This window comes from Pteronotus mesoamericanus, unplaced genomic scaffold, assembly GCF_021234165.1.
Source record: "Pteronotus mesoamericanus isolate MK-2021 breed Mesoamerican mustached bat unplaced genomic scaffold, CSHL_Meso_final scaffold_36, whole genome shotgun sequence".
Taxonomy (NCBI): Eukaryota; Metazoa; Chordata; class Mammalia; order Chiroptera; family Mormoopidae; genus Pteronotus; species Pteronotus mesoamericanus.
Genome location: NW_026555313.1, coordinates 7,405,289 through 7,477,377, shown reverse-complemented (window position 1 = coordinate 7,477,377; position 72,089 = coordinate 7,405,289). Strand labels below are relative to the sequence as shown.

The 72,089-nt window shown below is 39.4% G+C and overlaps 2 protein-coding genes and 1 pseudogene across 2 annotated transcripts; all 3 read left to right on the top strand.

Annotated features, from left to right (window-relative positions):
- The window catches only part of LOC129086101 (protein FAM222B-like), a 15,884-nt pseudogene extending 15,684 nt beyond the window's left edge, over positions 1-200 (top strand).
- Positions 201-19,526: 19,326 nt separating this feature from the next.
- Positions 19,527-30,170, top strand: MMP8 (matrix metallopeptidase 8). Its single transcript, XM_054592601.1, has 10 exons — positions 19,527-19,637; positions 21,441-21,685; positions 22,368-22,513; positions 22,601-22,726; positions 25,991-26,152; positions 27,406-27,523; positions 28,272-28,405; positions 28,965-29,118; positions 29,809-29,912; positions 30,067-30,170. Exons 1-10 carry the CDS (start codon positions 19,527-19,529, stop codon positions 30,168-30,170), a joined length of 1,404 nt encoding a protein of 467 aa, XP_054448576.1.
- Positions 30,171-36,371: 6,201 nt separating this feature from the next.
- Positions 36,372-48,550, top strand: MMP27 (matrix metallopeptidase 27). Its single transcript, XM_054592635.1, has 10 exons — positions 36,372-36,480; positions 37,321-37,559; positions 38,662-38,810; positions 38,904-39,032; positions 43,309-43,470; positions 43,650-43,770; positions 45,690-45,820; positions 46,517-46,676; positions 47,233-47,336; positions 48,309-48,550. Exons 1-10 carry the CDS (start codon positions 36,379-36,381, stop codon positions 48,548-48,550), a joined length of 1,539 nt encoding a protein of 512 aa, XP_054448610.1. The 5' UTR covers positions 36,372-36,378.
- The last annotated feature ends 23,539 nt before the right edge of the window (positions 48,551-72,089 follow it).

Genomic DNA, 72,089 nt, shown 5'->3' with positions numbered 1-72,089 from the left:
GCTGGAGCTCACCACTGAGCAGGGAGCAGGGGCAGAGCAGTGGAAAGCCAGCACGGCTTGCTGCAAAGAGTGGGTTACCTAAGTGGGGATTTCCAGCAGGCCTGCTTCAGAGAACAGACCCTGAGCAAGGCCCACTGAGTCCCTGGCAACTGAGCCCCTGATCCCAAAGTCAAAGTCTCCATATTCAGCACCCTCAGTAGAGATACATAGCCCTGGTGCCATCCATAAGCTACACATCAAACACTCCCTCCTAGGTTTAGTCTTACTTTTGAGTAATTAGATAGTTTCAAAATTTTACTGCTCTGATGTGATCATTCTTAGGTGTCTAAGAAAGGGAGTATGATGGGATCTAACTGAAGTCAAAGGGAGATCCTCTGTGTCCTCCTCCTCTCCCCTCCATCAGCTGCCTAGAGCTGGGTTAGAGAGGAGCTCAATAGAAACTGTGACCTTCCATAAAGAAATGCAGCAGCTGCCAACTCACAGCCGAAAGGACAAAAATGAGGGAGTGAATTCCCTAATATCTCTTTCTCTGCTAGTCTGTCATCTCGTGTGGTAACTCCAACTGGCCAAAAACAACTGGAAGTCAAAGGTGAGGGAGCCCAGTTGATAGAGTCCATGCAGGTCAACCTTCCAGCACTCAGGACAAACGGTAAAGCCTATTATATTAAAGTCATTGAAAATACAAAATAGAAGTTGTTGTTTTGGAGCCTGCACACTGGGAAAACAGCTAGGCAAAAATCCAGAAATGCTCCAAAGGAGAAAGAAGAGTTAAAAGTTCTTATAGTAAAAAAGTATAAGAACTTTTACTTTAAGCCTTTTTGATAATTATCAGTCAAACATTCTTAGCTCTACTCTTGGTTCGGGACGGTTATGGTCAGATGTCCGGCAGACAGGATGATGGATGCCAGGTGGTCCAGAAGACGGGTACCAGGAGATCCGGTCAGTCCCAGCGGTCTGGATAATGGATGTCAGGTGGCCTGAATACACGGGTCCTTCAGAAGATAATTAGAAGGTTGCCTGGAGGTCCAGATGTGTATCCAGGCATTAACCCAGGACAGAGAAGTTCAAAAGAGTTTAAGTTCTCAAGCTAGTTAAATAAGAGGGAAGCCTTTCCTCAAGCCTCAATCTTCACAGTGTTTATAATTTTAGCATCTTGTTTAAATTGACTCCATTTTATATATTCCTTATCTTCACTCTTTCCTTAAAGTAGAACAACCAACTCTATATATTTCAAATTGAAGAGGACAAGCAAGGTTTCCCACTCACCTGCTTTCCATTTAGCCCTCCTCAAAATGAAAGACTCCCCCACTTTTCACACACTCTTTCACCACACATTTAATCTGCTCATCAACCAGCTCTAGTGGAGCAATAAATATTTTTCTTCTTCTTCTTGTTACTACTGTGCGCTTAAATTCTTTACTAAGTAGAGACAATATCAATTGTGAGTTAATCCAGGAGACCAGTGGGGGAAACAGTCAGAGAAACACATCATTTTAATAGTGGGTTGACAATTATGATGACAACAAGAGGAAAGAGAATGAATTCAGCTTTTGGGAATTATTTTAGGGAAAGGAAACAAAAGGTCATTTCCTGAGGGAAGTTACAAACTGCATTTAAGTGATGGTTTGTCATTTGCTGTTCTTGTCCCTTGGGAAGTCAGTTCATCTCTGAGGTGGGCCACTGAGATAATGCACAGACACTTATGGTTCTGTGGGAACCCACACAAGGCTGGGCTCTCACTGTGTGGTCATGGGGTGACCTCTGGGCCATTGCAGCGGTGGTGGATGTGTCCAGCTTATTCAAAGGGTAAGGACACAGCATCAACAGTAGAAATCTACTCTCCCTGCCAAGAGAACTTCCTCTCCTGAAGACAGGACTTGGGAAAGTGCTGGTCCCACAATCACTTGGCCAGAGAGAACAAACACACTCTAATGAGACATAGAAATCGCTGAGTCCATTTCAGGTATTAGAAGGAAGACTGAGACATCCTGCAGTGGCTAATAAGGTCTTTGAATGAAAAAGCCATTTTAATGTAGACCAGGTGATGTGGGATGGGAGTAAAGGTGAACACGTGACAGTGGACCTAGGAAGGACAGCATAGAGACTTTTTAGTGGGACTTATTGCCATTTCCTTAAGGAGGAAAACTGGAGACCACTGTGATCACCTTTTCAGTATCTTTCTAGTTTGTGTATAAACATTTGTTCAGTGAATTGCTTGGACTTACCAACTATTCCCAACACATGTTCAGCTATTTTCAAACAGTTCTGAGTCTATGCCTGATTTTAGAGTCATGAATCTCATATCCCAGGCATCCTTCATAATAAAACATTCTGGGTGAATCTCAGGCTCCATCATACAAACGTAGGTCTATGCTACCGCCTTCCACAAACATTTTAATGTGTCAACACCACACTCAAATTCATATTTCTTTCTGCAAGCTCTGAGAACAGGGGCCTCAGTATTCTTAGCTGAAGAAGATTTTGCTAAAATCTCAATGACCCCACCAGTCTCTGAAATTCTGGCTTATTGGCAGCGTCTGTGAGAGATAATAACCCAATTCTGAGGTTGGGGTCTGTCTCTGGTTGCTCAAGCCCATGTAATCCCAACAAATTATACATTGGCATGAACCTTGAATTTTTGTTATGTTTATTAGCCTCTACTTGCATATGTGTGACTACATGGTCCTTAAGTCTTTTTGAGCTTTTTTTCTCTGATGTTTTTGTGATATAATCATGATATCATAGTATTGTTATACCATTAATGGAGTTCACAAACTGGTTCTTATGATTATCAAACCCTAGCCCCACCTCAGTATATTATAATATGCTGGCAAATTCAAATACCCTTGGTTTTCATTCTAGGAGAATAAAAATTTCTGCCAGGCTATACTGTGAATTGTGATTAAAAAAGAGAAGGGTTTAGCCAAATCCCTAGCAGCATTCTGGTCCCATTGGACTTTGCACTTACTGTATAGCGTTTACTCTATCAGATACCGCTGAAACAGTTTGAGCAACCGCCTTGTTTGATCTGTGATCACCTCTTGGGAACCTCAATGAGCTAGCTGCCTGACATGCTTGCTACACTAGATCATTAAGAGGAGATTTAGTGGAAATAAAAAGTCATGTCTCAGCCATTTCTTTTATTACCAACAATGATCTTCAGCTGCTCTCCCAGAGAGGACGGGCAACAGGACGTGCAGTGCCCAGGGCCAAGTGAAAATGCAGAGTCCTTGTTTGAACACAAGTTCAGTTCCTGTCGCTTGCAAGTCAAGTCACTCCCTCTCTCACCCCGTCATGAGGTTTTTCTTTGCTTATGTCCTTTTTTACTCCTAAATACTCCAGAGTATATTTCCTGAAACAAGGAGACTCTCTTACTTATGCACAGAATAATAAACAAATTAGGAAATCAACATTGACAAAATGCTATTACTTATTCTAAAGATCTGGTTTAAATTTTACCAATTGTTCCAATAATAATTTTATTTTATTTAAACCTAAAAAAAAGCAGGTCACCTATTTTTCACACCCCTTACTTCCTACCCCTGGCAATTACCAATCTGTTCTTTGTATCTCTGAGCTTGGTTTTGGGATTTGGGGCTTTTTTTTAGATTTCACATAGAGAAGACATCATACAAAATGTGTCTTTCTTTGCCTAATTTATGTCACTTAGCACAATACCTTCAAGGTTTTTAAATTTACTATTTAATGTCATACTTCTTTGAGCAATGGGATAATTGTGAGGCAAGTGCAAACTCTCCCTGGGGTTCCTTCTTGGCCATTTTGGGGTGCAAGTGCATGTTAGGTCCAGAGAGTTGCGGGTTCCCCTCCTCACTAGCCACAGAAATACCTGGCAGAGGATAGAAAGTTTGATCCAGGCATTTTCCCATGGGTGGTTACTGCACAGTAGACAGGCAACACCCAAGGGTATTGCAATTTCTGCACCAGGATGTGCGTGTCTTTGGGAGTGGGCAAGACAGCTGCACTCAGCAAATTTCATGTTGGAGAAACAGTGATACAATGTCCGCAATTTTAGTTTGTTGGTTTATTATGAGGAAAATATTTGGTTTTTCTTCATTTTATCTCATTGCACAGCAGTAATTTCTTCAAGACTCATTTCCTTTGCTAAGATTAAATCCTCTTAAAATGATCTAACTCTATCCCTTGAATCATAGTCACAATTGTTTTGCTTTCTAAGAAATAAAATTGAGAATTTGAAGGCCTGTTCCCTCACTTCCAATGACAGTGGGATTAATTAGCTACTTTTAAGATATTTTTAACTCTAAGAAGAATCAGCACTCATTAAACACTATGTAACAAACATTAAAATACATGTATATAGTATACATTATTTTGTTTCATTTTCCTAAAAACCATTTTACTGTGATATTATTGTTATTATTTCAATTTTCTAGTCAAAGGACTGAACTGAGTTTATACACCTAGTAAGGAGTAGGTTCAGATTTCAAATCTCTATCTGTCTCGCACCAAAAGCTTAACTAAAGTGTTTTTTCTGATTTCAACACCCCATAAGCCCATGATTGTAAAATTATTCAGTATTTGCAATGAAGCAACTTGGAGTATAAATTACTCAGGGATTGTATCATGCCGTCTTAAATTTTAAGTAGCTTGGTTTATATTCCTTCTCATAGAGCAAGAAGATGTTAACCATGAACCAAGAAAATGGGTTCTATTTCCCTGAGTATCTCTGTTTACCTTTTATTACTATATAACACCTGATCCCAGGGAAAGTTTTAAATGACAAGGAAATATTAATTGCTGTCGTATCAGTGCAATATACAAAATGCATATCTATAATAGCATATTTATATAAATATGGCAGTTTAAATAGCATTACTTCTTTTTAACAATTGAGCATGATGTAAGTTAAGAAACATCTCCACGTTTACAGAAGTTATAAATGTTGGTGCTAGAAGTCAAAGTCAGGCCCCTTGACTCTAATCCTATGCTTTATCAAACATTCTGCTTGGACAGCGCGACTTAATAGAAAATGTATATATATTGGTCTCTGCCCCAAGTTCCTGTCAGAGAGCTGCTAAAACCATTGCAATTTTGAAAGTGATAGAAGTACTAGGAGTGTTTTTGGTTCTAATATTTGGTCTTTGATCCTGGTTCCTGACACAGAGCTCCTAAACCCCCTGAAATTTCCTGGGTGATAGCAGTGTCTTTTGTTCTAATGAGGTGATTTCTGATAAACTCCTGGATGGGGCTGATCATCAGAAAGACCAAGCCATGATTGGAAATCCTGGAGTTCTCAACCCCATCCTATTCTCCAGAGAGGGGAGAGGGACTGGAAGTGGATTTAATCCACATCCATGCCTACATGATGAAGCCTTCAAAAATCCCAAACATATTGGCTTCAAGGAGCTTCCAGGTTCATGCACATATTCTCATATCAGGAGGATGACGCATCTTAATTCCCCGGGGAGAGAAGCTCCTGAGCTCCAGCCCTTCCTAGACTTCTCCCTATTTATCTTTTCACCTAGCTGTTCATCTGTATTGTCATATCCTTTATTATAAAATAAACTTGTAAATGTGTTTCCCTGAGTTCTGTGAGCTCTTCTAGAAAGGATTGAATTCAAGGATGGGGGTCATGAGAACCTCCAATTTGCAGTAAAGTCAAAAAGAAGTTATAGGTGACTTGGAGGTCTACTACTTGTGATTGGCATTTCAAGTGGGGGACATTCTCATGGAACTGAGTCCTTACCCTATGAGATCTGAGGCCATCTCCAAGTAGATAGTGTTAGAATTGAGTTTAATTGTAGGACACCCAGCTGGCTTTGGACAGTTGCTTGCTGTGGGGGAAAAAACCCCCACACTTCTGATATCAGAGTATTGTAAGTGTGGTAGTAATGTGAGAATAAAAAAGAAACACAGGGGGAGTGTAGGTCTTCTAAACAGATGGTATGAAAGAATTCCTTCCTCACACATGCACACAACTCTCCTCAGATCCAAAGTCATTACTAGATAACTCAATGGTATTGTTTCAAGCAACTAAGTTTGTGGCAATTTGTTATGTAGTGATAGATAATTAATACACATGGGGAAATGCCCTGGAGAGCAATGACTTGTATATTAAATAATTCTTGTTCTGTTATGTCTCATAAAAAAATTTGGTGATGTGTGCCCACCAAAACATTATTTCTCTATAAAAATTGTGGTGATGTGTGGCTTCCTAGAAACTTTTTGACCTATAACATAAAAGTCATACTCAAAGTTCCTACAGAATTTTAAGAACCATAGCAACATACCTTTGATTGCAGCCATCTCATAAGATAAATTTCTTGTGACTACAGTCAGTCTGATTGTTTTTGGAACTCCAGCACATAGCATAATATTTCCCATATGATGGAATCTTCACAAATATACTTTATTAAGTCAGTGAGGGAGGTCTATATTTACTTAGTTTGTTTATACAAACAAAAATTCGGGGGCTCTATTAATCAACAAGATCATGTCTATATATTTTATAGTACCTAGGCAATTATAATTTTACTAACAGAGCATTCTGATTCCTTGGGTTTAAATATTTCTGCAATTATATTGACATTGTCTTTTGCCATTATTTCAAACGATTCTAGCTGCAACCATCACCAGTGATGTTCTTTGAGTAAAGCCTTCAGCAGTGTAAAAATTTTGTTGCCAAGCATTGTACTGAATAGCCCCTAGATTTCCTTACTGTACAAGTCTTTGTTAAATCCCAGTTGTGGTTTCCTGAGTTCACCAGAGATCTCCTCTGCGATGATTGTGGCTGCTGAGTGAGCTTAGTGATCCTTGGCTTGAAACCCTGGGAGCACTGAGGGCTTCCCAGAGAGTATATTCCCAAGTGAGCACGGAGTTTCTGCCTTGCCTGTATTCCACCTGTCTGAGAAAATGCTACCTTTCCTGATGTCCCCTGTCTCTGCAAGCATCAGGGTCCTGTGTGAAAGAGTGTATCTATTTTTGCTGGAGAAATTTATTCACTTCCCCTTTTCTGCTTGCACTTGTGGGATACTCCATTGAGATGAGGAAGTTGTGGTTAAACACTAAATTGGCAGAACAGGCGCAAGTGAACTCTTACTCGTCATATGTTGGAAGTCCATTCTATCATTCCTATTATGCACAAGGTAATAATAGGGTCACTGGTTGGAATTCTGTGAAATCAAACAGACTTGGAAGGAAAGGGGAGAGACAGGAGGGATAATAGCTAAAGGGGAGGAAGAGGAAGAATACAGCCTGAATGTTTCCTTTACTTTGCCTGTACTTCTCATGCTCTCAGAGAAGGATGTTAGTTTGCTGTAAAGGGAGGTGAAGCCATCAGGCTAGAGCTGTATTTCTAAAAGGTGGAAAACAAACCATTGGAAGCACAGAAGATCCTTTTATGTGGTACAGGGATAATGTTGAACATAAAATCAAAATACTACTCATGTTCTCATGGATAACATTGCTTAGAATGAGGTTATATTTTTCAAAGGATTGCTTTTTTAAAAAATAAAAAGCAAAGAAGAACAAAGAGGGGTATGATATCTGACAAAAATCCAGGAGGAGGAATGAAGATTAATGAAAGGAAACACAGGGCCAGACTAACTCTACTGTCTCCCCTTGCCAGGTCTTCCAAGAAAATTAATGTCTGTCCCCTGTGTAATTGTAGGATTTTGCACATATTTCTTATAGCACAAACTCTAGGTACCATGAAAAATGTACGGGCCCATTTCTCCTCTCCTCCCTTACGTGATGGAAACACTGAAGATATTAAGTAAGTATATGTTGCATGGACAAATGCACATGTGAATGGATAAATAAATGCAGTCTGACTCTGTGGAGCAAATGTGTTGAAGCACCTATGGAAACTGTTATTTAAAGTAGTAACACAGGAAAATTTGTGCTGCAAAGGAGGAAAAGCTCTGAGACTTTATGGAAAAAAGAAAGGGGGAAGAAAGGGAGAGGCAGAGGAAGGGAGAGAGACTCCCCAGCCTTTCAGTCTCCTTTACCAAAACCCAAGATCTGTGATGAAAGTGGTACCTCTTGGATATCCTATCCCAGCCCTAACTGGATGACAGCCACAAGAGAGACTGCAAAGAAGACCAGCTGAACTGTCTGGCTGAGACCCAACAGCCATGGAATCATGACAGATAATAAACAAGTAATTGTATTGTTTTGAGACACTATGTTTTGCAGTCATTTGCTATGCAGCAATAGGTCACTAAAACACTTAACCTCAAGAAGCTAAATATATAGAGGATGAGCCAAACAAACAAACAAAAAATATCCCATGAGGAAAAAGGCTAAACAAAATCTGCACCACTCCTAGACTCTATGCAGACCTTTCTCTCATTTTCCAGGAAAATGGAGGCTGTACTTAATTGAAAGAACAACAGAGAGCATCCTGTAGCACCCATAAAATACCTTAAAAAAATAACAACAACAACAGTATGGAGGCATAGGTAGATACACTTAGCCTCCTCATGAAACCAAAAGAAGGACAAAAACAAATTTAAAAACAAAACAAAAAGAAAACAGAACTGCCAGGAAATTGAACTATATAGAAGTCAGACAACCAAGGAGTTAAAGAAGAAATGTTCATCCAGACAGGTAGTGGAGGGCAGAGATGGCCAGGGTGGAGAGGACGCATGGCAAGATGGCAGCTGGTGGTCCCACATTTGCATGCAGATAAACCAGGAGGAACAACAGGGGAGTGAGACAGACTGGACAATCCAGGGCTCCAATGCAGGAAAAGAAAGCCTCAAAACCTCCAGCTGTAAAAACCTGTGAGAGTTGCGGCAACAGGAGAAACTCCCAGCCTCACAGGAGGGCTCATTGGAGAGACCCACAGGGTCCTAGAATGTACCCAAACCCATCCACCTGGGAATCAGCACCAGAAGGGCCCAATTTGCTTGTGGGTAGCAGAGAAAGTGACTGAAAGTTGGGCAAGAGCTGAGCAAGTGGCATTGTTCCCTCTCAGATCCCTCCCCCATACATAGCACCACAACACAGCAAGGTGGGTTGCTCCACACTGGGGAATACCTAAGGCACCGCCCCTTACAACATAACAGCTGCCCCGAGACAAAGAAACATGGCCTAAATGAAAGAATAGGTCAAAACTTCAGAAAAAATACAACTAAGCAATGACAAGATAGCCAATCTATCAGATGCAGAGTTCAAAACACTGGTAATCTAGATGCTCACAGAAATGGCTAAGTTTGGTTGCAAAATAGAGGAAAAAGTGAAGGCTATGCAAAGTGAAATAAAGAAAAATACACAGGGAACCAACAGTGAAGGGAAGGAAACGGACTCAAATCAATATTTGGGAGCAGAGGGAAGAGACAAACATTCAACGAGAACAGAATGAAGAAACAAGAATTCAAAAAACTGAGGAGAGGCTTAGGAACCTCTGAGACAACTTTAAAAGTTCCAACATCCGAATCATAGGGGTGCCAGAAGGAGAAGAGGAAGAAGAAGACATTGAAAGCTTATTTGAAAAAAATAATGAAGGAGAACTTCCCCAATCTGGCAAAGGAAACAGACTTCCAGGAAGTCCAGGAAGCTCAGAGAGTCCCAAAGAAGTTGGACCCAAGGGAGCGCACACCAAGGCACATCATAATTAAGTTGCCCAAGATTAAAGATAAGCAGGGAATCTTAAAAGCAAGAGAAAAGGAGAAATTACCTACTAAGGAGCTCCTTAAAGACTATCAGCTGATTTCTCAAGTGAAACTTAAGAGGCAAGAAGGGGCTGGAGAGAAGAATTCCAAGTCATGAAAGACAAGGACCTACATCCAAGATTACTCTATCCAGCAAAGCTAACATTTAGAATGGAAGGGCAGATAAAGTGCTTCCCAGGTAAGGTCAAGTTAAAGGAGTTCATCATAACTAAGCCCATATTATATGAAATGTTAAAGGGACTTATCTAAGAAAAAGAAGATCAAAAACTATGAACAGTAAAATGACAACAAACTCACAACTATCAACAACTGAACCTAAAAATCAGAAACAAAAATAAAAACAAACTAAGGAAACAACTAGAACAGGAACAGAATCATAGAAATGGAGATCAGAGGGTAGACAGAGGGGAAGGAATGGGGGAAAAGGTACAGGGAATAAGCAGCATAAATAGTAGTACAAAAGGCAGGAAGAGGTTTAGGATAGTATAGGAAATGGAGAAGCCAAAGAACTTACATGTACGACCCATGGACATGAACTGAGGCGGGGAGGGGAATGCTGGGGACAGGGGCAGTGCCGGGTAGAAGGGAATAAAGGGGAGAAAAAACAATGAGACCAGTATAATAGCATAATCAAAAAAATATATATTAAAAAAGAAGAAAAGAAAACTTGAAAGATACTAAACATTCCAAAAATAAAACAAATCATCTGTAATCTTCCCATCCAATGCTAAGCACTGTTAATATTTTGGCTTATAAACTTCTAATATTTTAATGCTTATATTTGTATTTATAAATATGAAAACATATTATACATACCTTTTCACAGCCTAGATTTTTACATAGTAAATATCATGATATTAAGTAGTCCCTATGGATGTATTAATTGAAAAAATACTTTCTTATCACCTACCAGATGGTACTATGTGGATGCTCTGTTTCAGGCATTTTGGATATATCAGTCAACAAAATAATGTGCACTGCCCTCATGGGCCTTAGATTTCTGCTCATAGAAGACAGATAATAGGTAGTAAATATAATTTTAAAACAAAGTCCTGGCTGGTGTGGCTTACTGGATTGAGTGCCAGCCTGTGAACCAAAGGGTCGCTGGTTTGATTCCCAGTCAGGTCCCCAGTTGGGGTCATATGAGAGACAAAACAAAGTATATGAGAAGATGACAAATATTATAGGGGTGAGGAAAGTACATAGGCTGAGGGGAATAAACAGTGCTGGGGAGGAGAAGTCAACCAATCGTTGTATTAATTAGAATAGTCTGGTTAGAATCCATTGACAAGTTGTCCCTTAAGGGAAGACTTGAAGAAGGAGCGGGGCTGACCACTTGAATACCTGAGGAAGTGTTCAAGCAGAGGTAATAGCCACGGCAAAGGCCCTGAGACAGGGCATACTGATGAGTTCAAGGAAAAGCGAGGAGGCCACTGTGTCTCCAGCAGAGTGAGGGAAGCCAAGAGTAGGAATTGAGGTAAGAGTAGGGCCAGATCAGAAAGGTTCTTTGTAAGGACTTATATTTTTCACTGTGGGTGAGATCAAAATTGGGAGCTCTTGTGGCATATTGAGCAAACTAACATATGCTCACTCCTGAGTAGCAAGAATAGAAACATGGTCTATTGTCCTAGCAAGAGATGATTATGGTTCATACCAAATTAGTACTGGAGGAGATACAGGAAAAAAGACATCTCTATGTTTGTGTTCTCTGCACAAATGTTAATTTTCTTGCAGGTTTTCCTAGGCCTCTTTCTTATCGATGGTAAGTTGTCAAGTCTTCCACTGTTACTTAACAGACTTACATTTTTTTTCTTTTACCACTCTCCAAAGAAAATTGTAACATGCCTGGACTTTGGGGAGCACCCTCCTCCACATAGCAAATCTATCTCCAATCCATTATCCACTGAATTTGTTGAGAATCTGCTCTCTGGTGAAAAAGTCATCCTCATTAAATAACGGCCATCTATGTTGACATTTCTGTTTTAGACTATTGACCCAACCTAGCAGCTCACAGCCCAAATGCACTGTGGGCGCCCTCTACTGGTGTAATATGGGCATGACCAACACCGGCGTGACTGAGCAACAGGTTTTATTCTTTAGGCCTTTGAGCATCTGACGTTTTTCACTGGGGACACACTATAGTACTGGGAACTTCTTCTACAACAAATAACAATCTTTAACTTTTGGCATTAAGGTAAAGAAAAATGATGGGAACATATCAAAATGTTAACGGTGGGCACCTCTAGAAAAGAGGATTAAGGTAAATCTCAGGAAGATTCACATTTATTTTTCATACTTCTAAGTATTTGAAAAATTTTCTCAAATTAACACCTATTCCTGTATTATTATAATATTTTCAAACAAACGATTTTTAAAATAAATCCTTTAAACAACACTTCATAGTTTATGAACTGCTTTTTTCTATTACCTCCATAGAACCCACAGCTATCCTCTGAGATATTTTCCTATCCACTTATCAGATAATGTAATCCTTATCTGTTATTTTGTACCATGTACTAGGCTTAGTGCTAAACACTTTCTGTGAATATTTATATTTAACCTATACAACATTTCTACAAGGTAGGTCCTCCTGTTATGGTCATTTTACATAAGAGGAAACTGAGACCTAAGGATGTGAAGTGAGTTGTTCAGGGTTCCACTGACGTAAGTGGCCAATCAAGGATGTGAAAGTGAAGCACAGAGATGAAGGAACTTGTCCAAGGTCATATACAGTAGTTGGTAGACAGGGATCAAACCCATGCCTCCAGACTTCTATTCCACATGTAAAAGCTAAGATGGCTGCCTGTGCTTCAGGCTGGCCACTGCAGGTTTCCATGAAGTTCTGTGTTAATTTACTAGGCAGTCACAGTTGTAGGATTTGGAGGAAGGAAGGGTCAGAATACTAATGGTGACTTTACCATTTGAACTAAAGAAGCGTCTAAGGTGAAGGGTCAACTCCAGTCTATGTTGAGCTTTAATGGAAACAGCTTTGGATCAGAGTTATAAAACCAAACCTGGATCCCAAACTCCACCTTACGTTACACACCTGCTAGTTGTGTGACCGTAGATAATTCACTTGACTTCTATGATACTCAGTTTCTGTATTGCTTTAAAAGCCACACTTAAGAGATTTACATGAAAGCGACTTTGCAAAGGTGCTTACTGATACATCTTGGAGACATTGCAGGTTTGGTCCCGGACCACTGTAGCGATATGAGTATCTCAAAAAATGAGTAACAAATTTTTTTGTTTATCAGTGCATATAAAAGCTATTGTTACACTATATTGTAGTCGATTAGTATGCAATAGCATTATGTCTTTACGAAGCTAATTAAAAATACCTTATCGCTAAAAAATGTTAACCATCATCTGAGCCTATGGAAAAATGACATAGATTTGCTCTACACAGGGTTGCCACAAACCTTCAGTTTGCAAAAAAAAAAAAAAAAAGCAGTATCTGTGAAGCACAACAAAGCGGGGCACAATAAAAGGAGGTATGCCTGCGTTAAAGCACCTCATTGATAACTGGTGTTTAGTAATTATCCACATGATATGTTCTTGGCCTTGAGAGTTAAAATGGGGACCAGAGTGGGCGCTGGTCATCCTAGGACTGTAGGGCATAATCTCCTAAAGGGCTTTTCGAAGCCCATACAGATTCTCAGGTGCTCTTTCCCACACCATCAATCCGCACCTTAACTGACCAGCCCATCGTTGCCCATTGAAAATCATTGCCTGTGGCAGGCAGAATAGGATGTCCACACCCTAATCTCTGGGGTCTGTGTGTTAGTTTATATGCCAAAAAAGATTTTACCGGTGCGATGATGGTGAAGGACCATGAGATGTGGAGAATAGCCTGGATTACCCAGGGGGGCCCAATCTAATCACACAGGCCCTTAAAAGTGGAGGACGTTTCTCAGGTGCAACCAGGGAGAGACATGATGATGGCAGAAGGGTTGGAGAGAAGCAACTTTGCGGGCATTGAAGATGGAAACAAGTACCATACCCAAGGCACGCAAGAAGCCTCTAGAAGCTAGAAACAGCAAGGAAACAGATTCTCCCCTGGAGCCTCCAGAAGGGAACAGAGCCCTGTTGACACCTCGATTTTAGTCCAGTGAGTCCCATACCAGACTTCTGATAGTTCTGACTGCAGAACTATAAAATAATACATTTGTCTTGTTTTAGGCCACTAAGCGTGTGGCAATTTGTTACAGCAGCCATAGGAAACTAATATATTTTCCTTGATTAGCCGGTCACCAAAGGGCATATATGGTGTCTTTCTGATATATTAGGTTTAAAAAATAAATAAAACTAAGATGAGTTTCATTGACCAAGAGGACTGAGAACAGTATATAGTGGGGACTCTACAGACGTGAATCAGAGTTTATTCAAATGAGTTCTCCTAGGCTCCCACAGTGTAGCTCAGAGAGGAGGCTGGGCTGGGAGGGGACAAGGGTAGGGTGTGCAGTGTGAGGACATGGTGCACTAGACCAGGCTTCCAAGAAGGCTGAGTGTGAGCAAAAGAGAGCAAAGACAGCAACTCAAGTGATTAGCAGGATGGAGAGAAAGCTATTGTTTTGTTTAAACAGAGAAAGTCCAGTGGCATTTGTAGACAGAGGGGAAGGTGCGAAAGAGGGGAAGGAAAAAAAGACTGGAAAGAAGGTACAAAGAGGATAAGCTCTCATGTAGAAATACAAAGAGCAATGCATGGACAAACTAAAGGATGCTTATCAGGAGTCTTGGGGGAGGGAAATCAGACTTTTGGTGATGAAAATGAGGCAAATCAGCCATGGTAGGAAGTAATGTCATCTCTTGGTATAGCTGGACATGAGGTTAGAAAATCAAGAATGGAGAAGATTTAGGCAACACGTGGAAAATGAAAAATGAGACATCCCAGCCACAGAGCTGGACTGATTGAGGAAGGAAGGGAGTTTGGGCAAATTCAGTCAGCAGCTCCCTGCTGCCAGTAACACAGAGCTGCTTGGAATGGAAATGCTTATCATGTCGTCTGTTCCCATGAGTCTCTGTTAAGCTGGTTTATGGACAGTTACTATCCATGGGTCATTTTCAGCATTGTATCTCGGTCACAACATTCTCCAGCTGGGAGGGGAGCTAAAGTGGGGGAAGCAATGGAAATGTTTGAAGCTAATAATGAAGGTAGGGATCGGATCCTTGTTGTGAATTGCAGCCACTCTCTCACGTGCCTGAGCCAACACAGCTGCTGAGCCAGCCTTCACTGGTCTCATCTGCCTGTTGAATTTACTACCAAAGATTCTTGTAAGTAATCTCCAATTCCTTCAAGCCCCAGCCCTAACATGGCTCCTATCTGTCATCTCAAAAACAACGGCTTTTACTTTACTCAGACAATTGATACTCTCCAGCGTGGATTTGCCATTGTACGTCTGCGATGTGAATGGCTGCCCTGGAGATGTAGAGTGTGACGGCCCAGGTCCCCTCCTGTCCTTCCCAGCCTCCATCCCTGCACAAAGAAAGATGCGTCTCCAGGTGTATTCCTTGAGGTAGGCCAGTGGCCACCTCCAGGGCCATGTCCTTGGGAACTTTCATCAAAACTCTCATTCACCGCTTAATTGTTCTCCTTACTTACAGCTTTGCCCACCTCAGTGTGTTGTAGACATTGTAGCCAGGTAAGCTTTACAGTTCGGCTCAGAAACCAACAATGACTGCATGTTATTGACCTTTTGATGTTTGGTTCCTGCCCCTCCACAGTACACCATCCCAACCTGCTTCTCTGTATAAATTCTATACTTAATCCCCCAGAACCTTATTAATCCCCTCTTACAGGGGCAAGCAAAAGTAGGTTTAGAGTTATAATACAAATAAGTAGTACAATAGTTAATAAATAATAATACAAGAAAAAGTCTGTGTTTCATATACCCACAACTGTAAACCTGCGTTTGCTTACCCCTGTATAACCCAAGGTGTCTCATCTCTCTGCCTTGCTCTTTGTTTTTTCTAATCCCACTCTTATTCACCCCAATCTCAATGCCAAAAGTCAATCCACCTTTCAAAATTCACCTCAAGGCTCACTTCCTCTATGGAAACTTTGTTGATCACCCCAATAGGATATGATTGTTCTTTGTTTTAAATCTTAATGGTATGAATGTTCACCTTTCTTGATGTATGTTCTCTATCCTCTCTTAGAACAGAGGTTCTTAATTCTCAGAGCTTCCTGAGCTGCTCTCTAAAATTGTAACTGCCTAGGTCCCATCCCAGAAATTCTGACTCAGTAGCCGGAGTGAACCCCACATCTATATTTTCAATACGGATTCTGATATACACCTGAGACTAAGAACCATGACCTTATTTTGCATTTCCTACCAAGAGAACAAACGAGATTACTAGGAAGAATAAATGGAAAGGTAAGTTTGAATCAGATCTCTGACCTCAATGTCCTTATCTTTAAAATGGGGATAATAACCCCTACTTCACTGGGTTGTTATGAAGCTTAAGGGAGATAATAGCTGGTGAACATCTAAGACAGAGTCCTACAAAGTCCAGGCCCTTAATACACATGGTTTCCTCACTTGGTAGTAAAGGCTGCCAGCTTAGCACAGTGTGTGGTTCATACTGGTTAGTGCTATTTTAACAACCGTTTATACTCTGTGCATAGGGTGTATAAGTTACATGCGTATGTTCCCTGGCTGCACCGAGCACTGGATATAGAAGGAAGCTGTATAGAATTACTTCATCACTCTGTGGCTTAATTTTGAAGCACTTCTCTTTCTGGAAAAAAAGACCTTTTCAACATTGCTAACTCATTTCACAGAATGGACACATGAACTAGCATGGCCATAACTTCATCACATTCGTAATATACAGAGGACACCACACTGGTGGATTTTCAGAGAGCTTTTCACATATTCTACCTCATCTAATCCTCTTGAGGCTGTACAAGTGAGATGATAATGTATCACTTTAATAGATGTTTGAAACTCAGAAGAATTGAAATGATTTGCCAACATTGCATAAATAAGAAGTGGCACTATAATTTGAACCCAGTACTATAATTTCAAGTCCAATGTCCTTTAGCCTGTACCGCAACTGACCCCAACAATTATCCTATTAACTTGATCAAAGTGTGTAGACACCTATCCTGATCATCAAAGCTCAAAAATGCCTGATGCAAAGAATAGTTTGCCTTGGCTTATGTGAATCAAATTGGCCATACGTTTCATTGGATATACTTCTGAGCTTAGTGCATGCTATTTCCTTTATGGATCACGTTTCCTGTTGCCAAACTCCTACTCACCCTTCAAGATTTGGGCGCATATGAACACCTCCAGGCAATTTTTCTAGCTATGTGTGCCCATCCCAGCTGACTGGACCACCCCTTTTTTTAACTACAAAGAAAACAGACCATATCTGTGCAATCAGTTTATGTATTTAGACCTAAAAAGCAGAACTGAGTCCTAAAAATGCAACTTTCTGCTATGGACCAGCACATCAGGGGACGACATTAAGGAGACAGAACAATTCTTCATTGTCTTGCATTGTGTTGTTTCTGCCCGAAACTAAACTTTCTTCATTTTCTTACTTGCTCTGAAACTTATAAGAAATAATGCCTTAATTTTTCTTTTAAAAAAAAAGTGTTTGCTTGTTTTTTTTTCCTAGTAAGAAATTGACTTAAAAGGAAATAGCCCCTAAATTTACACTGAGGTGTAAATGACTGACAGCTGATCCTTTCCCAGATGCAGAGTTTCCAGGGAAGGCCTGAGGGAAGTCTGAGTTCCTGGCATGAGAAGGGGGAGGGTGCAGACACAATGTAGGCAACTGGTAGGCAGGTGTGAAGAAGGATTCAGAAAGCAGCAGCTGGAGGCCCTGGCAACAACTGTGGCTTTCTCCACCACAGCGTTGGGGCTGGACCTGTTGTCAGGGATCTGGACTGAACAATTCTGTTTTTAACACAACATATATACATATGCGAGAACTGAGTTCACCAAAGTGCTGGATTCTTATCTAAATAACTTACCATTATTTTCAGAAGAAAAAACATTTATAAATCTTGTAAGCAAGTCAGTGAATCAAAATAACTCAACATAAGGTAGGCCAGTGTTGAGGCCTTCTTATTCGGTAAGAAAAGGGTTTTTCTTCACTAAAGACCTAATGTGAGGAAAGCCACATCATGACTAAGTTGTGCACCCAGGCAGGGTTAACGTGATCATGACCTAGGAACATCCTGAACAACTTGGCAGGGGAAGAGCTACGCCATCTCTACATGTCTACCATCTGCTTCTTTAAGGTCCAGTTCAAATTCTACCTTTGTCATGAAGCCTCCCTTGATTCTACCTCCTCCCACCATTGTTCTTCCCTCCAGACTCCCACAGCATTTCATCTGAACCACTGTTAACTTATCTCTAATTACCTATTACCCATCGTAGCACCGTGTGGCAGGTGGCAGGAAATGTTTACTGAATGAATGCAGGAATTTACATTGTGAACATTAATCTGCCATCCGGGTATGTCCTACCTAAGACACATTTCTTTAGATTATTTACAAAGATTATAAGAAACATCGGGAGGGAACTGAACTACTTATCATAACACCTCAAAGACATTATTTACATATTAACAAGTCCTACATCAGACATGTTGATATATATTTAGACAAAAGGATACATAAAGAATGTACTTTAGAATAAATATATCTAAATGAATACATACAAAAACCGTATGGTAAGGTAACAATCTATATACACGTAGAATTAGAATAAGTGAGACAAGGTGACATAATTTGAAAATCATGCCCAGGGTCCCCTTACCAATACAGTCCTCTGTGTAGCCACACTTTCTGCAAATCCTTACTCACTGTCATTTTACCTGGGAAATATATGACATCTCATTTTCCCTCTCTCTTGTCTTCTCCCTGACACAAGCTACAGTATCCCAGCTGTTGCTGACCTACAGCCACTGCTCTGCTGTGGGCCAGCTGGGCACTGCCAGCTTAGTCTCCCTAAATGTCCCACCTCGGATTGAGTTCTGGTTCCTCCACAATCTTAGCATGTTACTTGTACAAGTAATTTCATGTCTTTGGGTTTTATTTCCTCTGAAAATACAGATAATAATAGTATCTACCTCTGAGGACTGCGTAAGAATAACCTGAGGTGCTGTAGGTAGAGCATGTATGTCTGGCACATAATAAATATCCAGCAAATGTTGATTATTATCACCATCATCAGTATTGCTTCCTTTGTTTTTCTTGTGGAACATCCAGCTTGCAGGTTGGGAATTGTCTAATACATTGATGCCAAAACCATATCCTTCAGAAGCTGCTCCAAGACTCCCACACAATCCTGCCTTGTGACGACACTCCCAAGCACACTCTACTCACACTCAGGAAGGGTGGGTAAATGCAGAGATTCTTGAATTTGAATTGGGCTCTGTAGTCCCAAGATACCTACCACTAATCCGACAAATACCCTCTGTGTAAATTAATACAGCTTCAGCATCACACATGCCCAACAAATATAAACCATACACAACTGCTGTTCATAACTTCAGGATTAGTCTCCTATTCCTTTTCCTTGACCAGACAATTTTGCAGAAGTAAATATATAACTAAAACCCCTCAAAACAAAGCGTGGTGATTGCACTGTTCTTCTGTTGAAAGACTCCTCCATTTTGGGGGGGATACTAAATCACATCCTGACATTGCAAAATTTTCAAAGCGTAATTAACCTGCCTTTCTTCACATTCCTGCTGTGGCAATTGTTTGAGACACAGCGTTATAAGGGACCAAAAGAGAGCAGTGAAGGACACATGATGCTGTGAACATCTAGGCGCCCACCAGGGGAAGGACACTAGCCAGAGGGGCAGAGAGGAAGGCCAGGCGAGGCGGAGTCTGGAGGAAAAGCCATGTCCAGTCTGAAGATGCTTCCACTTCTGCTCTTACTCCACATGCAGCTTTCCAAGGCCTTTCTACCACCTTCTCAACACAAGGAAGAGAAAAATATGAAAATTGTTCAGGTAAATTAACAATCAGGTGGGGTGGTTGACTTGCTGGTAATTAGGAAGTAGTATGGATTGTTTTCTCTTTTTAGTTAAAACAGCCTGAAAGAAATTATGTGGATGATTTGTTTGAGCTTTAACACCTCATTTTAATGATTTGGAGGGTTCTGAGCTGGATCCTCTAAAAGCCAGGCATGAAAACAAGCTGGGCACTTCAAATCCTGGAAAACAGGCTGCAGAGCTGCCTCCAGCTGGGGAACCATGGTTTTAATGACAAAACTGAATGATTTTCTTTTCTTACTTACCTAAGATTCTCCCTTGCAGTCCATCTGCAACCCAGTTATTGTATGTCTGGTACTTGTCTTTGAAGCCAAAAATCCCAAGTGTTCAAGAGAGGATAAGGATTGGAAACAATAAGGGAATAAAATCAGTTTATAGTTTAATCAGAATTCCTTACAACAGCTTATGGGGCTGTTTATAAACTCTTGGAAACACTGTAAAAGGAGAACCAATTGCTTTCTTCTGGTGTTTCACAGTTTGAATGTCAGGCCAAATTTTTAAGACACACAAGGGAATGCTGTCACAAATTTGTCATGCACAACGTCCTTAGCATTACCGTTTTAGAAAAATATTGTTCTTTCTTTTTTTTCCTTTTATATTTTAAAGATCTCTTACAATGGTAATAGTAACCCTTGGGGTAACAGCTAGTTTATTCAGTATTTACTCTGTACAGGGCACTCTGTTAAATACTTCACAAATATTATCTTGTTTCGTCCTCACAACAACCCTGCGAAAGGGGTATTACTATTTCCACTTTAGAGACCAAAGTGACTCCTGAGCCAGGTAAGTGATATGTCCAAGAACTCATAGTTAATTCGTGGCAGAAGTAACATTCAAACCCAAAACAATCTGATTCCATAGCCTGTGAGACTGCAAAAACACCCTGTCCTCTGTCACTTGGAAAGAGCTGGATAGTCACAGGCTGCTTAAGGTGAAAGAAATAAGTCTTAGGCTTGACTAAACACCCCTTGAACCTCTACTTCCTAATGAGTGTTGGCCCCTTTAAAAAAGTTACTGTGGTGGATAAAATGCCCATGTCAGTGAGGCCACTGTTGCCCCAAACCTTATTTGGATTTCTTTTTTGAAATAGTCAATTCTCACTTGAGAAGCAGTATGATAAGTTGGGACCTGAATTGTCATCTTGGCAAGTTCCTTCCTTCTCTGAGCCTCCATTGCTTAATAAGGAGGCATAAACCATCTCTACCGAAATAAAGAGGTTTAAAAGAGAGAAACTTCACTGATGCAACTAATACTTCAAGAAGTCAATAAATGCTAGTGCTAATTTTTTTTTAATAAAAATAAGGCTTGGACCTCCTCTCTTATGAAATATCTATTATTTTAAACCCTCATCCAAGGACATTTTTTCATGGTTTTTAGAGAGACAGGAAGGGGTGAGGGAGAGAGAGAAACATCGATATGAGGGAAACATCCATTGGTTGCCTCCCACAAGCACCCCGACTAGGAATCAAACCCACAACCTTTCAATTTGCAAGACAGTGCTCCAACCAACTGAGCCATACCAGCCAGGGCACTTTTTTTTTTTTTCTTTGTATAAACATTAATTGCAGCACTGACTGAGGTGCTGTTCTTTTCAACAGACACTATTCTCAAAGTCAACCTACAAATTTGTGTTTTTTGATCCTGTGACTATCAGATTATTAGACTGTTCGAGTTCTGCAGTAACTTAAAATGAATACACAATACCCAGAGAATTGAAGGTAATTTCAGAGCAAGTTCCCTCACAGGTTTGTCTTTGTCCAGAATTACCTAGAAAAGTTCTACCAGTTACCAAAGAACAGACGTCAGCCTACAACGGAGAACAGCGACAGTGTGATGGTTGAAAAGCTGAAAGTAATGCAGCGATTCTTCAGGCTGAATGTGACCGGGAAGCCAAATGAGGAAACCCTGGAGATGATGCAAAAGCCTCGCTGTGGAGTGCCCGACAGCAAAGGTTTCATGTTAACTCCAGGAAGTCCCAAGTGGGAACACAATAATCTGACCTACAGGTGATACTCCTATAGTTTCAAAATGTATTCATTCAGCCAGTGTTGACTGAGCATTGCTAACATGATAGGCAGAGTTCTAGGACTTGGGATACACCAGAGACAAGTAAATAAATATCCCTGCCCTTGTAGAGTTTAGATGCTAATGAATAAGTATGAAAGTGAAAGGGTAAACCTCTCTTCAGCCCACAGCCTGCCATTTCTGACTTCTTCTCTAATAATCTAAAGATGACTATGCCAATGTTAAACTGTCTCTCTAAGAATTCACTTTAGGACCCAAAAAAAGGCTTAATTATAGTTGGAAAGAGACTAGCTCCACCTTCCATGCATCTTATGATAATGATAATAATTAATACCCAATATTCGTTAAATGCTATTTTACAATAATATGTCAAGTAGTGAAATGTTTTACATGTATTTAATTCCCCACAACAACCTTATGAGAGGGGTACTATTTTATTATCCTCATTCTATAAATAAGGAAACTAAATTTAAAGACACGTAATAAATTGTTCAGAACCCATGTCTGTCATCAGCCCTGAGTCCTGCACTCTCTCCTTATGCCCTGCCCAGTTGTAGCTTGTCATGTATGCAACTCACTCCAAAATGGAGACACATGATCTGCTTATTGATGGAGTGCTGTTCTAAACAATAATAAGTCCTCACACATCTTCTCATTTTGAAGGATTATTAACAATCCCCAACAATTGTCCAAGGCTGATGTGGAAGCAGCTATTAAAAAAGCCTTTCAAGTCTGGAGTGACGCATCACCTCTGGGGTTCACTGTCTCAGAGGGAAAAGCAGACATCGATATTGCTTTTGTCCAAAGAGGTGGGCTCGAAGCAGTCATGCTCAATTTTGCTTTCTCCTGCTAACATGAGACTTGACAAAGACCTAATACAAATTGTTTTATTTTAGTTCATGGTGACAATTCTCCATTCGATGGACCCAATGGAATCCTTGCTCATGCCTTTCAACCAGGCCAAGGTATTGGAGGAGATGTTCATTTTGATATAGAAGAAACATGGACCAGCACCTCTGAAAGTAAGTCAACCAAGGTTAGGTCAATATATGGGTTCTGAGTAAACATTTGCCACATTAGAATTTACCCCTGCTAACACACACACACACACACACACACACACACACACACAAATCCCATTTATTGTAACAATTCAAACTCACACAACCTGAGCACTGAATATTTTTGCTACCTTAAGACACTGAGTCAATTTAGGTTTTAAAAAAATCCTGGAGCTAATTACTGATCTTGTTTCCTAGGACAAAATTCAGAAAGCTACAAATCATTGCTAAATCTTGCCTGGCCCTGTTTGTATAAAGTTTTACAAGAACACGGCCACACTTACTTGTTCATGTGTCATCTATTCTTTCATGCTCCAACGGCAGGCTGAGGAGTTGCAACAGAGACCGTATGGCCCACAAAGCCTCAAATATTCACTACCTGGACCTTTACAGAAAACATTTGCTGAACACTGCTTTAGGGCATAGCTTTCTCTTTATTATTCTGAAATTTAATAATGTTTGAAAATTATTAAGATCCTATAAGAAAAAGATCCTAGTTTTGGAAATTCAGAAATAATGGGGTTCATTTAGAAAACTGTTTACTTAGAAAAGAGCAGCTGCCTCCTTCTTCATCTAGTTATTTCGTCTTCCTGGAGCTCTTTTGCAATGGTACATTCCTATGTAGCAAGCCTCCTTTTTCAGGATAAAACTCAGAATAAGCCCTGGCTAGTGTGGCTCAGTGGATTGAGTGCCAGCCTGCAAACCAAAGGGTTGCCAGTTCGATTCCCAGTCAGGGCACATGCTTGTGTTGCGGGCCAGATCCCCAGTTAGGGGCATGTAAGAAGCAACCACACACTGAGGTTTCTCTCCCACTCTTTCTCCCTCCCCTCCCTTCTCTCTAAAAATAAATAAAATCTTTTTAAAAAATGACTCAGAAGACTTGGACCACCTGAAGGGAAGAACTGAGGATAAGGACAGGTATAACCAGTCCATACAGTACTTCACAAGGCCATGGGATAATAATATGTCACAGAACACTTTTTAGAAAAGGAATCTTTTATTTTTGCTTGGGCCTAGTTCCTCCCATCATTTTCTCACCATGGGTGTTGTGTTTATTCCACCTAAGTTTCTGTCCTAAGAGAGCCATGCGTACACAAAGATAAATTACACTCTCAGCTGCTATGTATTCCTATAGCCCAAACTGTTAGTTCAGATGGTCAGTACCTCTCACCTGAATTAAATGACCCAGGATCCCACCTGAACTGTTCACCTCCAATCTCTGCTCCCTCTATTTTTTTCCTATACTGCAGTAGGTTTTGTCTTTGAAAAGCCCACTTGGGATTACATTAGTCTGCCACTTAGAAGTTTCAGTGTTCATATTATATTGATCAAATAATGTCCAAACACCTTCACTTGGCTGAAAGCTCTTGGCCATTTTCCAGCCTCATCTCTCATGGCTTCTCTTCATAGTTCACACACAGTGGCCACATCGCATATTCACTGTTCCTAGATCAAACTACATGCTTTCCAACTTCCCTCTGTTTGCTCATGTTGCTTCCTCTTCCTAAAATGCCACTCCCCACACCCTAAACCCTACCTTTCAAAATCTCTCTCTTCCCATTCTGTATCAAATGCCTTCCCCCACAACCTGTTACTCCCTACTCCCCCACCCGCCCAACTATCTTTTCTTGTCTTTTAGCTGGAAATGAGGCCTTCTCCTGAGAATACCCACAGCCTTTCTATCTCCTTCTCTAACTGTTCTCATTATTCTATGCATTCATCTCTTTTACATACATTTCCCCTGCAGACAGTGCACCCTGATAAATCTCCCAGAGCCCCTGTCATTCAAAGATTTTTTTTGTAATGCATTCATGAATGCAGGAAAAGAGAGAGAGAGAGAAAGGAAGGAAGGAAGGAAGGAAAGAAGGAAGGGAAAAGAAAGAAAGAACGAAAGAAAGAAAGAACGAAAGAAAGGAAAGAAAGAAAGAAAGAAAGAAAGAAAGAAAGAAAGAAAGGAAGGAAGGAAGGAAGGAAGGAAGGAAGGAAGGAAGGAAGGAAGGAAGGAAGGAAGGAAGAAAGAAAGGAAGGAAAGAAAGAAAGAAAGAAAGAAAGAAAGAAAGAAAGAAAGAAAGAAAGAAAGAAAGAAAGAAAAAGAAGGAAGGAAAGGAAGGAAGGAAGGAAGGAGGGAAGGAAGGAGGGAAGGAAGGAAAGAAAGCAAGTCTTGGAACTTGAGTAGAATTTTATGAGGCTACTTACCAACAGGAAGTTGAACGCTGTGGTAAGAGCACAAGTCTCACCATTATACCTGGCTTTGAGCCCAGCTCTACCACTAATTAGTTACAAGACTAATAACGACACTCAAACTCTGTGGGCTTCAGTTCCTTCCTGTAAGAATATTTTTAGCAATATTTCATGAAAATGTTGTGAGGATTAAATAATATTACACTTCCTAACATATAGAAAATACTCTACAACTGTAATTTAAAGTGTAGGCATGAAAGAAAATGTACAGTGTGTTTGTGAGATGGCACATACACTGGCTAGAGCGAAGGGTTCACAACAGAAGTCAAGCCTTCAAATGTCTGTGGGAGCCAAATGGAGAGGTCTTGGACTTGGCAAAGGAACTTGGGCCTTACTTGATTTTTTTAAAAACTGTGAGCCTTGGTAGTTTTAAGTTCTCAGCTGTGAAAGGCACTAGGATTGTAAAGTTTAAAGACAAGGAAAGGGAGCAATAAGAGGCAGTGTTTGTCTCTTTGTTGTGGAGAATTCCTGAAGCTGCGTGGAGACCTCAGAATCAGGGAAGAGCTGGTGTTAGGCTTTGGGCAGTCAGTGAGTCAGCTCTGAATCTGAGACTACTCTGCCGCTTGGCAGGCTTCTTAACTACCCACTTACTGAGACCCTACTAATGGGGCTCAGGGCCTGAGACACTGGAGAAGGGTGTGAGTGGGTGCACAAGACGAGAGGGTTCCTGAGAGTCATGAGACCTGCAATGGCTTTGCCCTCATTTCTCTAAGCCTCAGGTCCACATCCATTAAATATGGGAATCAGAATAAAGGCAGGGTTTGTTTTTTTTTAATTCTAAAAGTTGATGCAAAGTTTAGTCACCTAAGCTAAGCCTATAACCCCTACCTGGATTCCTTCTAATCTTCATTTCTGTGGGTTCCTGAAAAGAAAAAAAAAAATCACCGGCATGGGTTTTGGCGTTGAAGCTGCACTCCTTGAGATCATATTTCCATTACCCTTGAATACCCTTGAAGACATTCATCACGCATGCTTGCATTTCAGATTACAATTTGTTCCTTGTTGCTGCCCATGAAATTGGCCATTCCTTGGGGCTTTCTCACTCCTCTGACCCTGGTGCCCTGATGTATCCCAACTACGCTTTCAGCGAACCCAGCACCTACTTACTCCCTCAAGATGACATCAATGGCATCCAGGCCATCTATGGTAAGGTCATCCAAAGCACATTGCAGTCCATGGTGAGACCTGGGCACATCAAGGGCGCACATTGAAGTCCTTGTTTGTGGTGGTAGAAGTTGGAGAGCACCTGGGAGTCTACTGGGAGGAGACTGCATGGGTAAAATGTGCTGGGTCCACTCCGCAGAGCATGTGCAGCAGAGAGGAGCACTGAACTGGATGTACATATGGCAACAACAGGGATGGGTCTTTAAAACATTGGCTTCATGGGAAAAAATGATACATAATATGCAGTATAAATTAAATTACACAAAATATGAATCTACATAAATTAAAAATGCACATTGACAAAGGCATTGCAACATGTGCCCAAAAAGATACATATTGAACACATTAAGATTGTTGTTTGTGAGGGAAGTAGGGAAATGTGAATGGATATAAAGAAACATTTTTTAAAGTCATGACTGAAACTTCAGAGAAGGATATGGAAGCCTTTGGCTCTGCTTATAAGAAAACTGCCTCATTAAGACCATTGCATCTCTCCTCCCTCTTGTTCTCCTGCCCCCTAGTGGCTGTGACTAAAAACAAGAAATCAGAGAAGAGGTTTGCAGCTCTAAAAAAAGTGTGAAAGGAAGTGGAATGATAGAGAGTGGAGTGGAATGGAACTGGGGGGAGTTTTGCCTCACAGTAGAATTTTTAGGAATGACTAGACCTACTCTAACGGCCTTTACTCCCCAACTCCTTCCTCCCCCCAAATAATCTTGTTCCTTTGCTCACCAATGTGTTTTAAATTCTCTTAACTATTACTATTGTGTAGCTCTTTGTTCTACAATGAGAAAACACATTGGAATGCAAATAGTTATAGAAAAAAATGTTATTAAAATTTGACTTAGACTTATGCTGTGGGGTAAAAGTCTGAAAAAAAAAAGAAGTCCTTTCCTAACGGCGAATTTTGGAGGGAAAGTAGGAGTTGGATACTAAGTGACCAAAAAATGCAGAAAGAGGAAGCAAGAAAGGGGAGAAGTATGGTATTAGGATTGGGGAGGCACAGAATTCAAATTCCTTTACTTTACAATTTAACCTGAAACTGTTTCTTAAAATCACTATTACTTATTTTTAAAGTAATTTTTAAGAGGGCCAAATGTATAGTTACTGTGATTCTTGTGTGATAGCCTGGGCATATTTTTTCATCATGCGAAGACCCATCGTCATCCTGAGAAGTGATGAAATACAATAAATAATCACACTGGACTTATGCTTATAAAAAGCATTTTATTTTTCAGGACCTTCAGACAACCCCATCCAACCAACAGGACCAAGCGCACCCACAGCCTGTGATCCCCGTCTAACATTTGATGCTATCACCACATTCCGTGGAGAAATACTTTTCTTTAAAGACAAGTATATGATTGAGCTATTCCTTCCTTTGGCTTCTTTTACTGGCATAACTTAAAACTGGATTTTAATTAAGTCCCATATTACACATTAGCTTTTCCTGTGAATTCTATACATACGCGTCTCATTGGAGTTTCGGGTGTTTTCTGGGTAACTCAAAACAACCAGGAAAAGAAAACTAAAACATTTATGAACACTCAGATGTTTGTGGTGATGTAAGTACCAGCCTATGAGCTCTAGCCCTTTGGGAACTACATAGCTAAGTTTGCCCAACACCAAAGCATCATTCAGCTTGCCCACATTCAGTCAAGTAAATGAAAACTCTCGCTGAAGCTGCAGGGTGAATCATTTAAGTTGACTGAATTTTTCTATTTTCCATTGGCTATTTTGTGGTTATGTAATCACAGGCTGAGTATTACTTTTTCTGGAAAAGTCTAAATAGTCTCATCATTTTGTAGGAACAATAATGAAAGAACCTAAAGTAAGATTTGTCCATGTGTGAGGAGGGGACAGTGTAAAAGGTAATCAAACAAGATCACTCTTATGACCCTTCTGAAAACTGTAAAGTACTCACCAGATGGACAATACCACAATAAAATGCTGGCTGAATATTGGTCCCTGTGATAGAAACTTTGTTTTTATTCTACTGTCATATCCTCCCAGCAACCTTAGAAAGGGTAATACAAGCCCAAGACTCACAGAGGCTGCCTACTTAGACTATAGGTGTGTGGTTTTCTCTCTTATGTTTCATTAGATACTTCTGGAGAAGGCATCCTCAGCTACGAAGAGTTGATCTCAATTTTATTTCTCTATTCTGGCCATCCCTGCCCAGTGGTATACAGGCTGCTTATGAGGATTTTGAGAGAGACCTAGTTTTCCTCTTTAAAGGTATCTGCCTAGGATTTCATTTCATTTTGGTTCTGCCGGGAGGGAGAGGAAAAGGACTTTTTTGTGGTACCTTCCTGGTTCAAAGGAGGTGAGCCAGAGAGAGGGTGTTATGCTGGCCAGGTTTTCGTCTAGGGACCTGAGTTGGATCCTATCTCTGCCACTAACTACTGTGCAAACTTGAGCAGGTTGTATCCTCTTCCAGCCTCAGTTTTCTCATCTACAAAATGAGAAAACCAGTGTCCCTTCACCCTCATCCCAGATATAATTTTCTAAAATCCTCCAATACTGTAATTTTACCTCTTTATAGAAGTCCCATAATATAAGACATCTAATTATCAGCCCTAAACATCAGACTGAGAAGTTGGAGTATTTTTAATAGGGGCTGGGGAACCACTGGGGCTAACATAGCCCAATGAATTTCACTTTATCACCTTTATCTTTTAAAGATTACTTGTCCCATATTCATTTCTATGATACATTTATGCAACGAATAAGAAGTGGCACACATTATATAAGAGAGTAAGAACTTTACCAAACATACTACCTGAATCATTTGCAGGCAACAAATACTGGGCTCTAAATGGCTATGACATTCAGCAAGGTTATCCCAAGGACATATCAAACTACGGCTTCCCAAGCAATGTTCAAGCAATTGATGCAGCTGTTTCCTACAGGACAAAAACATACTTCTTTGTAAACAACCAATTCTGGAGGTGAGGTAAACTATTTTTTCAACTATAGATTGAAATCTATGTTTACTTAACCTGTGTACAAACCAATAACAATCAGTCATCTGAAAGTTTTAAAAATCTAGATGGTCTTTGATAGTCATTCTTTTTCATAAGATGATTGATGTTGTTATGGCTTTTGAAAATTTTATTTTTATAAATTAAAATGCCGGTACAATGGTATTGATGATTCTATATAATGAAACAGAGAAAACCTTAACAAAGTACTAGGGCGGGATGCAAAGAAAGAGTGAGACTAATTCTCATTTATGAGTTAAAGTCTAACATTCCCAAACAAATGTTATATAGATAGCTTACAAAATTTGATGTTCAAGTTAGACTTTTTATTTACATTTAGTCAGAGAGTCAGGGGGAGAGAGAAATACATTATGTATCAGTTAACTAAAAGCCTTAGAAAATATAGCTCTTCTTCAAGATAACACTATCAGTAATCAAAAGCCTGTTTTAGTAATAATGATACCCACGTATTTTATAAATAGGTATAAATAAAAAAAAAGAAGTTAACCATTCTTAGTCCCAGTAAATAGGATACTGTGAAGGCTGAATGGGAAAATATGTGTGAAAGCACTCTGTAAAGTGCCTGCAATTAAAATAAAGCCATTATAATTATCTGCTATCCTGGTCTTAAAACACAGGACCTTTTTTTCTCATCAGATATGATAACCGAAGGCAATCCATGGAACCAGGTTATCCCCAAAGCATAGCAAGTACCTTTCAAGGAATAAAAAGTAGAATCGATGCAGTTTTCCAGAAGAATAGTAAGTAGAAAAAGAAACTACTAATTAATTTCTTTAAAATTTTTAAAAAACACTTTTGTATTTGAATGTTATTGTGGGATGAGTGGAGTCTTTTTAATTGAAAATACCAGAGCTCTTACTTCTACTGGCTAATTCAATACATTTTTTTTTATAGACTTCTTCTTTTTCTTCAGTGGATCCAGATATTATGCATTTGATCTTAATGGTCATAGAATCACCAGGGTTGGCAGAAGTATTCAATGGCTTAATTGCAGATAAAGTTGAAGCAATGTGTTTGTATTCACTTTCTGAATATGAAAGGGAAGTCTAATTTGTATATCCATGACATATATCCTATTTATACTCTTATCAACAGTAAGTAATGCTGTTTGCTATCACAGCATTCATCGGACTTGTCCCCAGTGAAAAATACATTTGGTATATTCCACTGTTTTGCAGAGTCTGATTTAGTTCTTTTATATTCCATCTCAGATTAGTGAACCTATCACTAAAGAAGAAGAATAAGTCCTCTTTGTCACCCCAATATTTAATATTCCATTACTTGCTTATCTGACTTTTAAATGCTTATATGTTCCTAAGTCTCTTTAAACATGTCTTAAGTATCCTGCTACATGCAATTTAACACTGGATTTTGGTTAAAAAAGATTACGTACAGATTAGGCAGTACCCCTTGCTTCTATTGAAAATGTAGTGCTATTTTCCACTCTTGGGAGGAAATATTGTTAACACATGTAGATTTGTCTGCCACCAAAGAAGCACGTTTAAATCCAAACTCAGTATCTATGAATATGCTGTATTTGGAACTAAAGGGTTTGCAGATGTAATAAGTTGAGATGAGTTTACACTGGATTATGTGTCCTTATGAGAAGAGACATAAACACACAGTGGAGAAAGAAGTCCATGTGAAGACAGAAATGAGATTGGAGTAATGCTTCTATATACCAAGAACTGCCAGAAACCACCAGAAGCTAGAAAGAAGGAAGGAAGAATCTTCCCTAGAGCCTTCAGAGAGAAGAACTTGACCCTCCCTGCACCTTGATTTTGGATCCCTAACCTCCAAAACTATGATAGAATAAACTTATGTTGTTGTAAGCCACCAAATTGTGGTACTTTATTATGGCAATCCCCACAGCATTGTCCATGAATATGGGTCATGCATATATGTTCTTTAGCTACTCTATTCCCTATGCTGTACTTTACATTCCCATGACTATTCTGTAACTACCAATTTGTACCTAGTCCCTTCACCTTTTTCACCCATTCCTCTAGCCCCTTTCCCATCTGGTAACCACCAAAATAGTCTCTGCCTTTATGATTCTGTTTCTGTTCTGCTTTATGTTGTTTTCTAGAATCAATTGTTGATAGATACGTATTTATTGCCATTTCACTGTTCATATTTTTGAACAACTTTTTCTTAAAGAAGATCATTTAACATTTCATATAGTACTACTGGTTTGGTAGTGGTGAACTTGTTTAGCTTTTTCTTGTCTGGGAAGATCTTTATCTGTCCTTTAATTCTAAATGATAGCTTTGCTCAGTAGAGTAATCTTGGTTGTAGGTTCTTGCTTTTCATCATTTTGAATATTTCTTACCAATTTCTTCTAACCTGCAAAGTTCCTTTAAGAAATAAGCTGATAGTCTTATGGGAGCTCCCTTGTAGGTAACTAACTGCATTTCTGCTGTTTCTTTTAAGATTCTCTCTTTGTATTTAACATTTGTCATTTTAATTATGATGTGTCTTAGTGTGGGCCTCTTTGGGTTCATCTTGTTTGGGACTCTCTGCATTTACTGGACTTGTATGCCTTTTTCTTTATCAAATTAGGGAAGTTTTCTTTCACTGTTTTTTCAAACAGGTTCCCAGTTTGCTTGTTTGTTGTTTTTTTTTTAATATCTCTCCCCTCTTCCCAGCACTCCCATGGTGTGAATGTTGGTATGCTTGAAGTTGTCCCAGAAGCTCTTTACACTATCCTCATTTTTTTTTTGGATTCTTTTTTTTCTTGCTGTTATGATTGACTGTTTTTTGCTTCTTTATATTCCACATTACAGACTTGGTTCTTGGTTTCATCCACTCTACTGTTGATTCCCTGTAAATTGTTCTTTATTCCAATTAGTGTATCCTTCATTTCTGACTATTTTTTATGCTAATGAGGTTCTCATGAAGTTCCTTATAACCAGTGTTTTGAACTCTGCATGTAATAGACTACTTGCCTCCATTTTGTTTATTTTTTCTTCTGGAGCTTTGCTCCATTCTTTCATTTGAGCCATGTTTTTTGTCTCCTCATTTTGGAAGCTTCCTTGTGTTTTTTTCTATGTATTAGGTACAACTGCTACATCTCCCAGGCTTGGCAGAGTTGCCTAATGTATTAGGTGTCTTGTAAGGTCCAGCGGCACACCCTCCCCTGTCCCAACCTGTGTACTGCACCCATTGTATGTGCTATGCACACCCTCTTGTTGTAGTTGAGCCATGATTGCTGTTGATACATTCAAGGTCAGCTACCACCTGTATTCTGTCTGGGGTCACACAGCATAAGCTACAAAACAATCTGAAGATGACTGCTACTTGTGCTAAGCTTGGAGGTGCCCAGGCAAGGCCAACCTATGAACCAAGGCTGGCTGCTGCTATAGCTGGGCCTGGGGCAACTTATCGAGTGGTATGGGGCTCACTGAAGCCAGAAGCTGATTGTTTGAGAGAATTTAGGAAAATCTGATGCATGCGTTAGGACAAGCCATTCATATGGAAAAGCCCCTGGAAATAGCTTGGATGGGCCTGAAAGTTGGGTTGGGCTGGGCCTCAGGGAATCCCCAGTGTAGAGCAAACAGTGTGAGCCAGGCTGATGAGGTCTCAGATATGGCACCCACATGCCACCCTCTGTGTCTCTGTGGAGGGAGGACTGAGAAAAAAAGAAACAATGGCTTCTGCTGGCACCTCAGTCTAGGAGAAATCTTCCCTCCAGCTCTCACCCTGCTGCCAGACACACAGTTTCTCCCTGTATGTCTCTGATATCTTCCAGTCTGCTGCCCCCACACTGGAGCTTAGAGGGATTGAGTCCAAATAAATATGTTCACAGGGCCTTTAAGAGGAGCTGCCTGAGACTCCAGCAGTTTTGTCTTCCACAGCCTCAATCCCCACTGGTTTTTACACCCAGGAGTTATGGGGATTTCTCTTCTTGGCACTGCAGCCCTGGGCTGGTGGGCCTGGTATGGGGCTGGGACCCCTCGCTCCTGTGATGTCCCTCCCAATTTTTATCTGCCATGTGTGGATGTAGGACCAGCCTGTTCTGTGTCTCTGCCTCTCTTACCAGTCTTGATATGGTTTCTTCTTTAATTCTGTAGTTGTAGGACTTCCATTCAGCTCAATTTCTGACTATTCTGAATGTTGTTAATTTAGTTATAATTTTGATGTGGTCGTGTGAAGAAGTAAGCCATATTTGCCTACACTACCATCTTGACCAGAAGTTCCAAGCCTTCTTATATACATTTTTTAGATAAGAATGAGTGCATACTATTTCTTTAACCACATTTTATAGTCATAGGAAGTATATAGAAATAGAAATATGAAGTTTATAAAGAATCTAAAAAATTCCTTTTTACATTCTTTTCTTGACAGCATGCGGTATTTTCTGACTGTAACATTGAAGTCTTATGTGGGTACAAGCAATGTAAGAACTTAAGCTTAGAATTTATACAATAAGCTAATTTTTTATCTTAGGTTTTTGTTTTTTTTTAAAGCAAAGCCTAACACCTTGGTGCAGTTATTTTATTTGGTCCAAGGAAGCAAAGTGAGGTAGCAAAGAGACTAAAACACAGAAGGAACAAATGCCAATACAAGTGTGTGTTATCAGGTTTTTGTTACAGCGACTGGAACTCCATTTCATCTGGACTGCTGAAGAAGCCTATTGAACATCGATCAGATGTTAAAATCTCCAGTGGAGAGAAGGCTGGAACATTCATCTTCCTGTTCCCTTCCCCACAGCATGGCTCTGAAGCACTGACCTTTCAGGTCTGTGGCGTCTCAATGCCTAGGGCAGAAAGGAGAAGAATATTCAGTATGAGCTTACGGCTGAACTTTGTCAGAGCTAGGTGAGTCACACAAAGCTGACCACTGTCACCACAACTAAAATCAGACATGTTCCTAGGGAATGGGACATAGGGCACCAGAGGCATCTCCTACATCTTTGTTGTTGGGACATTAAAACAATGGAAATTTGGAGGAGTCTTCTCTGGTGAAATTTACCAGTCAAAGGAAAAAAGATTTACAGATACGTTGTAGAAATCTCAAAATGGCAGAGGCTGCTAGTTGTCTACACTAATACGATTCCCCTCTTTCTTTGCTGCAATAAGACCCCAATTTCACTTGAGGTAGCAATGCCTCCAGCTAAAAGAGTATAGCGTGTAGCCTCACTTATAGCTCGATGTGGCCATGTGTTTAATTTCTTGCCAACTTGTGAAAGCAGAATATTGTATGGGCTCTGAAAAGAGCTTGAGAAGCTACTTTTTCTGTCTTCTCTTTCCTGTTGCCTGTAAGGAAGATACGCTCTCCAGAGCTTAGGAAGCCACCTGAACCACAGCATTGCACTGAGAGTGGTGGGTGCAGCAAGATAGATATTGACTATATCCCTGAGGACGTGGAGTTGTCATACAAGCCCTGGACAACCACATCTGAATTTCTCCTATGTGAGAGAAAAACACATTTTAATTTTTTAATCATCTGTTCTTTGGAGTTTTTCTATTATATTCAACAAAATCTCATTCCAACTAATATATCACAAGAGATGTCTGGAACCCACCCTACTTCCAGGCAGTAAAGCTCATCAGTTGACAAGCTCTGCCCACATACGCAGATCTTCCAGTCAGCTTTCTATATCTCATTCTTAAACAGATTTCACAACACAAAGTCTGCAAACAGTTGAAAAAAAGAAAAGCTGCTAATGTGCAAAACAGACACCAAAAAGAAACTTTGAAGAAATAGAGACAATCAGGGAGCAAAATAAAATGTCAAAATAAACTAAAAATATGTACTTAACATTCCCCCCAAAATAAGGCCTATTTGCCTATTTTATATCCAAAAGCACAAAATGCAAAAAAAAGTAAAATACATAAATAAAATGATACTCAGACTAAAAGGAACACTTGAAATTTAAGAATATAGCTAAAATAAGAAACTCAACAGGTGAGCTTGAAAATAAAATTGATGTAAAGTAGTAAAGGGTATATCAGGAACACAGAGATTCAATCCAGAGGTCCAAAAGATATACGCTCCTGAAGGAGAAAGAGGAAAATGGGTGGGAAGAAGTTATCATAGAAACAATAGAGGAAAGTTCCCTTGAATTGAAATTTTCATAATGAAAGGGCCCACTTACTTCCCAGCAATGCTAATGCAAAAAGATCCATATTAAGACACATCATCATGAAATTTCAGAATACCTAGGTAAAGAGAAGATTTTTAAAATTTTTCAGAAGAAAAGAATAATGTCAAGAATCAGAATGAAAGACTTCTCAGTAACAATACAAGATTGTAGAAAACAATGGAACAGTACCTTCAAACTTCTTAGGGAAATTTATTTCAGCCTGAAATTCTATAGCCAGATATACTCTCAATCAAATGTGAGGATGAAATAATAAAGAGTCTAACCATTCATTTTTTTATACCCTTTCTTAGACCCTCCATTCCATCTACTATGGCTATCCACATATAATTTGGTCCAGTCAGGCCAGATATCCTACAGGTCATTTTCACTATGGTGCCTGCTTCATATGGCCTCCCTCCATTCATAGATCTTCTCCCTTCCTCTGCGCAGTCCAAATCCTACCTGTTTTTCAAGACGCACTGCAAGTCCCACCGCAAGTCCCACCAGCTTGAACACTCTATGTCACACCCATCAGCACTGATCTCTCTACCTTTTGGTAGACTTATCAAGTCTCGAGAATCTTCATTGTGCATCTGCCACTGGCCTCCATGTTGTCTGGCTTTATACGCCTGAATTTTCCACCAAGATTGGAACGGTGTCATTCACACTTGCATTTACAGTGATGCACAAAGAGCAGGTACTCAGTAACATATGATGTTTACCCTGGTTGATTAGGGTAATCCAATTACTGATTCAACTATTCATAACATGCTACCCAAGCTTTTTGGAGTTTCAATCAAAAAATTATTTTATAAACTCTCAAGAATTGACGGATAGGAAAACCTCCAGCTTTCCAAGGACACAAATTACTTGAAGGCTAACTTCATATTATATTTAATTTGTTAATTACCAATGGTTCTGTTTACTAAACAATTGCAGATCTTGATTGCAAAATCAATTCAACCTAAGAAGAAAGTTATGTCATGACACACTTCATGGCAAATGTCCTTTTTCTGTTATTAATTAAATGATGATAGAAGTCAATTCATGCCACGTTTCACTATTATCTTCCAAATTCTTTGCAAACAGAACCAGGCTTCAACTGAAGAGAGATAGAAATGAAGAGCCTTCTGCTTCTATTTGTGCTCTTTATAACATTTTCTTCTACGTTTCCTACAGACCAAAAGATGGAAGACGAAGAAAACATGCAGCTGGCTCAGGTACTGGCTCAATACATGTTATTAATGACTCTTGAAAAAAAAGTTCATTTTATTGATAGTCTTCAGACCTAAAATGACAGCAATTTCCTACAAAAGAGTCCTGAACTCTCTTGTAAGAAGGAGCTGCTTTTCATTTCTTTAGCTCTAAGGACATCAAGGAACTGTGTGAAAGGTGGAGAGTGCGCATGTGGTGGGGGAAAAGGCAGGATTTGCTATAATGTTACCATTTATGCAATGGTGACAAGTGAAGAGCTGGTGAGAGGAGGAAGGAGACAGCCCTGCAAAAAATGGAGATCTATGTAAAAGTATTTTAAGACCAGCCAGGAGGATCCTACTACAGTTTGGATCCCCTTATTCCTGTGCGTATGAAAAATACATTCATTTTTTTGTGGAGATTCCCTCTAAAAATCAGTCCAGTTAGTTTGCCACACTTGGCTAAATTAAATTTGCAAAATGAATAACCACCTATCTTTGTAGAATTTGTTTCAAGGAAACACCAAAATGAATGTAACAGTAAAAATCTGCAAGCTATGTGATCATTTAACAGGTAGAAGCAGCTCGATTTTCATTGTGGAGGTTTGCAGTTTTATGGACTGAGTGGTATGGCCAATTCTGGTGACACATAGCTCAGCCAGTTCTTGGAAATTGATAAACAAGGATGCTTCTTTTCTTTCCTCTTTGATTCCTTTTCTTCTTTTCTCCCTTGCTCCTTCCTTATCCTCATTATTTCTTTTCTTCCTTCTTCCCCATTGCCAAAAAGGATTTCAGACAATTTTGTTTTATCCTGAGATAGAAATTTGCTCTCCTGTAGTCTGTGTCCTTTTTTGTCTTTTTGGTCAGGCATATCTCAACCAGTTCTACTCTCTTGAAATAGAAGGGAGTCATCTTGTTCAAAACATGAACAGGAGTCTCATAGATGGCAAAATTCGGGAAATGCAAGCATTTTTTGGATTGGCAGTGACTGGAAAACTGGACTCCAACACTCTTGAGATCATGAAGACACCCAGGTGTGGGGTCCCTGACGTGGGTCAGTATGGCTACACTCTCCCTGGGTGGTGGAAAAACAACCTCACATACAGGTAATACTTCTGTCAACTTATTTCCCTCTAGTCCCAAAGAATATGAACATAATCCCCCAAAACAAAAATAATACTAGTTTATTTTACCACATACTTCCTATGTGCAGGACACTTCATAGATTTCATTTATCCATCCTCCCAACAAACTGTGGTGAAGCCACCATCACTATTACCATCTTAAATACAGAGAAACTGAAACCGAAGGTTATTTCCCATAGACAAGGTCACACGGTTTTTACCAGCAGCCTGGCTCTGCCAGGTATGCTCTGAAATCTCTAGCCTCTGCCACCTCAGCATAAGCTCAGGACCAGAAGCACTGCCATCTGGTTGCAGGTGCTTGAAGGCACAGGTGAAGTTGCTCAAGGGAAAATGGGAAGACATTAAAGATGTGTGTGAAGTTGTCAAATCTCAGATGGACCCCAGAGTGAAATAGGGAGATTGCCTCTCTAGACATCTTAAAGAAAAAGGGGCTGGCTGATTGGCAGGAAGAGGATGAAGGGTTACTATGAGCTGAGACAGAGTCAGTGACCTTGACCTTCACTCCAGACCCCTCCTGGCTGGCCCTAAAAAGTCTTTCTGATAGTTCTTTCTTCATATTATTGAGTCTTAGGGATTGAGATGAAACTAGGCCTCACAGGACAGGTAATGTTAATGAAAGAAAAATCTTTTTCTGAATAATTAATTCTTTATGACTCTCAATTGAGGCTCTTAATACGTGATGCATGCATAAGACTGATTTCCACAAGCCATTTGAGAAAATCTCAATTCTTTTCAGAACCTTTATAATACAGTCATATCCACAGCAAATACATACATGAGATTAATGCTTTCCCATTTAGGGTATGGTCCTAGGGAAGTCATTTAACCTCCTTGAGCCTCATTTATTATAAGTGGTATAATACTACCTGATTAATAGGAAAGATGAGAGAATTTTAAAAGTACTTTATTTAAATAGTAAAGTATTAGATAAGTGTAAGTAAAGCACCATACCAAAAATTAATGCATCGTATGATTTATTAGATAGAAATTATTTTGTTTTTGTAGTATGTGTACGTGAATGCATGTATAACCACCAACTGACATATTTCTGTTGATTTTTAAGAATCATGAACTACACTCCAGATATGGCACGAGCTGATGTGGATGAGGCTATCCAAAAAGGTTTAGAAGTATGGAGCAAAGTTACTCCACTCACATTCACCAAAATTTCCAAAGGGATTGCAGACATTATGATTGCATTTAGGACTCGAGGTAAGGTTTAAAGTAGAGAAAAAAAATAAGGCTACTTTCATCTCAAGGGCTTTCAAGAAGCTGACCTTTTCCCCCTTATGACTTGTGTCTCAGTCCATGGCCGGTGTCCTCGTTATTTTGATGGCCCTCTGGGAGTCCTCGGCCATGCTTTTCCTCCTGGTCTGGGTCTGGGTGGAGACACTCACTTCGATGAGGATGAAAATTGGACCAGAGATGGAGCAGGTGAGCCCAATATTCTTTATGAACAAAATTTTAATAGTCTAAAGAATTCCTGAAAAGAATAGCTTTGCAATTAGTTGCCTTTTACTGCCCAATTTCCTCATAATTTTCCATATTCTGAGATGACTGATGAAAATATTCAATATCTGTTCAGACAATTGCTTGTACAATTCAGAGCCTTATCCATATAACACTCTCATAAAGTTGCTAATCTTGTTATGATCAGAACATGCTTCGCTTACTCATATTTGTTCATACACCCACAATGCCTGGAATTCTCTATGTGCCTGGAAGCATGGAAGGTATTGTAGGAATCATAGGGTTGTACTATAGAAGTTCCAGTCCTTCAGAGGTTCATGATATTACATGGCATGTAAGGCCTAGACTCATATACCACCATACAAGACAGAACATGGTGTGTGTTGTACCAATGGTAGAAGTCATCTGTGGGTAAGGATTGAAAGAGGCCTCTAGGGAGGTGGTAATTTTGAGTTAGTTATTGAAGAATGGTGTGTGAGTTCATGGACCATAGAAGGTCTATTTATAAGCATGAATTTCCTCTTCTAACTCTTGCCCATCTGCTAAGGAGTTGGACCCCAATCTCTACATTTGATCCATTTCTTCAGACCAAGTGGTTGATTTTATTTCTCTTAAAGGGCCTACATGACACTGAAATAAGAGATATTTTATTATTGTACATTTTCAATAAAAAATGGAACTTTACTAAAGGATGTGCATCAAATGAAGGAGCTCAATAGACACTCAGGTTCTCCCCACTCTTTTTTTTTCTAACATTGACAACAGTCATCTTGGGTCTGGTATCTGTTGTCCAGCATCCTAGGAAAGCAGAGGCTGTGGCTTTGCTGATGGCTGATATTCAGGCCACAGTTCAGTTCTGAGCAAGTAACTGCAGATAGTTTGTATGTCAATTTCACAGTTTCTGCAAAACTGAAAGCCAGTGACTCAGTATGGGTCATGGCCACTCAATGTTAAGTCTGAACATATGATACAGTTGTTCTTCCAAGTGGTAGTGATCAAGGAGGGCAAGGAGGGTAGTGATCAAGTCCGTACTTGGCTGGACTTCAGGAACAGAAGAAGTCTGGAGTTGGTGGGTGTCATTGCCACATAGGTTAGCATCGCAGACAAGAGGAAGAAGAAAGTAGGATGTCACCATCATCCATATGACGGAGGAGTTAAATGGATCATGTTTGTTACGTATCTTTTGCTGAGACATGCCCCAATATTTCTTTGGGTTTGGCCTAAAGGCAGTGTGAATATGTTCGATTAGGAAGTTATAGGAAATATCCAGTACTTACCAAAATCAGGATGCCTCCCTTTGCTCACCCAGGATTTACTTTTATATCTAGAGGCAGAGATTAGTCAAAGATTTCACAATCCTTTCATCCCTATTAAATCTAATATTTAGTAGTAATTACTGTTACCAACACTGCTATAAGCCCTCTGCCAAGAGGGATGTATAGGGTGGATAATTAAAAAGTCCAAAGAGTTCTGAGCACCAAATTGGCAAAATTTGCTTTAGCAAGGAAGAGGATAAATAGAGCCCTCCACCATGTCCTGGTGTATAACCAAGCAATGGTACTCAAATAGGTTGTCTTCTAACTGCTTTATTACATTCCCCAAGGTATAAATTGAGATCCCAATGACACCCAATTGTGTGACTCTTAGCCCACTGACATAAAAGGGAAAATGTCTTCCCATTCTCTAATAAAAACAAACAAAAAAAACCTCAAGCAAATGTGATCTCCAATCACATTGAGATTCTTTTAATAGAAAATTTGGCAATAATATATGATATACGATTACCTCCTTTATTGGAATATGCAGGCTTTCTCTGTGGAAAGGGCAAAAGTCTTGGTGTAACTTGATTAAAAGCAATAGATCATGGTCATCTGCCAATACCACTGCTTCCCAAGGTATGTGCAAGTCATTGCATGGTGAGAGTAGAAGGGTTTGAGCTCATCTAGAGATATTCCCAAGAACCACCCAAAGCGAGCCTGTATGTGAATGCGTATGTGCCACACACATGCTCGTGTGCGCGCGCACACGCATGCGCACACACACACACACACACACACACACACTAATTAACTGAAGTAGGCCTTTGAGATGACACCAATGCACAGTGTTGTGATGTGGAAAGAGCAATAGTCTGTGGTTTGGTAGACCCTGGTTTCTTTCAGGGCTTCCAATTTACTATCTGAGGGACCCTGGGCAAATTAGCTCATTTTCTTACACTCTGTTCCTTTATCTGTAAAATAAGGCTAATAATGCCATTCTCGCAGGAAGATGACACAAGTACCTATAATAAAACACCCTACAAAGCATTTGCCCATAGTGAACATTCGAAAGGTGTTTGACATTGATGATTATGTTAGTGATTATTAGTATTGATGATAATGATTAGAGTGATTTCCAGGCACAAAAGAAAATATTCACAAAGGTGCCAATGTATAATACAAGATGTATCTAGTCACATATCCAAGAAGACAGAGATATTATCTTTTTCCTACAGTATCATATGCCCTGTGACATTTTCAGCTCATGATAGATGCTCTGCAAGTATTTGGTAAATGAAGTCATTCAACAGTCCTTTACTCCACATCCTCTCTGACCCAAGCCCTGAGAGAGAAATGGAGTTCACAATAGTATGTAAGACACAGAGCCTGACCCCCAGGGATTTACTGTCTAGGGGGCACACACTATCAAATGGCAGTTCAAATCAGTATGATCAACACTGGAATAAAGAAAACTATAGGAATGTAATAGAAGCACATCAAATAAATCCCACCCAAATACAGGGAAAGAGGTCAGAGAAGAAAGTGATGCACAATCTGAGACCTGAAGGCCAAGCAGGAACTCAGAAGGCACAGTGGAGTGAAGAGTGTCCTGGAAAGAATAATGTAACCAACTGAAGTATTAGAATTGCAGTGGAAGAGAAGGCTAAATGGTGAATAGGGTTCAGATTATAGAGGGTCTTGAAGGACAGGATAAAGTTTTGGACTTCCTTTAGATGACCTAGGTTTTAATTATTTTTTCAAAGTCATTTGTCTCATCCCTTGTCCAAAAGCACACCCAGTGATATTACCAGTGAGACAAGGGCAAAGTCAGGAGCAGAAAAGCGTGAAAAACCATGTAATAATCCTTTGCTGTTCCATGTTTGTTTTGTGCAAACATAGTGGACAAGTCTCCACCATGAAAGGCTCAGCCTTCTCCTTAGGATCCATAGGCTTAGTTGCAAGTCCAAGAACTGTCTCTAATATTTAGAACCTTAAGGACTGATGAGGGACAGAGAAATAAGAAGACAATTCCACTATGCATAGTAAGACTTCTGGTATGGGGAAGTACAGGATACTATGGTCTTTTATTATAAGAGGCACCTCTAACCATTCTTTCATTCAAATAAATACCTGGATATCCAGCAACCATTATTAAGCACCCACTATTGATAAGAAATTTAACATTCACTAGGAATAAAAGATGGTTAAGACATTGTCACTTCACTGAATGGTGCCCAGACTGGTAAAAGAAATAGACAAATGCAGTCCCTTAATGTGCTATTGCAGAATTAATAGTGCCATTGAGGCACTGAGTCTATGGAAGCCAAGAAATGTGCATTTTACTCAAATTAAACAAGAACTGGTCGGGTAAGGAAAGTCTCATGGAGGAGATGACTCCAGAGGGACTGCCTGAGGCATAAGTAGGATAACTAGTGAAAAGGGGGTGGAAGAGGTAACATTCTAGGCAGAAGGGATGGAGATATTAGGACATAAAGATTAGAAACAACATGACATATAAGAAATGCAGATGACTGAGTATGTCTAGCTCATTGAAGATGAAAATAAAATATGAGCTTGGAAAAAAATGCAGGAACTTGATCACAAAAGGCCATCATAAGATATTTGGACTTTATCCTACAGCCAATGGAGCACCTCTGAAGAATGTAAGTAGAAGAAACATCACATATAGCATAGCCTAGCAACAACCAAAGCTGACAACTTGTATTTTTTTTAATACTATCCATTTCTGAGACACTTGTTTATACCATTTGCTTACTCTGGGTTATATTTCTCCATGGTGTGACTAATACCATTGACTAGTGTTGAAATATTTTTATATAAATGATGATGCATAGGTTACAATAATTATCTGCTGTGTGGCAAGCCTTTTCTTCTTTCCCTTTAGTTAATTTGTAATCTCAGACGTAACTGTTTTCCTGTTGAGTGACTCATGTACTCCTGTTCTCCCTGTTCTTGTTAAGGATTCAGCCTGTTTCTTGTGGCTGCTCATGAATTTGGCCATTCCCTGGGGCTCTCTCACTCCAATGATCAAACAGCTTTGATGTTCCCAAATTACGTCTCCCTGGATCCTAGCAAATTCTCACTTTCTCAAGATGATATCAATGGAATCCAATCTATCTATGGTGAGCAGCATCATAAATCTGAATATATGTGAACTAAATACGAAAGTTTCCAGATGGAAGTTGAGAAAATCACTTCTTCAAATATTATTATGAAGAAAATATTCACTTGGGTAGGATCCTTCTGTAGGCATTTCCACAAGCCTTTCTAATTCACTGTGGTATTTCTTTTCTCATCAAAGGAGATCTACCAAAAGCACCTGCTAAACCAAAGGAATCCCCTGTACCCCATGCCTGTGACCCTGATTTGACTTTCGATGCTATCACCACTTTCCGCAGAGAAGTTATGTTCTTTAAAGGCAGGTAAACCTATTCCCTTTTACCTTTCATTTTATGACTTCCCATACTGTTTGAAAGGTTTGCTATGTGTATATATCTCTTACTTATTTGATAAATTGACTTTTAAATGTCTTGAAGCAAATTTTTAAATTTCCACTGAAAGTCAACTTTCAGTTACTTTTTAGCTAAAATAATACACCAATTCCAGTGGCATGTTGGAGCTGACTTACACCATTTCAGGATCCAATTGTTAAATTTTCAAAAGTTTTGTAAACCAGTTCACATCAATTTGGTAGCTTGAAAGTGGCCGTGGTTAGAGTATTTATACCCTGAAAATCATAAAATGATCAAAATTAGATCTTTTTCCTACCTGGAGAACCTGATGTTAAACACCTATCAGTAGACCATTTCTTAATGTTGCATCATTAAAGTGTTAACTGTAGTAGGCAATCTTTCACTATGTATAATTTATTGGACTTAAATTGCAGCATGTTGTATCTGTTTTATATACCTTGACCATATTTTTAGGACAAAGTATCAGGATATACTCCTTCTAACAAAGACATAGAGACAAAAGGAAAGAATATTTGAAATCAGACTCCTTCCACCCATGACTATATAGCACTGTAATAACATGCTCTTACCAGCAGAGGTGAGAGACCGCATGCCAGGGTAGGGTTGCCAGCATGGGAAGGGGAATAGAATATAAGGACTTTTCAAGTCTCCTTCATAGACTCAGAACTTTCCAGAAGGGAAAATCTGTGGAAATATTTTGCCACATTCATAATAACAGTTCTTCATTCTAGCAAATATCGGCACCAAAGGGTTCTTAGAATGGTCGCTGTTGGCATAGAATGTTGCGTATTTCTGCTTTGGCAAAAATCTGGCCATTGTGTACTCCAAGTTGGGTAGGAGATGAATTAAGCTCCCCAAAACTATTTAGTACTATGTATGAGATTTCCATGGATAGTTTGCTACTCTAAGTACCTGAGAGAATGGACACAAAGACATGTCCCAACCCTGGTAGTCCAAAGGGTAGAACTGAACAACTTAATTCACAACCACCTGAATTTACTGAGGGAAATCGTATTAACGCTCTAAATTATTTGAAGAAAATAAACCACTAGATAAAAGACAAGCCTCAGTTTACAATGTTTTCATTGGCATTGATATGTATATAGTCAATTTATATATACACACACACACTCACACACACACATATATATAGGCTGTCCAGAAAAAGTCAAACCATTGTTAATATAATGAGAACAGATTGCCCAACATTATTGTAACGTGGCAGCCAATGAGAGTGGACTGGAATTTGTACTGATCAATGACAACTTCACTGAACTAGTCAGCGGGGGCAGTAGACACAGTTGAGTGAGCATGCGTACTGTACAGCTGTCACATTCAAAATCACTGAGCAAGTAGAGCAACAAATCTGCCTCAAATTTTGTGTTAAGCTTGAACATTCCTCCACGGAAACTACTGGATGATTCAGAAGGCTGCAGCTATGGGAAACTGGTGATTGGCATCTTCATCACAACAACGCACCTGCTCATGCATCATGTCTCTTGCAGAGATTTTTTGGTGAAACATCACATCACCCAGGTGACTCAGCCCTCTACAGCCCAGATTTGGTGCTCTGTGATTTCTGGCTTTTCCCAAAATTAAAATCATCTTTGAAAGGGAAGAGATTTCAGACCATTGATAAGATTCAGGAAAATACGACAGGGCAGCTGATGACAAATGGAGAGCTGTGTGAGGTTTTAAGGTGCCTACTTTGAAGGGGACTGAGGTGTCATTGTCCTATGTATAATGTTTCTTGCATCTTGTATCTTCTTCAGTAAATGTCTCTATTTTTCATAGTCCATGGCTGGATGCTTTCTGGGCAGACCTCATCTTCATTCTGTATTTATAACATGTTTTTTTGTTTAACACAGGCACGTATGGAGGATCTATTGCGATATCAGTGATGTTGAATTTGAATTAATCTCATCATTCTGGCCATCTCTGCCAGCTGATATTCAAGCTGCATATGAGAACACTAAAGATAAGATTCTGGTTTTTAAAGGTAATTTTTCCCATTGTGGTCGCCCCTCCCCCTATAAATGTCTGAACTTAGATTTCAGTCATAAAGAATAACTGTCCAGGGATTCTTTGTTGCTGTGAAGATAAACACTATTGCAATTGCATGGGAGCTTTAAAAATACTTGCATAAATGGGTATGACAGAAATTAAAATAGTCTTTATTTTGCCAAGTAAAATTAATCCATGTCTTTTCTATATTCCCTTTTTACTAGGGTTGCCAAATTTGGCAAAGGATGCTTTTAATTTCAGATAAATACCAAATCATTTTAGTATAAGTATGTATTGCAATATTTTTTAATATACTTATATTCCAAAGTTTGTCATTGTCTATTTAAAATTCAAATTTAATGAGTATCTTTAATTTAATCTAGCAACCTGATTATTTACAAGTATTTCATCAGATAATTGCCATTGAGAACACCTGAGTGCTGAAATTTAGAAGAATATGTCCAAACACACTGACTGTTTTGTCAGAGTTAGAAAAGCAACCTACACAGTGAAACCAATTGACATGGGTATGCACTCTATTAACTATAGGTACAGTATTTGTGTAATATTAATGAAACAAGCAGATAAAGAAGGTGGTTATAATAAAGGGAGACATAAGATTACTAAATCTCTAAACATTGAACCTGAAAGGAACTAAGCATCATAAGATAATCGCTCTCCCTCTTCCTAGATGACAATTTTTGGATGATCAGAGGATATGCTGTTTTACCAGATTATCCCAAATCTATCTATACGCTTGGCTTTCCAAGGTATGTGAAGAAAATTGATGCAGCTGTCTGTGACCACAATGCAAGAAAAACCTACTTCTTTGTGGGCATTTGGTGTTGGAGGTAAGGTTACAGACAATTGATCCCTTTGTTTTATTCTGTAGAAAAATATTCATATAGCATCACTTTAGCACAGGCCAAAACAAAACCAACCTACAGTTTTCTCAAGGTGACTTATGTTGAAAGCAATTTCAGGTGGATGACATTCATCAAACAAATGTTTTGATGAGTCCAAAGATCTTCCTCCCACTTAAAAACTAAAGATAGTATAAAATAATAAAGCTGGTGATGTCAACCAACTTGTCAGTGACACAAAAATATTGAATCAAAATCTATGTAAGCTACAAGCTGAGATCTTATTTTAACATTTCCTCAAAATAACATCACTCTGACAAATGATGTGGCTTCTCCCCACCCCCCATTAATTCTTGATTTCAGGACACTGTAAATGATTCAACCAAACATAATCTTTGCGACATTTTTTTATTGTTGATCCAATTAGTGCTTTGTCATGGGACCTCTTTTCTCTACATACCTGCTTGACTTCAAGTTGGGCAGTAGAGGGATTAAGCTCCCCAAAACAAAGACCCCCTCAAATTTTTCATATCCATGTGTCCAGGTATGACGAAGTGACCCAAACCATGGACAAAGGGTACCCTCAAAGAGTGATAAAATACTTCCCAGGAATTGGTCTCCGAGTCGATGCTGCTTTTCAGCATAAAGGTAAGCATCAAGGCCTAAACTCTTAGGATACTTGGAAGACTTTATTGACAGTAAAAGCACAAAAACCTAAAGGTTGTCATTTGAATGTAATTTTACTATTCTTCAGTACCTATAATAATAAACTTTAACCCTGTGAGTGTCATCACACACTGAATCAGTAAGTCCTGAATGATATTTTCTGTTATACCATTTCAAATCTATGTGAAAGGTACCAAAATTAGTTTTACTTATCATTGATCCAATACATCCTCTGAAAAGTTAAAAGCATCAAAAAATGACATAAAATGAACAGTGATTCTCGAACTATAAGGTATATAGTTTGATATATACATTTGTGTGTGTGTGTGTGTGTGTGTGTGTGTGTGTGTGTGTGAGAGAGAGAGAGAAACTACAATTCTTCAGAGTTTCTGAGGCCGTGGTACTGTGGCTGATATCCAGGAATTTACCATCTTAAAAGAATGTCAGGCAATTTAATGTACTAGTCCAGCTACTATTATCTTTAAAGACAATGGCCTAGACCATGGAGTAAACAGAAGTCTAAAAATGTTTTTCAGTGACACGATCTTTTATTCCCATGATGTCCAACATAGAACCACAACACCTAAAATAGATGAAGTAAAATAGCCCTAAGGGAATGAGGATATAAGACCCAAGTCCAAAACCACAGAGGCCTGCTTCTTCCCCAAGACATTCTTTTGACACATAGTTTGAAAACCCTTGGCATAAACCACAGTCTGGCTAGAAAGGTAGTAAGCCTTTTGAAATTCATGTTTCATACCTTAGCTTCTTCCTCAAGGAAATAAAAATAATAATGTTTCTTATGTGATAAGGATAAAGTAAAATGTATGCAATTATGCAAGTTTCTTTTCTCTGTATAATGTTTAATTACTTTATTCTACATTCATAAAATTAAAAAGTATGAAACCATTATATAGTTTCACAAGATAACTAATCATAATTCTCTCTTTCTAGGATTCTTCTATTTCTTCCGTAGATCAAAGCAATTTGAGTATGATCCTAAGGCAAAGAATATTACCCGAGTGATGAAAACCAATATTTGGTTTCGATGTAAAGAACCATTAAACTCATCATCTGATTTTAATACCAGTGAGGAAAAAGTACATTCAGGAAGAGTGAAGATATTTTATTGTAAGAATTTGAACTTGATTTTTTTCAGTATTGTTCATGTGCTAAAAGAAATATACAGTTATTAATAAATTCATAGACCTAAAATAAACCTCAGGAGGTCTTTTAATCTGAACTCTGCTTCCAACTAGATTAAAATTATTTTTAATATCAGGTTGCCAGTCTCAGTTCTAAATATCTAATGGATAAAGATTTAATAGCCATTTTGAGGTGCCTGATTCTTTTTACAGGAAGTTACTATATATAAACAAAATTTTCACTGTACTTTAAGCCTATTTTATACTTTGTGGACTTGGAGAAATAAGCCATGTGTCTTACAGTAACTAAACACTGAAGACATTTATTAAACCAGTCTTTAGCATATGCCCAATTTCTACTCCTTAATTCACCAATCAAACAAATTATTCCACCTCCCAAAGCCAGGAGTGAGAGCCTAGAGAGAGGCAGGAAGTGTTACACTAGAGGTGACCCCCCCCCAAAAAATTAAGGAACTAGTAGGAGTAAGATGGCAGTGTTCCGTCCAACCCCCAAGCATAGAGCAATACATTTAACCATTCCTTAGAGTTGGAAATCAAATATTTGAACACTTTTCTAATATACAGTACAAGAAACGTAGAGATTTCCTCCCTGTGTTTGAGATCTATGGCTCACCTAAACATAAACCTATAGGCAAAATTTCCTGCCCTCTTTATTACGCCATGTATTTGTTGAGTTTCTAAATTCTTGTGGTTAGGTTTTACTTTTATACCATCCAAGCTAAATGCTTAGCAAAGTTCTTCATAAATTTTATGACCCAGAAGATGGGAGGCTGTCAGTTGAACCTGATTCTAATAAAGTCATAGACTAAGCAGGTGTCAATTGATTTAAAAAAAAAGAGAGAGAAAATCTCAGAATTCCTATAGCTAGTCCTCCTACTCACAAATTTTCCCTTTAGTGTTCCTAAATCCCTGAAAGAAAAGGGAATAGAGAAGAGTAGTGCATGTTAAAAAAAAAAAAAAAAAGGTAGCCCTGACTGGTGTGGCTCAGTGGGTTGGGTGTCATCTGCAAGCTGAGGGGTCTCCAGTTTGATTCCTGGTCAGGGCACATGCCTGGGTTGCATGCCAGGTCCCCTGTTGGGGATGTGCAAGAGGCAGCCAATCAATGTTTCTCTCCTCTCTAAAAATAAATAAATAAAATCTTTTTTAAAAAGTAAATTTTAGGAAGTATAGCTTAATATCTAGTGCATAGTAAATGGTAGATGAGTCTTCACAAAAAAAAACAGCGCTGGAATAATCAAATATCCATACACATAAAAAAAGAACTTCAACCTTACTTTATACTATTCACAAAAATTAAGTAAAAATGGGCTATAGACCTCTAAATAGGAGAATTAAAAATATAAAACTTCTAGAAGAAAATATTTTTTACAAATTCATGACCTTGGATTAAGCAAAGATTTTTAGATAGAACAACAACAAAAACATCAACCATTAGAGAAAAAAATTGTCAAATAAAACTTCATCAACACTTATTAACTTTTGCTCTTCAAAAAAAATATTAAAAGAATGAAAAGTCAAGTCACACACTGAAAGAAAATATTATATATACATATAATATTCTTTTATAACACAAAAATGTAAAAAATACAGCTCAACTTTTTAAGATAACCCAAATATTTGCTATGTAAGTGACAAACATGCACATGAAAAGATGTTCAACATCTTTATCTTTAGGAAAATGCTAATTAAGACCACAATAAGATATTGTTGCATACCCACCAGATGGTTAAAATTAAAAAGACTGAGAAGACCAAGTATTGACAAGATTCAGAGTAACTGGAACTCTCTCAGAGTTCTGGTGAGAATGAAAAATAATATAGTCACTTTGGAAAACAGTTTGCCATTTCTTATAAATACATATGTTAACCATGTAACCCAATGACCCCATTCCTAAATATTTATCCAAGAAAAATGAAAACATGCTCACATAAATAGTTGTACATAAACATTCACAATTACTTTATTTATGATATCTAAAACATGGGAACAACCCAAATGTACTTTAATTGGTGAATGGATAAACAAACTGGTACATCTAGGTAGTAGAAAACTATTCAGCAACAAATGACTGATACACGAACAATATGAATGAATCTCAAAAGCATTATGGTAAATAAAAGAAGCAAGACACAAAAGACTATGATTCCATTATATAAAAAATTTCAAAATTCAAAATTATAATGATAGAAAGCAGATTATTGGTTGCCAGGGGCCAGAGGAGAAGGGAGAGATTACAAAAAGGACATGAATTATAGAGATGTTCTATATCATTATTATGGTGTTAGTTGTTGGAAACTGTCCCACCTGGTTTCATGGACTGTAACCTCACCGACAGGCGAGAGGGCCCCAAGGCTGGAGCTGAGCAAGGAGGCCTTGGGAAAATAGGCCACTGGGGAGACAAAACCTGTCCCTGTGCCCCTGCTTCCCTCACATCACCCTGCTTAGCCCTGGGGGATGGCTGATTAGTCAAAGACAGGTAAGACCCCTTGATGGCAGGGGCAACCTAAGGCACAGTTGCATAGGGGCCATCAGGGAAAGAATTGGGTGACACAGAGAAGGGGCAAAAGACCCTCACCCCTCGGCTTTATCATGGCTGAGTCCTCATTCTATCAGAAAGAAGTCTCCTTATCTCTTGGCTGCTCTGCTCCACCCACCTGACTCAGGCTTGAAACAATACTAGAGGCAGGTACAGCCCTGATCTGGATCAGGTGGTTTCCGGGGACAATTATGCCTGGAAAAGGAATGCATTAAATCCTATGAAACCTACTTTGCTAAGAATGCCCTCAAGTTAATGAGTACTCATGTTTGGGGTCTAAGCATAAGAGGAGTTTATCTTCCCAGGTTTTAGGGCTAAATAGGCATCACCCTGTCTACGAGACTGTGACGGAGGCAAATCTCTGTATTCCTTCAATTTTTATCTATGATCTCTATCTGTTTTCTGTAAATATAGCCTTTAGGCACTGATTGATAAGCTTTGCATGTGCGCTGTATACCCCTGTGCATATCATTCTCAATAAAAACCACTTCAAGAGAAGGGCTCGGGGCATTCTCCCCTAGAGGGAATTGCCACCCCCTTTTCCTGGCAGACCAAGAATGTCTGGAATGACTTATTTCCTCATCTGTGGCAGCTGGGGGGACTCTGTGGGACGGGGTACCCCCCTCAGCTAGTGACTATTGAATATATTTTTTTAAGGTTGTACATATAGACCTGGCTGGTGTGGTTCAATTAGTTGGGGTGCCATCCCATAACCGAAAGGTTGCAGGTTCAATTCCGGTCATGACACATCCCTAAATTGTGGGTTTGTTCCCTGGTCTGAGTGTAGGCATGTGTGATCCCTGGTCTGGGCGCTGATCCCTGGTCTGGGCGCTGATCCCTGGTATTGGTGCATATGGGAGGCAACCAATCAATGCTTCTGTCTCTCCCTTCCTCTCTCTCTAAAAGCAATAGGGAAAAAAAAATGCCCTCAAGTGAGGATTTAAAAAATGGTTGTACAAAAAAAATTAGTGAATTTTATTATATGTTAGTTCTACTTCAATATTGTTGATTTAAAAAGGCAATATTTAACATGCAGTGGGTTCTCAAATGTTGGTCAAACTTGTTTTGTTTCTTGCTCCTGTTCTCAGTCCTGTGGCATGAATACCTGTGATGGCATAATTTGGAGAGTGTTGAAATTACATTCAGATTTGCTTATGGGCAATTACTTTCTCCCTTATTTTCAAGAAAAAAAAAAATCCATAGGAGAGATCAAGATACAACTATAAAAATAATCCTATATTAATCCCAGTAGAAGGTCTAAAAACACTATTCCATGGCATATGTGTTGAATATCAGAACTATGTTAAAGATTGATAAGTATAACCCAGAGGTCAGGTGATATCACTCATCTTCTGAGTTTAAAAAACTTGACTTCCAAAAGCCTATGGGGATCCTAAGGCTCTCCACTAAGCAATTGGAGGAAAAAACCATTCTTATTCTTAATATTCTTTTACCAGCCCACCTCCCAAGACATCTTCCCAATCACTCCGGCTCCTCTGTCTGACTCCCTCCATGCTTTGCCCTCTATGAGGAACCTAATTAGTTATTTATTTGACTATTTTATATATATACAAACATATATATGTTATATATATGAATATATATGGCAATTATGCAGTAACTTTGCTTTATTGTCTCTTAAACATGCCATCAGGGCCTCTCCTTTCTTGGGAAAATAGAAGGTATTTTTTTTTCTCCCAGGGAAGAGAACCAAAATACACTTTCACCTTGCTTCATAAAGAAGACATTTCAATTCTCTTAACTAGCCTGGAGGCTGGGTAAGAATATGGATTCTGGAGCCAGAGAGCTTAAGCTCATGGCCAAGTTCCTCCACTGATTAGCTATGAACACTTGAACAAATTACTGATCACTTTGTGCCTGGGATTCTCCATATGTGAAATGAGGACACTACAGCAAGAGATCCAGGCTCAAAGAGTTCTTTGGAATCTGAACAACTGGTCACGTACAGCACGTAGGATCAGTGCTTAAGACATAGTAAGTCCTCTCCATAAGTGTAAGCCATAATTTTTGTAATTAAGTAAGTTAATCAATTTATCCAAAAGCAAAACAACTGGAAAAATTAGAATCTGATCTCAGAGTTTCTAAAAATTGGAATAAAATATGAACCAGTTCTTCCCCTGGTATACCATATGCTTACTGGGAACAAATTAACAAGAACATAAAACTTTGTTCCAGTTTGCTGTGTCCTCCCTGGCTTTCTAAAGGGCCTGTGATTAAGTCATGAAAGAAAAAAACAGCTTTAAAAACAAGAATGAACATGACTATGTTGACAAGAGTTATTCATTTTGGAGAAATGAGCAGCTGAGATGAAACAGAACTAAATTCACAGACAGAATGTATGTGAATATCTTCTTGCCTAGTGACAAAGAGAAACTCATCACAACCTTTCTATTGTTCATCTAGAGTAGACTTTCCTAAGACTCTCATCTGAATGAATCATTTGTCCCAGAGGAAATGGTATGATTTTTTGGGGGTAGGGGGGAGCAGGGCTTGAAGTTATTTTAAACACATGACATACCTTTGCCCAAAATTCAGCCATTTGCTTATCTTTAGGGATAGAGAATCTTAGAAAGGAAGATCAGTAGCTAAAAATATCTTTAAGATACTTAAATTGGTCACAAAATCATAAATGTTAAAGTGTATATTTAGCCACTACCCAGAAACCACTATTTATCCAAAGTTTCCACTAGAAAGTAAAATTTCAGCTCTTCCTGATATAAATCATTTAGAATTTGATTTCTAGGAGAGATCAAGAAAATATGAACAAAATAATCAACACTGACTTTAAACTTCCTTATAGAGGAAAGTTTCCAGAACAGAGAATTGTTTCTGTCTGACCATTATCTATTGTTTGATTCAGTTTCTATTGTTTAATTGACTCATAGAACCAGATTTGGTTTTAATCTTGAAATTTAATTGATGATTTGTGTCCGTTTTTTCTGAAGTATAGTGTTAAATTTATTTAGTAATACATAATACATGTATTTATTTTCAAGGTATTTATTTATTTATTTATTTAACAAACTGAGTTTAGAGTTTTAGGTTTCCTGAACTAATGGTGTGAGGATTGCTTGAGGGAGGGGGGTTAGGTGGAGGGGGGCAAATGGAGTAAAATTGGGACAACTGTAATAGTATAAACAATGAAATATAATTAAAAATTTATAAAACTCTTCAAATAAATGTGATTTATTTCAGTAGTCTTGTGTTACAAAATCTGTTGAGATGGATTTCAACTAAGATGTCACCTTGTCATTTTTCACATTACACCTACCTTGGCATTGTAGTTAATAATCAGTCTCATTTAATCAATACATATTTGTTCAGTGCATGCTATAAGTCAGATGCACTGTCAGTTGAGGCATATTCTTTCATTCAAAAAGTACTTACTGAGTACCCGCATGTGTCAGGTCCTGTCTTAGGAGCCAGGGATATAGTAGTGAACGAAACAGCAAAGTCCCTGCCTTCATGCACCCTATATTTCAGTCAAGGTAGAGAACCCACAAATAAAGTAAAAACTGTAAATATGTCAAGGATGATAAATGCTCTGAGGAAAAACAGAGCAGCTAGTGCCTGTGCTGGGTCGATCAGGCCTCTTCTGAGAACAGAGTGGTCTGTACTGCCCCCTGCAGGCTAAGCACCAGCCTCAGTGTTAGCCCATGACGGTGTGAGTTCATCCAATGGGAAACACTGAGAGAGACAGTGCAGGTGGAAGGGGGAAACCAGGATGTCTCTCCCTCTCCCTCCTGTGACAGCTTCTGCCTCTTCACTGCTCCAGCCTCTGCCACAACCACCGCGGTTCCCGCTTTGGCCAGGTGATGGGGGCGCCCTTTTCCTGCATTCCTGGGAGGAGGGAGGCTAGTGGTTTCCTACTGTTTCTAACTTCTGGGTTGCTTCACTGTCCCCTCTGGCTTCCTGGCCTCTTCCATCACTCAGAACTAACTTCCTGCATGAAATCCCCCCTGTTTCAAACACTCGAAATGATTTCTGTTTTCCTGTTGATACTTGACTAATACTTGTGGTAAGGAGGTAGAACGTGACAGATGTGGGGTGTTTGGGCTTGAATTACACAGAGCTCTTAGTGAAGACCTGAGACCTAAATCTAAAGGAAGGAAGCAAGCAAACCATATGGAGAAAAAAAGTTCCAGGAGAACAGCTCAGTGCAAAGGCCCTGAGGCTTAGCTGAAGAACAGTAAAGAGGCTTCCGTGACCAAAGAGAAACTGGGGCAGGGGGTGGAGTGAGGGGAAAGAAGATAAAGTTGAAGTGGCAGGGAGACAGGTTTTGTAGGGCCTTATAAGTCATTACACAGAATTTAGGTTCCAGAGATATTTAAGAAGAGAACATTATTATTTGACTTACGTTTTAAAAGAATCACTCTGTTTATTTCGAGGACAATAAACTCTAAGAGAAAAAGAGCATAAACAGTGGGAAGCAACAGTATATGATGGTGGTAGTGGTGAGACATATTCTGAGGATGTATTTTGAAGGTAGGAGGACAGGATTTGTGGCTTGACTGAATGTGTAGTGTGATATAAAAAGAGGAGTCGTGAACAACCCACCTTTTTTTCCCCTGAACGACTGGAAGAATGGCGTGTCCATTCACTGAGCTGATCAAGCCTCGGGGGAAAGCAACTTTGAGGAGAAAATCAACATGTTCGGTCAGCAGTTGAATACGTGGGTCTGAAGTTCAGAGGAGAGATTGTGCGTGAGGGCATGAACCTGGGGACTGTCACGGTGCATGGGATTGGGTTAGGCCACATAGGCAGCGATCTGGATAGAGGCAAGAAGAATTTGAGAATGGATCCTTCCCTAGTCATAAACAGATTAAATATAAACTATGTTGCACATTTTATTTGATTCCCACAGCAATACTCTTTGTGTGTGCGGGCACATTCTTCCCTCTGGTGATGTTCATTCTGCACAGTGTATGTCACTGAACTTGTTAATGTAGGCTGTATGACGTACCTCAGCTCCTGAGCTCTTAGTGTGGATTCTCCAAGCCTTAGTGTGGGTTTGTCTCACAAAATGGGAACGGAGGGGTGGGAGCTCACAATCCTGTAACTTCCCAGATTTAAACAAAAAAGAACTCTTTGTTGAAACAAAGTGAAATAAATCATTATCAACAATGCGCATCATGGTTTTATATAATAAACCTATAAAAAGGTAACACATTTTTCATTAATGTGGGGAAATTTATAAAATGAGAAAACTTCCATCATGCCCTCTTGAGGAGAGACCTACTGTCCACGATGTAGGAGAACTCTGCCTCGCCTCCTTGCTAAATGGTCCACAAGCTGAGTTTCTGGTCTTGTGGGCTATTGAGACTATTTTAACAAGTGTTGTAAACTTATTGACTTTTTTCTTTTTCTATAAAAATGAACCTTATTTTAAGAAACAAAAAGAATGAATTTTGAAGTGTTAAATTAGAGGCAATATTTCTTTTTTTAAAAAAGGTAGCAGTTAGTTGATCATTTTCTACCTTAGGCATTAAATTCAAATTAGGAAAATATCCTGTTAACTCCCTGTGGCAAGATGAGCACGTTGTCTAAATGGAGGGCCTACTCTGGTGGGTCAGGCAAGGGGAAAATGAGTTCCTATATTTTTAAGCCCTTATACTCACTATTAAAGATAGCTAGTTATATAAGGACTCAAGAATCACAATGATCGTGACCTTTTATTGAATAATATTCCAGTTTATGCTATCTCATTTATTCTCATAACACTCCTATATGGGTGGATACTGTTGCATTTTATAAGTAAATAAATGAGATTTAGAGAGGTTATTTACCTTGCTCAAAGCCCAAGATAAATATTAGGAGCCAAATCTTATCTCACATATTCACATTTTCTATCTTTTCTTGAAACATGGATGTTGTAACACTCTATCATACCCTGTACTAAACCACCATTCACACCAAACAAACACACAAAAAACAGAACTTCCTTGTACATATATATCACTTTACCTATAAGAAGCTGATTTCCCTGCTCACCCCCAAACTTGCAGCAGCACCCAGCAAGTTCCAATGCAATGTGTTTCCTGGTTCTTCAGCAATATGTTTCACCAAAGTTCTGATTACATTATTGCTGTGGTATATTTTCTTAATGTGTGGAAAAGGAAAAGAAGGAACACAGTGCATTCTCCATTAAGCAATCATACAACACACCAAGAGACAAAAGACAGTAACCCAGGTTATGCCAGACCCAATGGTGCCCATATCCTTTCACGAAGACATTGTTGCTCAGTGCAGTTGCGGGGACAGTGTTTCCGCTCTCCAGCCCTTCATCCTGGGGCTGCCTTATTTCACATTAATAAAAATAACTGAAAATAATGGCTTGCAAATTATTTGCATGGAACTACATAAGCAAAATATGATAAAGTGACAATTAGAAGTTTGTATTTCACTAATTGTTTTCACATCTATGATATTATTTGGTTCTCAAGATAACTCTGGGAGGTAAGAAAGAAGATGCTAATGGTGATCAATCTGATAAATCCATTTTCCACATAAGAAAGCTAAGATACACAGTGAGGTGTTAACAAAGGTAGAATTTGTATTTAGATGCCCTCGTTAGTGGTTCTGTGCTTTTTACTACAACTCTTTCTTATATAACATTCTTTGCCTTTCCAACTTTTTTTGTTGTTACTGTTAATGATGGTAATTCATTTTAGTCTTAACTGACTGTCTTCCTAAATGTTGGAACTATGCCTCAGGAATATTTATATTCAGTATAGTGTCTATGTCCTAGGAGGCCTCAAGGAACATGCAATTAGATTGAAATAAATGACCTATGGTCAGAGTGATATGATCTTGTTTAGGCCTTCATGTTCCCTGCATTTATTCCATTAGACACAGGCTGGGGATACTGGTGGTGGTTTGGGGAACATTAAAATCCAACTCACTGCTTTGCATCACCCAAAGAAGTAAATTTAATATTTAACACCCAAAGACATAACTGCCAGTCACCTTAAGGATTATAAGATACTGAAAGCAGAGCTTAGGTGGGAGCAAATGATCACAAAATCACATAGCTTCAGCATCCTTAAGTATCACCCATATACACAATTGTTTTTTTTAACCTGAATGACGAAGATACTGATTCATGGGGAGGCTGCAAGGCCAGTCCTGACCATCATCCAGTTGGTGGGGACAGTCCTGGCTCTCCCAGCACTGCCTTTCCCTCATCCCTGAGCAAGGCCTTTCTACCAGCTGATCTCAGCCCCCGGCCCTCAGGTGGAACCCAGGATGAGTCCCAACACCTCTCACCCTGAGAACTGCCCACCGTTCTCCTTGATTGCCGAACCTGGGCTGGGTTGGAGTTGAATTTGAACTGCTAGTTCCTCCCTTTCTTAATCCCCAATTTGGTTTTTCTTGGCCTCAACCTCACATTGGAATTAGGCTGATCTTAGCTCTTTGCTTCATTCCCTTGAGGGAACCTGAAAGTAGCATTGGCTGATGTTGTGTCACTTATAACATGTGGCCTGATTCTTCCAGGCCATCTTCTATTGCTGAAACTCTGCAACCTACCTCACCTTTGAGAGAGGTGTGATGACTGAGCTCTTCTAACTGGGCTCCAGTAAATCCTACAAAGGAAAATCATGTATATTCTTTAATATCTTTGAAGACAGGACCACCTTTTCTCCTTTGAGAAGTAATTCTGAATCCTAGATGTTGCCTTAGTCAGTCCAGCTGCTCTAACAGAATGCCATAGACTGGGTAGCTTAGCAACAAATATTTATTTCTCACAGTTCTAGAGGCTGGGAGATCAGGGTGCCAGCAGGGTCAAGTTCTTGGTGAGGGTTCTCCTCCCAGCTATGCCCTCACGTGACCTTTTCTTGGTGTTTGCACTCAGGAGAGAGAGAGATCTCTTTTTATAAAGGGCATGAATCTCATCATCAGAGTCCTACTCTCCTGACCTAATATAAACTTAATTATGGCCCAAAGGCCCAACCTCCAAATACCATAACAATTGCAGTTAGAATTTCAACATATGAATTTGGGGGGATACAAATATTCAGTCCATAGCAATGTACAATGGGAATCACTTGGGAGCTTTTGAAACCACCAACAATTGGGCTCCTCTACCCCAGGCAATTAAATCAGGACCTTAGGAGGGTGGGGGCCTGACAGTCTCATTTCTGACTAGCTCCCAGATGACTGGGGTCCACAGACTTTCTTTGAGTAGCAATGACTTTCTGAAAACAGTGATTCCCAAATGTCAGTGTGTATCAAAATTACCTAGAGGTTTGTTAAAGCACGATTCTTAGGCCCCACCCCTATACTTTCTGATGCACTAGGTCTTGGGTGGGGCCCAATAATCTGTGTTTCTAACAAGTGCCCAGGTGATGTTGATGCTGCTCGGCTGGAGACCATACTTTGAGAGCCACTGCGCTCCGTGCGCTGCAGGACCCCACCTGCATCTATTGGAACACCTGAAATGAAAAATAGTGACAATACTAAATGCTGGAAATATGGAGAAATCGATATCTTGTACATTACTGGTGGGAATGGAAAATGCCACACTTGAGAAATTAGTTTGGCAGTATTTAAAAAAAACTAAACATACACTTGTGCAAACCAGCATTTGCCCTCTTGGACATTTATACCAGAGGAATGGAGAGTTATATCTGCATAAAACAAGTAAATTATTGTCATAACAGCTTTATTTGTAATAGCCAAAAACTGGAAACAACCAAAAAGTCTCATAGTACACCCATACCATGGAACTACTCAACAATTACAATGAATGAATTATTAATACAGACAACTTGGATAGCTCTCAAAAAGACATTATGCTAAGTGGAAAAAAAAGCCAATCTCAAAAGTCACATACTATAGGATTTCATTTATAAAATAGTCTCTAAGTGACAAAATTGTAGAGATGGAAAAGAGATTACTTGTTATCAGGTTTAGGAAGTAGAGGGAAATAGGAAGAGAAAATGTGTAACTATCAAAGGGTCCCAGTGGTGGTTACATAAGTTTCCATATGATAAAATGACATAAAACAATATACAAACATTGTACCAATGTCAATTTATACTATAATTGTGTAAGATCTAAAACCCTAGGGGAAACTGGGTGAAATGTGCATTGATCCTCTCTGTCCTATATTTGTGACTTTCTGTGAATCTATAACCAATTTAAGTAACTTTTTTTAAAAACAGTCATGTTAAATTAACATTTAATATTTGAATGTGTATTGCAAAAAAAGTCTTAAAAACGCTAAGTGAGACAAAAGCAAGGTCAAGAATGGTATATAATATAATGTACCCCTATTTATTTTTTAGAAGGGCTATATACACATATATATATATATGCTTATATACATATAGACATTTCCCTAAGTGATATTCAAGAAACTAATAGGAGACGCTGCTCTTGGGCAGGAGAGAAAGATTGGGGACCCCAGATACAGAAACACTTTTAAAGGCAAAATTAATTATTGCACAGGGACAACAGGCATTAACAAAGACAAAACTGGGAAAATCAGAGCTTATGGTCAATGATAATGCTCAATAAATGTCAGTTATTATTATCTTTTCTTCCTTCTTATATTTTTATCTATCATGTACAAAAAAAAGTTTGTTAGTAACTGGGGAACTAAATTATTAGTATTGACCCTCCTATTAAAAACAAATTGATAAAATAGTATGAAAATGTTAGCCCATCAAATATATGATAAGATGTCTCTTAAAACACCTGTAAATGATTCCGTGGTCAAGAACCCCAGTGCCTATCAGGCCATGCAGGTAAGGTACATCTGTGTATTGTGCAATGCATATTATTTAGCAGTTGAGACTGTGACAAATTGAAAAGGATGCCCAAACCATTTTAATGCAAATATTTACAAGCCATGATCTGAGTCAAACAAAACACATGTGTCCTGCCAGCCCCCAGTAGCAACTCTGTCCACATCTGCTTGCTAAGGCATCCTAATCCACTATAGACAAGTCTAATCACTAGAAAGTTCTTCCTACTGAGCAAACATTTACCTGTGGTGATTTCTCCCTATTAAACCTAGTTCTGAGCATTTCCTTTATAATAAGATTTATTAGGCTTAGCTTCAGACAGTCTAGTTGGACTTGATGGTGTCCAATTAAGAACTAGTTCCTTCCGTGCCAGTCAAGATGGCAGCATAGACAAAATCCAGTACTCACCTCCTCCCACAACCACATCAAAATTACAATTAAACTGCAGAGCAACCATTACTTAGAAGTGCCTGAAATCTAGCTGAACAGAAGTCCTATAACTAAGGATATAAAGAAGAAACCACATGAGACAGGTAGGAGAGGTGAAGACGTGGAATGGGCTGGTCCCACACCCATGTGTGACCGATAAAAATCAGAAGGGCTATCTGGGCCCTTGGTGTCCTCCATGAGGACTGAGGAATCCCAGTCCCACACCAGGCCCCGTAGCCCACATTTCCAGTGCCAGGAAAAGAAGTCCACATAAACTTCTGCTGTAAAAACCAGTGGGGATTGTGGCTGAGTAAGATGGAGGGCTTCTGTGGTTTCAGGTGTTTTTCTTAAAGGGCCCATGCACAAACTTAGACTCACAGACTCACTTGCCATGAGTTCCGGCACTGAGGCAGCAGTTTGAAAGGTTAACAGGGACGTAAACAGAGGAACTGAATTGTCTGGCTGCTTTCTCCCAGACAGAAGTGCTAGCAGAGGCCATTTTTCTTTGCTCAGCTCTCCTTCAACATATCTGAGTCTCCATCAACCTGGCTATAACACTGTTCACCCCACCCTGGTGATTCTCTAAGATGCACCCCACCCAACTTGCCAGCCCACCCAAGCCATTTCTGGTGGCTTTTCTGTTCAGAGACCTGTCTTGGGTTGAGCTTCAGACTTTCCTAAAATCTCTCAAGCAAGCAGCACCTGACTTCAACATGCCCCAGACCTCTTGCTAAGTGGCTCCAGACCCAGCACTAACAACCGCCATCCTTGGTTTGCAGCTTGGCTTCTCTGGGGCCCCTTAAAGCCCAGCATTGTAGCATCCATCTGTAGATTGCTTTGTAGCTCATTCCAGATGGTCTCAGGCAGGGTGCAGACACCTTCCCAGAGGCCCAAGAACCAGCACACCCAGTGGAAAACTTCAGACCTCACTGAAGTATCACCAACTACGTCCCTTAATGATACACTCAAGAGGCAGACTCAGCAGGCACCAGAGTCCCACTGAAGTGAGTTCTGCTTGGTGGAGTTGGCCACTGCATAGCAGATCTTCCACAGTGGTCGTAATCAGTCCTTAAACGCAATTGACTTGTAGGGTAAATTCCTCCCATTGATGGTCCTGGTGACTGGAGAGGCTGTGCCACCAGTCCCTATAGGACACCTACTACCTAAGGCCACTCTACCAAAACCAGGAGATATAGCAGCTTTACCTAATACATAAAAACAAACACAGGGAGGCAGCCAAAATAGGCGACAAAGAAACATGTTCCAAATGAAAGAACTGAACAAGATTCTGGGGAGGGGGGGTACTAAACAAAATGGAGACAAGCAATCTTCTAGATACAGAGTTCAGAACATTGGATATAAGGATTCTCGATGATCTCAGGAGAAGAGTGGAGGAGCTTAGTATGAATTTCTGCAAAGAAATAAAAAACATAAAAATGGAGATAGAAAACATTTAAAAATCAGAAGTGAAAAATACAATAACCAAAATGAATAATACATGACAGAGACTCAATAGTAGAGTAGGTAGAGGAAAGGATCAAATCAGTAATGGAAGATAGGGAAGCAGAAAACATCCAATCAGAACAGCAAAAAGAACAAAGAATTAAAAAAATGAGGATACTGTAAAGCGCTTCTGGGACAAATTCAAGTGTGCCAACATTCACATCATGGAGGTCCTAGGAGAGGAGAGCAAGGAATTGAAAGTCTGTTTGAAAAAAAGAATGACAGAAAACTTCCCTAACCTTGTAAAGGAGATAGACATACAAGTCCAGGAAGCACAGAGAGTCCCAAACAAGATGAACCCAAAGAAGACCACACCAAGACACATCATAATTAAAATGCCAAAAGTTAAAAACAATGAAAGAATCTTAAAAGAAGAAACAGAAAAGCAGTTAGTTATTTACAAGGGAGCTCCCATAAGACTGTCAGCTGACTTCTCAACAGAAACATTCCAGGCCAGAAGGGATTGGCACAAAATATTCAAAGTGATAAAAAGCAATGATCTACAACCAAGATTACCCAGCAAAGCTATTATTTAGAATTGAAGGACAAATAAATATCTTCCCAGGCACAAAAAAGCTAAAGAAGTTCATCATCACCAAACCAGTATAATATGAAATGTTAAAGAGCCTTCTTTAAGAAGAAGAAGAAAAATACAAATATATGAATAATAAAATGACAATAAATACGTATCTAGTGAAAAAAATCAATATGGCAGAGGAGTGAATGGAAGTCACACAGACCTCCTCCCAGGACCAATCTGGAATTACAACTAAATTGTGGAGAAATCCCCTGGAACAAACAACTGAACAATAGCGAGAGAGGAGCCTTGTAACCTCGGAGACAGAAGAATCGGCTCTAGCACAATCTAACTGGTAAAGAGTGTGAAACAGACCTGAGAAGGCAGGTGGGGTGCCCATGGGCTGCAGCACCAGAAGGATATTGAATCAACCAGTTGGATCCCCCTGAGCAGAGTGGGGTCTAAACCATAAACGGGGATCTCCAGTTTACAGCACCAGAGACCAAAAAGTATGCAGATAACAACCAGCTGCAAAAAGTGGCAGGGTTGCTCTCTGCCAGAGACAGGCAGATGGAGATGCAAAGAGCCTTTTAAAATACCAATGCATAAATTTTTATTTGCAGCCGCTTACCCTGGTCTCCTCCAGCAAAGGCAGGGGCAGAGTGGGCTAGAGACACCTGAGGAGAGACTGGAGAAGGAGGCTTTGGGGAGAGAACAGAGAGTAGCCGGCAGTATCCCGGTTTTGACTCCTCCCCCATATGGCAGCAGACATCTGGTTCAGGCAGACCACTCTCCTCAGCGGCAGCAGTGTGAGAGGACTCAATAACCCCGCCCCCAGGAGGGACTCTAACTGCCCTGTGGTGTCTAAGCCTGACTGCTGAGTGCAGAGTGACTAGATTAACAACTGAAGGAGACTGCCACAGACAGTAGACTCCTGGAAGTCTCCAACAGACTGCCTAAGTTCAGACAGGGTCAACATCCGACATCATCAGAGGCAGGTCAAGAAAGAAAAAACAGTGGTCTCCTACCATAGACGTTCACACCACGAAGTCAGGAAATCAAGACAGATTAATTTATGAAGCAGAAGCAAAAAGAGGAGTCTTACAAATAATGGGAAGAAAAAGAAACACCCACCCCCAATTGGTGGGAAAGGAGCAATCCCCAGAAAGAGAACTAAATAAAATAGAGACAAGTCAACTGTCAGATATTGAGTTCCAAATAATGGTTCCAAGGGAGCTCAGTTGGCTCAGTGAGCTCAGAGAGAATTACAAAAAACTACAGGGAAACTACGAGGAACTTACTGCAAACTATATCAGCAGGAAAAATGACATAGAGACTATCAATAAGAGACAAGAGGAAATGAAGAATACACTTTCTGAATTGAAGAACACAGCAGAAGGAATCAAAAGCAGGCTAGATGAAGCAGAGGAATGAATCAACAAGCTGGTGGATACGGTAGAAAAAAGCTCCCAGAAAGAGCAAGAAAATGAAAAAAGTCTCAAAAAGAATGAAGAGGTGTTTAAGAAAATGCAGGACAACCTGAAACATAGTAATACACATATAATAGGGATACCAGAAGGAGAAGAGGAGGAGGAAGGGATAGAGAACCTGTTTGAGAAAGTAATGATGGAAAACTTCTTTAATTGGAGGAGAGAAAAAGTCACACAAGTGCAGGAAGCATAGAGGGTCCCATTCAAGAGGAACCCAATGAGGCCCACTCCAAGACACATCCTCATTAAAATGGCAAATATCAAAGACAAACAGAAAATCCTAAAGGCAGCAAGGGAGAACAGTAGTAACATATAAGGGAGCCAAGGTACAGCTAGCAGCTGACTTCTCAACAGAAACACTACAAGCCAGAAGAGAATGGCAAAAAATATTCCAAAGCATGAAAATCAAAGGCCTGGAACCAAGGCTGCTCTACCCAGCAAGGATCTCAGTTAAAATGGAAGGCATAATAAGGAGTTTCCCAGACAAAAGAAGGATAAAAGAATATACCTCCACCAAACCAGCACTGCAAAATATGCTAAAGGGACTGTTTTAAGAAGATGGAGAAAAAGAGTCTATGAATACCCAGTTCCTTTCACAGTCACCAATACTTGATATTATCAAGATTTTTGATATTTATTAATCTGATTGTGACAATTATGTTTTATTTTAATTGTTACTTTATTATTTATTGAAACTAAACCTGTTTTTGTATATTTCTTGCCTATTTCTATTGTTTTTCAAAAGCTTTTAATGACTTTTGGTATTCTTTATCCATTTCCTGATTAAATGTTTGTAGAATTTTTGCCCTAAAAAAAAAAAACCAACAAACCTATTAACCCTTTTTTAGATGTGTTGCAAATACTTCCCTATTCTATTGTTTGCCCTTTAACTTTTTTTATAGGTATATTACTGTATAGTCTTAAATGTTTCATATAGTCATATTGTCAATATTTTACTTTATAGCTTCTGGGTTTCAATATTTTACTGCAGGGTAAGAAAAATATTATTTGGTATTTTCTCCTAAAACTCCTTAGATTTTACATATTGATTTTTAACTCACCTAAATATTTTTCATAAAATGTGTGAAATAGGGCTCTGTATTTTTTTCAAGTAATAATGGATCAGGCACCTTATTTGTTGAATAAGCCTCATTCTCTCCATTGATTTGAAATATAAAGTTAATCATACATTGTTAGATAGATAATATACATTTGTTTCTAGAATGCTTATTTTATTTCATTGACCTACTTGATTACTTCTGTGCTAGTGTCATGTTGTTTTAATTGCTGAGACTTTATAATGGATTTCAATTTTTTAGTATTTTATAATGGATTTTGACATTTAAAAAATAAAATCAATCTGCCTTTTAAAAAAAAAGAAAGAAGGAACTCCTACCTTTTGCAACAACATGGATAAAACTGGAGAATATTATGCTGAGTGAAATAAGCCAGTCGGTGAAAGACAAATACCATATGATCTCACCTATAAGTGGAATCTATTCAACAAAATAAACTAACAAACAAAATAAACCACAGGCATGGAAACATGGAGCAGACTGAAAGTGACCAGAGGGGATGGGGAAGGGACTAGACAAAGAACATGTATGAATGACCCATGGACATGGACAACAGAGTGGGAATTGACTGTGGGAGCAGGGGGCGGGGTAGGAAGGGTGGAGGAGAGCAAAAGGGGAAAAATTGAGACAACTGTAATAGAATAAATATGATTTAAAAATAAAAAAATAAAAAACACTGTGTAGCAACAATTACCTTAAATGCAAATGGTTTAAATTCTCTAATGTAAAGGCATATGGTGGCTGAATGGATAACAAAACAAGACCCTTACATATGCTGCTTACAAGAGACTCTCTTCAGAATGAAAGACGCACACAGACGAAAAGTAAAGGGATGAAAAAGATATTTCATGATAATGGAAACGTCTTAAAAATCTGGAGTAGCAATACTTTACCAGACAAAATAGACTTTTAAAAAAAGGCTACAATAAGAGGCAAAGAAAGACCCAGCAATTCCACTTCTGGGTATTTATCCAAAGAAACCCAAACCACTAAATTGTAAAAATACACACATCCATATGTTCATTGTAACATTATTTACAATATCCAAGATATGGAGGCAATCTTACTGTTCATCAATAGATAAATGGATAAAGAAGTGGTATATATACACAAAGAAATATAATTCAGCCATAAAAACAATAAAATCCCACTGTCTGCGACAACATGGATGGACCTGGAAGGTATTTAACTGAGTGAAATGTCATACAGAGAAAGACAAATTTTATATGATTTCACTTATATGTGGAATCTAAAAAGCAATCTAAACAAATAAGCAGAACAAAAATAGACTCCTAGATACAGATAACATTTTGATGGTTGCCAGATTGAGAGCAGTTAGTTTTGGGAGTTTGGTTGGAAAGGGTAAAGGATTAAGAAGTACTTATTGGTAGTTACAGAACAATCATGGAAATGTAAAGTACAACATGAGGAATACAGTCAATAATATAATAACACTGTATGATGTCAGATGGGTACTAGATTTATTGGGGTGATCACTTTCTAAGTTATACAAGTGTATGAACAATGGGCCGTAAACCTGGAACTAATATAATATTGTACATCAGCTGTAATTGAAAAATAAAAATTTTTTAAGAAAGAACTAGTTCCTTTACTAAGTGTTCAGAGGTACCTCCAGGCAACGTAATTCATGTCTGTCCTCAGGCAAATTAGGGCTAAATGCAGACTCTGTCATTTAAGCCAATTAAAAAATAAGTAATGAAGACAATTAAAAAGTAATTTAAAGTACAACTTTATATTCAAAATGAGAATATGAAAACGCCCTGTCTACAGAGTTACTGTGACTAAACATAGAAGCATGTAAAATGTGAAGTAGATGTCAAAGTAGTGGCATCGTATATCAGAAAATAATTGTAATAGAACTCATTTTGGACTAACTTTGAATTTTGTGAGAGTGGGAAATCAGCAAATTTTCAGAGCGATCTCGTAGCCCAGAAAGGAAGGTTGAGCTTCCCCCTTCCCAGTGTACCAGGTGTATTTTTTCACTTTGCCACTGGATGGCACTGGCCTCCCAGAGCATGTGTGCAGGAAGGAAGTGAAATCCGCAAATCGTCTGCAAAGCTGGTTTCAATGGTATAAATTAGACCTATACCCACACCAAGTGACAGGGTAGCCCATCATAGAGAATTCGTTCACTCAGTAACTCGGAGATTCAGAGCTCCTTCCTGAAATTCAAGAATGGAGGGGTGATCGTCCCAGAGAACAATTTATGACTTCTTCCACAAAGGCACTTACCCAGCTAAACTGAGTTTGCTCCTGCTACAGAGCTTTTGCACTTGCTGTCCCATCTTCCTGGATCTTCTTCCCTCAAGCGCTATATAATTCACTCCTGTCTGTATTTACTTACTAGTTCCCTCCCTCCACAATGTAAGTCTCAGGAGAGCAGGGGCAGTGCTTTGTTCCCCAGCATTCCAACCTCATGAACTACGTCTACTACATAATAATAAACATTTACAGAATAAATATTTGTCAAGTGAAAGTTAAATGAATACCCAAGTTCTCAAAAGTTGCTCATCCACTAGCTGAAACAACACCCTTTTGCTTTTCCTCAAGAAAGCAAATCCACGTTCAAGTGAACGAACGAGACTTTACGTCCCATCAGCCCAGGGCTGGATGCTGCAATAATTCCCCACCTCTCACCTGTGGAAATCACATCCCATCGCTTACATTCCTTGAATCTCCATTGACAATTGCAAGGTTAATAAGCTGTGTGACTTGAGAAAGTATTACCTTAAGCCTCTATGCCTGGCTCCTTAGATAATGAGGCAAAGTCAGGAATGACCCCTTTCTTTCCTTATCAGTAACATAACTTTTAACAGTCATTCTAGAGAGAAAGCTGTTGCTAAAACCCAACATCTCCTTCATGTAGATTTTTATCTATATCTCTGTGTCTTACAGGTGCTTGAAACTCAAATAAATTCATTATTGTCTTCCATACACTGTGCTTGATAACAGCACCCCAGTTACAGGACTTCGGGTCTTTGCTCTCCCTAGACCCCATAGGTAAGCATCACCCCCAATAATCCCACCTCAAGCATGGCTCCGGTGCCTCTTCTCCATTCTTGCTGCCAGCACCCAGGGTCAGGCTCTCATTCCCTGGCCTGTCACAACAAACTATTTGATGAAATGCACAGCTCTGACCATGACCTTCTGTTCAAAATCACTTATGTGTTACCAAACTGCTTGGGGTGCTATAGTCAAAAATGGGAGGTGGCTGTCAAAAGGTAGTTTTATTTACTTGTAGCAACTAAAGGAGACAGGGCATTTGTATTTGAAGTTCTTTTTCCAGAAAGGGAGCCTTAGCCATTGTGTACACGCACTATTTGGTCAATTACATGTTGATTTCTTCTTTGCATTTGGCTACATTTATTATCAGGTTGAGTTCTTCTTGACCTCATCTTGTTTACATTTGGTCTCCAAAATACTGGCTACATTTTAACATGTAACAAGAATATAGCACTTAGTTAGGAATGACCCAGACCTTGAGGCCCTTGTTCTAACATTTGGACTCGAAGGATCAGCTCATCCTGTCTCTTTTATGAAGCCTTCTCTCCCTGTCTCTCTGAGTAGCATTTGTAATTGGGGACCCCGCCCCCCTTGAAAAAGGCGGGGCGAGGTTGGCGGGAGCCAGGGGCAGCGCGTGAGAGGCGGCTACACTGCAGTCCCCAAACCAGCTTTCGTTGATCTGGCTGCACAGGGGAATCTGGGGGAGCCTTTAAAATGAGAGCCCGTGGAAACGCCGCCGCGGCAGGTCAGGAGTGCCTGGGCTCTAGCCTTGGAGCTCCAGCCTTGAGGACCCGGTCGCCCCGGAGGTTCCTGGGGCCCTTCCCTGAGCACGCCAGGGCCTTTCTGGAGTGCAGCAGCCTCTGTTGAGAGGGCAGGAGAGGAGGTTTGGGCTGGCAGGGTTGGGAAGTGTGGCTGGACCAAGCCTGATGCCCCTTCTCCCCAGGGGAAGGTGTGGGAGCCCCTGCTCCAGCAGCGTCCTGGCAATGAAAGTTCCCGCCATCGCTGCTGCTCACCCGCTCCAGCCCTTCGGAAGGGCCCAGGACCCGCTAACCTACGGGATGGGGTTTAGCGACGCCTGGAAGGCAGTGGCAAGCGGAAGAGAACAGGGGGCCTTAAGTAGGATGCCTGGACACCTAGGCTCCTAAGGATGAACAGAACAGTACTTTGAGTGGGAGGAGAGGTCCCTGGTGCAACCTTGAACTGAGCTGACATAGAGTGACAGGGCGATTGTATTTGGGGCCTTTTAAAAAAAAACAGGTTTTGAGGCAGAAACATCCCATTATTTCAAGCTCTATATCCTTTAAATAAAGGATTTCTTTTCCATTCTCTTGGACTCTGTCTCCAGAGTTTTTGCCTATGGGAGGAGAGCAGTAGGACTTAACTGTCTGTTCTGCAACAGCGTGAGGCTGTCCAGTGACAAACTGACCCTCTCCACCTTGTGTCGCCACTGTGTTTCATATAGACTTCTCTCTTATCACCTACTCCTCCTTGATGCAATGAATTTTAGTCAGCTGCTTCTTATTAGACTCGAATGACTTTGAGAGTTGTTTGACATCTTACGTATTTGGTTTTGTTATGCTCAACAACCTAAAAAATGGATCTGGAACATTTTGATCCCCACAGTTGGTCCCTATTACCTACTAAATAAAGTCCAAGCCTCTTGCCCTGTCATTCAAAGCCATCAAGCATGTCCCTTAAGTTCTTCCCTACCTATCCTTCCCAGCCTGGCTGAACACCCCAGCATCCCTATTAGTTCATATCAGAGACTATTTAGTGCCCCTGGAGAAAGGCTCCTGAATGATAAACCTTAAGTACATGATGATAGATTGTACTTAAAATGTTCGAATATTAGTTAACAGGAAGGTTCCAAAGCCAGACACCCTGGGCTTAAATCTCACTTCCACTTACTGGCTGTGGGACTTGAGAAAATATCTTAACCTCTCTGTGCCTCAGTTTTCTCATTGGCAAAATGGTACCTTTTTTCTCATTGGCTAATAATAGTACCTTTTGCATAAGTTTTTTTTTTAATTAGATTAATATGCAAATCACTGGAACAATCTTGAAACAAAGTAAGCATGCAATGAATTCTAATTATTGAGCGTCTGCTATATGTCAGCTGCAATGCTTGAAACTGGACCTATAGTGTATCGACTCGTTACAGCACTGGAAGGAGGCAGTATTTTTCCACTTCAGCTGGTGAGATAGTGGTTAAGTATCTCCCCAAATGACATGGTCAGGAAGTGCTGGAGAAAGGAGAACCCAAAGCTGACTCTCCCCTCTTACTAACTCTTTCCAAAATTCAGTCAACTGTATACTACTCATGTGACTTTTGTCACATATGTACTATTGTTTACTAAATATTCTTTAACTTGGCTCTTTTTCCTCCCAATAAATATAGTATAAATGTAAACTTCATTTCACTTCTATAAGTGAGATGGTGTGTTGGTCAATTATCCTAATTCATATGAACATAAATCTGTAATTCTTAAACGTTTGTCCATCCCTCACCTTGGTAAACACAGCACTGTGTGTGTCATGCTGCTTTCCCTGTTTGTTTATATGAGCTTTAAAAGAATAAAGTAGTTGACCTGTGTACAACAATGTGCATATAGTTAACAGTACTGCACTGTCCACCTAAAAGTTTCTTAAGAAGGTATATTTCACATTGAGTTTTTTACCATGCAATTCAAAAAAGGAGAGTAAAAAGAGAGTGACAAAACAAAAAGAAGAAGAAAAGAGCAAAAGAGAAATTAAGAAGAGAGATAGTGAATCAAAACCATGAACTGTGTAAGACTCAGAGATAAGAGAAGGACTCAGTTCACAGGACCTCGATTTCTCGACTGGTCCACTGCTTACATAGCTTTGGTACATTTGGCAATTCTTTCAACAGCTACTTTCTCTAATCTGTGACATCTAAAAAATGCCACATGTTATATCTCTTCTTTGGACTATAGGAAGAATAAAATTATTAACTGGTAGAATAATATTGTGAGAAATGTGAAGTATAAATCAACATTTTAATTAGAGCAAATTATCAATAACTTGTGTTCATATCAGGATCAAACTATAATAACACAGGACCGTGATGACAAGCTCTTGTCAATACTCTGTTAGGAACTCTGTTAGTAGATTCCAACCCAATCAACCCTCTCAAGAGAAACTTTTTCCTTATAAAAATGAAATATCCCAGACTGAGTTTTTCTGCCGAGGCATAGTTTTATTTT

What these genes read in the sequence shown, in the direction of transcription:
- MMP8 (XM_054592601.1), top strand. Translation starts at nt 19,527, where the DNA reads ATGTCCAGTCTGAAGATGCTTCCACTTCTGCTCTTACTCCACATGCAG. An exon ending in CACAATAATCTGACCTACAG is followed by an intron (nt 21,686 to 22,367) that starts GTGATACTCCTA and finishes CTCATTTTGAAG; the next exon opens with GATTATTAACAATCCCCAAC. An exon ending in TATTGCTTTTGTCCAAAGAG is followed by an intron (nt 22,514 to 22,600) that starts GTGGGCTCGAAG and finishes GTTTTATTTTAG; the next exon opens with TTCATGGTGACAATTCTCCA.
- MMP27 (XM_054592635.1), top strand. Translation starts at nt 36,379, where the DNA reads ATGAAGAGCCTTCTGCTTCTATTTGTGCTCTTTATAACATTTTCTTCT. An exon ending in TGGAATCCAATCTATCTATG is followed by an intron (nt 43,471 to 43,649) that starts GTGAGCAGCATC and finishes TTCTCATCAAAG; the next exon opens with GAGATCTACCAAAAGCACCT. An exon ending in TAAGATTCTGGTTTTTAAAG is followed by an intron (nt 45,821 to 46,516) that starts GTAATTTTTCCC and finishes CCCTCTTCCTAG; the next exon opens with ATGACAATTTTTGGATGATC.